At 38.7% G+C, this 72,089-nt stretch overlaps 3 protein-coding genes across 3 annotated transcripts; 1 reads left to right on the top strand and 2 right to left on the bottom strand.

Annotated features, from left to right (window-relative positions):
- Positions 1 to 4,872: 4,872 nt before the first annotated feature.
- On the top strand, positions 4,873 to 20,068 carry LOC139721582 (calpain-15-like). Its single transcript, XM_071632912.1, has 12 exons — positions 4,873 to 6,273; positions 7,688 to 7,908; positions 8,597 to 8,780; positions 10,203 to 10,353; positions 11,449 to 11,515; positions 12,144 to 12,269; positions 13,502 to 13,654; positions 16,237 to 16,401; positions 16,951 to 17,162; positions 17,932 to 18,083; positions 18,710 to 18,888; positions 19,609 to 20,068. The coding sequence occupies exons 1-12, from the start codon at positions 5,002 to 5,004 to the stop codon at positions 19,781 to 19,783; spliced, it is 3,057 nt and encodes a 1,018-aa protein (XP_071489013.1). The 5' UTR covers positions 4,873 to 5,001; the 3' UTR covers positions 19,784 to 20,068.
- Positions 20,069 to 29,641: 9,573 nt separating this feature from the next.
- On the bottom strand, positions 29,642 to 36,354 carry LOC139721619 (leucine-rich repeat-containing protein 59-like). Its single transcript, XM_071632951.1, has 7 exons — positions 36,204 to 36,354; positions 35,220 to 35,279; positions 34,377 to 34,643; positions 32,932 to 33,004; positions 31,644 to 31,817; positions 30,319 to 30,375; positions 29,642 to 29,824 (listed from the first exon to the last, which is right to left on the bottom strand). Exons 1-7 carry the CDS (start codon positions 36,303 to 36,305, stop codon positions 29,658 to 29,660), a joined length of 900 nt encoding a protein of 299 aa, XP_071489052.1. The 5' UTR covers positions 36,306 to 36,354; the 3' UTR covers positions 29,642 to 29,657.
- A 5,570-nt stretch (positions 36,355 to 41,924) lies between these two features.
- Positions 41,925 to 70,169, bottom strand: LOC139721618 (uncharacterized). Its single transcript, XM_071632950.1, has 3 exons — positions 70,076 to 70,169; positions 45,284 to 48,663; positions 41,925 to 43,714 (listed from the first exon to the last, which is right to left on the bottom strand). Exons 1-3 carry the CDS (start codon positions 70,159 to 70,161, stop codon positions 41,925 to 41,927), a joined length of 5,256 nt encoding a protein of 1,751 aa, XP_071489051.1. The 5' UTR covers positions 70,162 to 70,169.
- Positions 70,170 to 72,089: the final 1,920 nt, after the last annotated feature.

The raw sequence follows: 72,089 nt of genomic DNA, 5'->3' as shown, positions 1-72,089 counted from the left end.
GGATGGGAAGGGTATAGTTGGGAGGGGAGGAGAATGGCTCTGGGGGTTACAACCGCGGGTGGGGGGGGGGGGGGGCAGGGGGGTGATAAAAGGGGAATATCGATTCCACTTTGTGTTTGTATAGATCAATGAATGTACTGTCTTGCTGAAAGTACAGCTCGATTTGATTTTAACGAAAGTAAGTGAGCAGTGCATGTTGTTTTTTTCACTGCATTGTATATTCTTTATGAATGTATTGTTTTGCTGAAAGTACAGCTTGGTTTAATTTCATTAGGATTGTGTTATGCTGAATCGTTAATTTTTCAATATATGTCATTTGATTTTTCGTGAATTTGTTTTGTATATGGAATCAATATAAAGGTTATGGAAAAACAAAAAAGATTATGTCGAATTCAATGTATCGATTTTTCTGTAGTGTAGAAGAAAATGATCTTGCGCTGCTTGGCGTATCATAGCACTTGTGCAGCTAAGATACATTAAGAGCGGAGAGAGCTGAGAGGAAGTATTTTCGTGTTGTGATCATCTTGTTCTTTCGTCGTCATTTTGACGGATAGAGCTGCGAAAGTCGATCGAGAGTAGATCATGAACTTGCAAGATAAGACGTAGGTCTGTAAATGAGGCCGAAATAGTCGCTTTCAGAATTCCAAGTCCTGCAAGTCCTGCGAGATCGCAAGAGGTGTGTCTTCCATGGCTGATCTGTTTTAGGGATGAACTCTTCTCTGCCGGATGCCGCGCCGCTACATGGAGCGATCTGCCGGGTCGCATCAACGCACCTCTTCCCGACCGACCTAGCCGGGCCGAGCCGAGCGCACTGGGCTGGGAGCTGGGCCACGACTCTTGATGCGCGAACGTTTATAGACCGTCAACAATACGACCGTCAACATCAGGAAACACGGTAAAGATGCCGCCCGTTCGCATACTGCAAGTGTCATGGAATATATTGGTTGGAATAGAACTTCTACAGGCGTATTTAGTCTGAAAAAGTGCATTGTGAATGTATGGCAAAGGAATGTGGAGAAATTTTCCCAGAGATCGAAGAGCTGATGCCTGAGGAGGTTATTTTGGCTTTGGTGTATCATCACTCTCGCTCGTAACTAGCTAGACCGCCTGGCTGGTTGGGCAGATTGATTCAATTGTCATGTTTGTAATTTTCTTGTGGTGGTTTAAATTTGTTCTGATTTGTTAGGGTCCTTAGGGATATTTTTACACATAATGATTTATATATCTGTCTACTTTCAATGTTTTTTGTAGGCACATACATTGCAACAAATGTGACACAATATGCATTGCATTGTCTAGGTCTATAGACCATATTATACCGGTACTCACTATAGCCATATAGCAAGCAGCTATGCTATGCATGGCTTTGAAAGTATAACATTATTAAGATACTGTAAATTTTGTACAAGTGGAAATTTTCACGGTGTTGATATTTTCGTGCATTTTGCGCAACCAGAAACTAGCGTAAAAACAAAAGCACGCTAATATTTTTGCTTTCCATATGTTCCAATAGCCGAGTGAAGTCTTGAATTTGCGGAATTAAAAACATCAGAAACTCTTCTCTTTCTTAAAAAATTAGTTGCGCGAATATATCCACTTTTACAATACACAAATCAAGTACAATACTGTACTAGTACTTTGTAGTCTAGACTTTACTTGCAGTTGTAAACTTGTATTTCCATCTGCATGAACAATGAAAATGTGAAATGAATAGAATCTAGATGTGGTCTAAATAAAGTTCTTCTAAGAGAGAATATCTGGCCTAAATAAAGCCAGTCACCTGATCAAGCATCCCAGCAGCAGATCTCTTTTTTACACACCTACCTACCTATATGGATGATTCTGAACGCAGACTTAGGTAGGCCTTTGTATTCAGATCCAGAATTGTTCCGTCTTGAAGTAAGCTGGGCCATGACCAGGTGGGGTGGTATCACACTTGAACTTGATGGGTTCATCATTCCAAAACTTATCTAAACCAATTTCAAAGCTGTATATAGACACTGGGTGCATCTATTAAGTTTTTTACTAAACTATTCCAGGGCTTCCTAATTCACATGTAAACATTAGAACGATATTTGTTTCTTGCAGTGGTACCTGATCTAAAGATATGCACTGGTCTTTTTGCCATGTTCTCATGTTCGTTTTGTCATCAGACCTAAATCAGGCTTGTGCTACCTTTTGATCATATTTATGAAATAATTTAGGTGCTTCAATCATATCACCTCTCGCCCGGCGGTAAGCCAAAGTTGGGAGTCCAAGATGAATCAACCTACTGTTCATAATACAGAGCTCTTATCTCATTTCCCAGCTGTGTGGCTCTCTGGTGAACATTTTCTAAAGCTAATATATGGGGGGGGGGGGGGGGGGTTATTTGGTTGGGTTTTTTTTTTTGGGGGGGGGGGAGTTTGTTTGTTTTTTTTTTTCAAATCAAGGACTCCATACTGCATGGGCGTATTCTAAGTGAGGTCTTACCAGAGCTTAGTAAGAAATTGTCCTTGTTTAAATATACAAATGTTCTTAGAAAATTCATCAATCTATTGGCTAAATTTGTGCCTGAAAATGCTGATCATAATTAAGTTTAGAATCAACCACCACTCCCAAATTCCTACATGAATCTACATGTGATAGATTATGTACATTGTACAACACTTCCAATATTCATAGTATAATCATGCTGCTTGTCTTGATTACCAACTGTTTAAGGACACAGCACTTTTCTGGATGGAACCTGAGAAGCCACTTATTTGAGCAGGAAATGAGACATGTAAGATTTTTCAGCAAAGAAGCAGCATCATTATTGGAAGTACATGTAACATGCTTGAAGATTTTTGTTTCATCAGGAAATAAATAAACACTGAGAAACTGGAAGTAACCTGCTTGGGGAACTCATTAATATACATAACAAACAGCATAGGACCAAGGTTTTAGTTGGGTTGTTGTCATTTTTTTTTTTTCATGCAAAGTTGTGTGAATCAAAGCCAAGGAAGAAATGTTTCTTTTTAAAGCAAGGGGATATGTGATAATTATGCCCCACACTTTGACACATCACAATGATATGGTGCATTGTACTGTAGATCTATGCCCAAAGCTGCTATTTTGATGCACATTAATTAATGTGACATTTGATACCATGTTAGTTGACTGCAATGTTCAAGTGTAGTAATTGTTTCTTACGACACGCTTGCTCATAGGACATTCTTGTTTTCACTGAGCTAGGCATTCAAATGTTTTATTTAGATTTGCTGCAATTCAGAAAAATATATTGCGATGTCAGTGAGGCTGCAGCCCTGTCTTGCTTGCAAAAAAAAAAGAAAGAAGAAAAATGAGGGATTTTTCTCATCATATAGTCAACCTTTGGAACAGCCTACTGCTGGAAGCCATCAATCGCAACAGTGTAAACTCCTTCAAATCATATTTAGAGAAGGCAAGGAACATGAATTGAGCTGTTTAATATGACCCAGACACTCTACTATTACTATATTCCCATAATGCTCTTGCCCTACACATGCAAAATTAATAGTAGTGCAAAAGAAAATATTTGCAGCAATTAAAAGAGGGTACATAGGGGTATAGTATAAATAAGATGTATACTGTATACTTTATGCCCAACATCAAGGTTTAAAAAAAAAAGTCTTGTGCATGCTTTTTTATGATGGTACAAAAAAGTAGCTAATCATAAGCCTGTGTGTGAGTACTGGCAGGTCCGTTTCAGTCATCCATTGCACTGTAATAAATGCAAAGTACAAACCTAGCTCCATGATTCATCTGGGGCAGTGACAGAAAATTCACAGGTTCTTATCAGTTTTCTCAAAATAGTTAGACTCTAGTGTACACATAGCATTTCCCTTTTGATTCTAGATAACATATCTTGTATGATACTGATAGTGATAGTGATGGTGAGGACTTTGATAATAGCAGTTAGTTTATTTTCTGTAGTGCTTTTTAAAACAATCATTCCCATTATGAAATTTTCCCATTTATTATTTCAGACAGCTGACTGGATAACAGCCGTGTATGTACTGTCAAAGTCTTTATACTTGCAGTTTTAAAAAGAAGCCAGCAAAACTTTATGTAACCTATAATCCCCACCCAATATCACATTCTTGTCCCTACTCAGAAAGGTTCTCCAGTAATAATTTTTAATCTTCCTGACTCCATTGATAACCCAAAATATGTGACATGTTGAAATGATCTCAGAAAATATAAACCTATGGAGTCATATCTAATCATCTAATACCTACCATTGCAAATTTCATCCCCCTACAAAAAAAGAAATAAAAAAAATTCAAAAATTGTACATATGATCTTGGGTTTGTTATGATACTCAGTGCTTAATTTCGGTTAAAACCACAAGGGAACTACTTACTGCTGGCGGAAGTACAATTGTATACAGCTTGTCTAAATACTTGGGCCAGGAATAGGCTTTAAGTTGGACTTTGAAACTACATGCTTACATGCCACAATTACATGACAGACCTGTGGAGCCATCATGGCAAGAAACAAAAAACTGTCAAGTGTGCTTTTGATAGTTGAGTCCACGATTTGATCTTGTCAAGCAGAATTGGAAACTGTTTATGTATGTACAGTACAATAACATCCGTAAAAAGCACCAAGATGGCAAATTGCTAACAAATAATTGCTTGAAGAGTAGTGTAGTTTCTTTATGTGTGTGTGTGGGTTTTTTTTTTTTCTGTGTGTGGTGAGCATTTGTGTTTGCATTTTCAGCAATTGAGAATGCCTCAAATTGTCAGTTTTTCTATGATTTTGATTGTCAGTAAGAACTGTTTGCTGTAATATCATTTTGCCCCAATTTCTTCTTTTTGCCAATTATTCCATATTCTTCTCTCAATTTGAAAATTCCTTTCAGATCTCTCAAGCCTGTGGTCACTGGATGATGTCTCTGTGAAGTTTGTGGGTATGTCTACGGCTTCAGATGTTCATCAAATACAAGAGTTTAAGTCTTGACACTCTTTGAAGTCATCTTAACACAGTCAAACAACAATGGCAGAAGACACCAAAACTGTGCCATCCAACGCTAGTCACAGTTGGACTTGTAAGACATGCACTCTGATAAATTATGGTGAGACATTGGCATGCCAGGTGTGCAACACCGAACGCCCTGCCAATCAGCCACTTGTTGTGGACCTCACTAGCACCAGGGGGGCAGAATCCACCCCAGCCGTGCCATCTCCACCCCCTCCACAGAGCCCCTCACTGAGAGATATGCCCTCCATGTTCCGAGCCGCCAAAAACTACATCGCTGACCAAATTGTGCCAGCCATCGTGAACACATGGAGTCCACCTTCAAGTCCAAGAAGTAAGGATTCGAAAGCTGAGGCTGAGGAATCCGTGACACCTGCATCCCCTGGAGCAGAAGGGATAAATGAGGAGCTGAAGGAGAGGAATGGCATCCTGCCAGAGGAGTGGAGTTGTTGGCGCTGTACATACACAAACATCAGACAGGCAAAATTTTGTGTTATGTGTGGGGGTAGGAAAGAAAGATTTGTTCCCACCGACATACCAGAGCATCTCATGGTCTCACCGACATCAGTGAACCCTCCTACAAGTATAAGCTTGATGCCAGAAGAACAGATAAGTAACCACATCAGTGGCTTGTCTGTGTCTCCATCAAAGGCAGATAAAGATGCGATCAGAGACGTTTCTCCTGAGTCTCCTTTCTATGCACCATCGTCATCATCCCCTGACAGTACACCGGAAGGGGCAGACGAGGAAATTATAGATCTAGGGGAAGATGATATAGAATCTTTGTCTCTTGGCGTCAACTTGGCATTGGAGGCTGGAATAAATCAACATCGAACTGCTGTCCGCCGGAAAGATTGGGCATGCCAGCAGTGCACTCTTGAAAACAGGGAGGACAGCAAGGAGTGCATAGCTTGCGGCCATAGTAAACCATTCACGCAAGGTGCCAGCCTCTTCCAGCCCAAGGAGAACGAATGGTCGTGTCGCGAATGTACGTACATCAATCTCGACGAGATGACGGCGTGCTGCATGTGTGAAACCCCGAGACTGTCGGACAGAACCCATGGCGCCAATCACAGTGGTCAGTGGAGTTGTGCGGAATGCAAGCGCATGAATCCAAATGCGTCTACGAGCTGCGCTTTTTGCGGGAATATACCAATTCGGGATGGCGCATCCACACCGGAGAGGCAAGCATGCAAGCGGCAGAAAAGTATCATGACGGAGTCGAAGCGCAAGCATGATGTGCTTGAAGCTGGAAAGCAGTTCAACAAAATCAGACAGTCCTGCAAAATGGTGAGAATTACTCTAAAACTCTAAAAGTTTGTGATCTGATGGGTTTGGATGGAAGTGGAAGTGAAACGGTACAGTTATAAACATTTGTCTTGATATCTCTGGTGTGCCTGCTTCCTTACTAACTATTTACTTTTGGAATTTGCACTGTCAAAGAAAACTTGAATTTGGTATCACTAGGTGCTGTACAGTGTATATCCTTCATTATGGGAAAAGACCACAAAGAACCAAGTCTATGTCATTCATTGGAATAGAAACTATGATCATTAAAGGACATTTCTGATTGGTCATTGTGGCAAAGAGTCGTCGTGAAACTGTAGCATGCATACTATATTCCTCTATTAGAATGTACACTCTAAAAAGTACATGGTTCAAAAGGAAACGATTTATCTTGCAGTAAGCTTATAGAGAAAAAAGAAACCATCCTTAATCCTATGTGCTTTGAGTACCAATTGGCACTGAAAAACTCCACAGCATTTCACACACTGTCCAAAGTCCTGGCACTGAAAAGGGTTAAAGGAAACCAAAACCCAAAGGGAAATGTGGATTGCGTGAAAGCAGCAACATTAGTAGAACACATTAGTGAAAGTTTGAGGAAAATTGGACAATCGATGCAAAAGTTATGAATTTTTAAGATTTTGGTATTGGAACCGCTTGATGAGGAGACTACTACGGTACTAGAGGTTATGACGTCTGTGTGGACAACAATATTAAGAAAATATAAAGGGAATTCCACAAAAATTCACTTTTGTAGCATAATGATAGAGCACTTGACTAACGGCTTTCAGAAAGCAGGGGGAATAATTGCTACCCTTAACATATGTCAGTATCAAATTGATGGAATGTGTAATTTTCATGAAAAACGAATTTTTGTGGAATTCCCTTTACGTTTTCTTTATATTGTTGTCCACACATGACATCATAACCTCTAATAGTCGCCTCATCCAGCAGTTCCAACACCAAAACTTTAAAAACTCATAACTTTTGCATCGCCTGTCTGATTTTCCTCAAGCTTTCACTGATGTGTTCTACTAATGTTGCTGACTTCACTCAATCCACATTTCTCTTTGGGTTTTGGTTTCCTTTAATCTGTCATCCTAATGCTTTTTTCAAATGCAGCATTTATTATCACATTGAAAGGGTGAGCATATGTGTTGTGAGCGGTATTATCTGTAAAATGAGATTATTGACAGATCCAAGTAGACTTTTTATTCCAAAGTACAAAGGAATTATGCATGACTGACAATGTATTGGGTTTGTTTACATCTGTCACAGTGCACTTTAAGTGGGAATCTGCCAGGAAGATATTTATCATGGCATATAGGGGGGAAAAGCATATGAGAAAGTCTCTGGCAATGTTTTGTTCTATTTTTATCTCAAATATCGTCTCAAATCTATTTAACTTTCTTCTCTGTAGCTGAAGACGGAATTCATCGATGACACCTTTCCACCGATCCCCAGCTCATTGTTCTTTCCCAACTCAAAGTCTGCCCACGCCTACCCTGAAGGTTTTGAATGTCGATGGCTGCGCCCATCCAAGGTCCAACTCAAACCCTGTGACGACTCCCCTCTCCCCTGGGTGATCTTCAGGAACCCACGCCCCAGTGACATCTCTCAGGGTGTGCTGGGAAACTGCTGGTAATGTACCGCTAAGTCTGCACAACAGCACAAGATGCCAACTGAGCGCGTCAAAATAACAACCCACGCGTTCGAAGCAGTTATCTTGGAGCGTGTACCGCGAATCGCATTTTCCATGCGCGCTTGTGAATTCAGAGTATTTTCTTTACATGTGAGTAAAATTTCAGGCAAATTGTGAGACATTTTAAGTATCTATTCAAAGAAAAACATTAGGGTGTCGATGTGTGGGATGCCCAACTATACCATTCAGTATATGTGCATCAAGCTGGGTCACAACATTAAGAATTCCAATTTTCACCATTGCAGCTTGCCCTTTCCCTAATGTTCACAAAACAAACAGATAGTACCCTGTACAAACGATGACTTTAACTACAGATAGATATCCTGTTTCCTTTTGCTGCTGGCACAACTTTGTTAGCTTGGCTTACTGCCCAATTCCTCAATTATGTTCAGTTGGTTGGTTTTGCACATGTCAGCTAATGCAGATTTTTGTGGAAAAAAGAGAGAAGCATTGTAAAAAGGAGAGGGAAAAATAGGAAAAAGGTAAAATGGGAAGTTATGGGAACTACTGGGCCCATTCCAATATAAGGGTTGATATCAAACTTATGTCCAATAACATATGAGTATAATAAACTGATTGTCCATTTATTTGACATCAAGAATGCATTTCTTATAATGTCAAATACAGGTTTTTGAGTGCCTTGTCGGTTTTGGCGGAGAAAGCTGAACTGCTGGAGCGCATCATGATCACCCAGGAGGTGAACACAGAGGGCGCCTATCAAGTAAGGTTGTGTCGCGACGGAATCTGGGAGACTGTGCTCATTGATGACTTACTTCCTTGTCAAGACAAAGGCTACCTCATTTACTCCAAGGTTTGTGCTTAATAAGGAACAGCTTTAGAATGTATGATAGAAGATATCAGACCCACTTTTTGCAGCCACATTGCTTGCGTGGAAAAGATCAATAATTTTAACAGTCATTGCTTCGTGACAAACAGCTGTCTTTGCATTTAGTGCAGATATGATCCAATTTGCAGTTATGTTTTCTGATTGAATAAATGAAGGCCATCCAGTTTGAAAGTTCTACATTATTTTTCAATAAAAATTATGTGGATTCAAAAGAAGGTTTAACACAGAGTGCTGTGCAATTGTCGTGTAGATAAATAATGAAGAATATAAAGGTCTTTTTTTTTTAATGCTTCCGCGACGAAGTGGCCGGAGGCATTATGTTTTCGGGTCGTCCGTCCGTCCGTCCGTCCGTCCCGTTTTGTTTTTATCGATATCTCAAGAACCGTGTGGTGGTTTTACATCAAACTTGGTATGAGGGTATATCCTTGGGGGATGATACTTTGTGTGGATTTTAGGGTCACAGGGTCAAAGGTCAAAGGTCACAGGTTATTTTGTGAAAAAAAATTGAAATTTCATGTTTTTCTCCATATCTCGCAAATGGTTCAAGGTATCTTCATGGAACTTAGTATATATGCTTATACCGATGGGCAGTGATTATCTAGGGAAGTTGGGGGTCATGGGTCAAAGGTCAGGGGGTCAAAGGTCAAGGTCAACTCCTCAAAATATCACTACTTTTCTTAAAATGCAATATGCCTGAAGGGTTTTTTAAAAAACTTGATGTATGGCATGTATTACCCAATATATATTTTTGGGGAAGTTTCTTGCCAAAAGGTCAAAGGTCAAAAGGTAAAAGGTCAAGTGAAAGTGCTAAATTGCACTTTTTCCTCCATATCTCGAAAGTAACTCAAGGTATCATCATGAAACTGACATATTTATGCATGTTCTACCTAACAGTGATTCTCTGTGGAACATTGAGGTCAAAGGTCAAACGAAAGGTTTAGATAATGCTATTTTCCCATTTGATACTGAAATTATACTTTTTCTCAATACCTTGCAAATTACTCAATGCATAAACTTATAAAAGGGTCAAAAGTCAAGTAAAAATCATCAGTTCCCCAAATACCTGCACTCTGACATTTTAATCATTCATCCAATTGAACCTAGTTCTAGGAAAGTGAACATTCAGCACATTTGTGTCAAACCTGTCATTTTGATATTTTGCCAATTGTGTGAAACTGTCATTACACATTGTCAAGACATTGTACTATACACCTATTAGGAGAACCATGCATTATGGCGGAGGCATATCAGTCGCCGTAGCGATATATCTAGTTTAGGTTACAGACTATGTAGAGTGGTGATATCGACAATCAACACAGTATTATGACAGGCACACTATGCATGTAGACAATGCAAATCACTCCCCCATATTTATACGCTTCTCAGGCGAAGAGGAAGCAGTTATGGGTTCCCCTGATTGAGAAAGCTTTGGCCAAGATGAGTGGTTGCTATGAAGCTCTGACTGCTGGTCGGTGTATTGAGGGCCTGGCAACGCTCACTGGAGCCCCGTGTGAAAGCCTCCCGCTTCATCCCCCTGGTGAGCCATGAGGACCAGTAGTGTTGGCTGCAGCGTGTGATTTGATGTGTGCAGAGAAATATTGATGATTTAGGATAACTGAGGTGATAAAGCATTTTGAATGAGTTATGTTTGTATTTGATAGCACATCTTTCAGTCTTACAGTGTATTTTTTCCTCCAAGCGCATAGAGATGTGCAGTAGCAGTGATATTTGCGATAAAAGCATTGTATTATCATCAATATTAATGATGATAATAATAATGGTTATGATTTTGATAGTGGTGTAGTAGTAATGCTGACCATAATGTTAGTGATAATGGTGATGATAATGATGGTAATAATAATAACGGTGGTTGTGGTGATGGTAATGATGATGACCATAGTGTTGTACGTAGTTTTAAAAAAAAAACCATGAAATGAGCAGGGATGTTGTAATACAATGAATAGGGCTCTTACCTCATGAAGATTGTTGTTTTGAGTCCTACCTGGTGCATGCGTCCTTGAACAGTCCTTCTCAACATACAATGTAGTATATAAATCGGAGCCTGATATTGTTGATGACAGGCCTCAATTCAAGACCAGTAGAAGCACTTGACAGGCGCTCCTTGTTAGATGTACTGTAGGACCTTATTCTTGTAAAATGATCACAGTATGTTGCATTGATTGTAGGTACAGTGTAGACATGATGATGATGAAAACAAAATGAAATTTGACATGATACACTTTCTTTCGTAATGGTAACGGTGTCATATCAGTGATCTTATTTTGATGATAATGATATTATGAAGATAATGAATACAATTCAAATTAATTGCCATCATGATGATATGATTCTATAGAGATAAAGATACTGGTAAGAAAACTTTTGATGATGATTGTGATGAAATTGATGATTTTATGATGAGATTGCTATTTACAATTTACATGATGATATAATTGCTGTAAGACTGACTAAATACTAGTGCTCATCATGTAGTGAAATTGTCAATGCCATTTTAAAGACAGAAAAAGATTTTTGGTTGGTATGTTGTGATGAGGTGCATGGAATAATCCATAAGATTCAGTAGCCATTTAATTCATAGTCATTTGTGCCCCACCGTTCTTTCCGTATGCAGGCAAAAATCAAAGTTCTGTAGATCCAGACCTTATTTGGGCAAAGTTGATCAGTGCCAAAGAAGCAGGGTGAGTGAGTGGTCATTACAAGTTAATTTACATGACTATTTAGGGTTTGGGTTATGTTTCTTTTGTTCTTCTTTGTATATAATTTAGTAGTCATGTATATGTCTGTCAGATGTTACATTTATCTGTCCTTGTGCAAAACATTTATTTCTTATTACCATGATAAATCTAGACCAAATTGATATTACTTAATCCATCTTTGATGTGAGATCACACACTACCCTATCATTCTCTGTAGCCAAAAGTTCACATTTCAATCAATTATTCCCAAAAATCATGAAATTGATAAGCTGTAGACATTGATGAGCTATGATATTGCATTTCATGTATTTATCTATGGTGAAAATGGTTTAAATAGCTTAATAGTAAATGATGAGGTATTACATTTTTTCTGTTTTTGGCACTGCAATTAGTCATGTTTTTACACAACAGTCGGCATTTCCACTGTTCAAGTCTCTGTTTTGTAACATAATGATGGTAGGATTTGTACACGTACATTTTATTGTCCTTTGATGTTAAAAAGTACATTGTATGTGGATTTATCAGTGAAATTTCTTTGACCTTCACATACTGTAAAGGAATCGCAAATTACATTTTTCTTGTGTGTTTACATTGCATTTCACCATTATAGGTATCTTATGGGTGCATCATGTGGCAGCGGAAATATGAAAGTAAACCCACGTCATTATGAAGAGGTGGGACTAAGACCAAGACATTCCTATTCAGTATTAAACATTCAGGATATATTTGGAGAAAGGTGAGTGTCACAGAATGTGGTACATGCAATCAAAGGCTTTAAATGTGCTGCAGTAGATGCAAAATCCTGTTCAAGAAGTCGCGTACGAATTACCCACAAAATTGTATTATGTGAAAAAGAGATCCATTTCCATATGGTACAGTAATTTGGACATTCATAAGGTGAATCTCAATAATACTTCTCTCCATGACCTGTATATTGCCTCATGGTTATGTAGACCAGTGTATTAAAGATGGGCTCTGTAATTTATTAAGTGTGTACACTAGGGTGACTCATCATGTTCGTCATATGATCCATGTCAAAATATGAAAACTTACAGATTAATCAATCTTGGAATGTGATTACAAACTGCACAAGCTTTCAAATGTTTTGGAACACCTTCCAGTCTTAATTTTACAGGCATTTTGGTACAGAGCTCACAGTGTGCAATGAAGTGGAATACTTGCCATGCAGCTCTCTATAAATACTATATGTCTCTGACTGGTTTGTCAGTGAGATATCAACACTGTTTTCAGCTACAGGACTATGTATTCATCGTTATTACCTCTGCCAAAGGAGGAGGTTATGTTTACATTACTGGTAGTTTGTTTGTTGGTTGGTTTCTTTGTCCATGTGCAAAATAACTCTAAAAGTTGTGAATGTATTTGGATGAAACTTACAGAAAAGGCTGAGAATGACTCAAAGCACAGGTGATTAAATTGTGGTAGCGATCCAGAAATTTTTGTGGATTTTATGAAGGATTTTCAATATTTTGGCATGTAGGGTCAATGAACTTGGGAGTTTAAGCTGCGCATTTTTGAGGTTTTCATACACGCACTAAAGTGTGTGCTCTAGTTTCTGCTAGGGCGAGGTGCACTGCACAGCTTGAAGTTGATGACGTAACAAAAGGCTTCCTATATTGGGAAATCGGGCGATTTTCAGCATGCATATGGGTGGAAATCACTGATCTCTATGGAAGAACACGATCCTTGGTGGAAATGAGCTGCTTGGTGGAGGTCTGCGCTCTCAGAGTGCTTCTTTAGTTCTTCATTAGAACAATCATAAAACTTTTTTTTCCAGACTGTGTACAAAATCTTGCCCTTGATTTGTGGCCTGCAAAAGTTCACACAATTGTAAGCACACATGAATCTTCACTCAGTCTGGCAAAAATCTATTTTATTTGTTACTTCTCAGTTTTGTATGTCTTGCGGAGAAGGGTTCTGTCTGTACATGTGTGTTTGCGTACCTTTCAGGTTGATTCAGCTGCGTAACCCGTGGGGTCACTTTTCCTGGAACGGTGACTGGTCCGACGGCTCTCCGCTATGGACAAGTGATATGAAGGAGACCCTCTTGCCGCATGGCGCTGACGAAGGGATTTTTTGGATGTCTCTCAAGGACATGATCAAGTAAGATTAAATTTTTTTAACCTGTTGGCAGGCTGATTTTGCTACAACACGCATTTCCCATAGACACCTGCCCGAGTATACTTGGAACTCGTCCTCAATGGGTTACAAGGAGGAAGTATAGACAAGTCTTTGAAAGTTTATGAGAGATGCAATGCATTGTAATATCCAAGTTTTAATTTGCTGAATATCAAGGAGAATGAATTTGGGAATACTGGAAGATGACTGGTTGTCAGTCATGAAATTTCTTGTACATAATATTATCAGTCAAGTGTTGCTCATAAGCTGAAAATGATAATACCCAATCGATGCATAGTCACTTGTGGTCAGATAGTGTAAGTGTGGATAGGTAGGGAGCAAGCCCTAATTTCATGGTGCATCTGGAACAGGAGTTGTGACAGCCATGTAGATGAGCTGTGACATCCAAACAAAATTATCTCCTATCCTAGGGAAATGAAATATTGCCTGAAGTAGGATTTTGAATTTTTGGGATGATTCTGACCTTATGACTTGTAAATCAGAATACAAATTCATGCCCAGGAATGTCCCAAAATGGCCGCCTGGCTCTCCTTCATGTATTTTCACGTGAGGCAAACTACAGCTCAGGGTAGAACAGGGGCATTCACTACACAGCACATCTCAACCTGTTCACTGTCATACACATTGCATGTGATCATCACCAGCACTTTTTACATGTAAGTTTGTGCACTTGAGGCAATATGGAACATCTCAACCTGTTCACTGTCATACACATTGCATGTGATCATCACCAGCAGTTTCTACATGTAAGTTTGTGCACTTGAGGCAATATGGAATCGTGACTGGCTCTCTAACCCTTTCACTGCCAGGGACTTTGGACAGTGTGTACAGTGCTATGAAGTTTTCTGTGTCAATAGACACTCAAAGGAGGTGAAGGGTTAAATAGCAGCATTGGCAGTGGCAGAGAAACCTATACCTTTTCTGAGGAGGACCCTGATTAATCAGAAGAGCATAAAATATCAGATGATGTGTCAAGTTAAGAAACTGGACATTGACAGTGCCTATGATACCATCTGGCAGTGTGTTAACCACACAGGGGATATGATGCTAAAAGGAAATCCAGTTCTCTGTATGCTAATAATCTAGCTTTAATACGTATAGTGCTACAAATCCTTGTCATGATTGGTGTAGCGCCAAGTCGCACTTTGGCATTGTTAGTGTGTGAGCAAATTTTAATGTTGATATGCACAACTGTATAAATACTTACAACAAGGTTAGAATAAATGATCTGGGTGTTGCCTTGTTGAGCCAATGACAAATGAAACTAAGCACTTGTAGAGTGTTTATTTATGTGCTTGGCAATAATCCACCATTAGCTGTGACTCATGTCATTTTCTACTTTTCTTTGTGTGTGTTTTTTTTTCTTTTGTGCATTTATCTAAGAGGAAAACAACTTCCTTATCCAGAGAGTTTTTGCTTGTGCTAATATCTGGTACTCTAAGATAGAGAAATGTTCAATTGGCACACCCAATGCCCCATATACAACTGGCCTTGGAAAATTCAACAATAGACTTTTATATCTTAAAGGACGAGTCCACCTTCATGTATATAAGGATTGAGAGAATGCAGCAATATTAGTAGAACACATCAGCGAAAGTTTGAGGAAAATTGGACAATCCATTCAAAAGTTACGAATATTTTAAGTATCTGCGCAGTCACTGCTGGAAGAGAAGACTACTACAGTGTATGATGTCACATGCGTACAACTATATAAGGAAAATAAAAAGAGAATTTCACAAAACTTTACTTTTTGAATAAAGTACACATTTCTTCGACTTGCTACTGATGTATATTAAGGGTAATATTATTCCCCCTGCCTTCTGAAAGAGAGAAGTCGAGTGTTCTTTTGTTATGCGAGAAATATGGAAATATGTTGAATTTTCTTTATTCTTTCTTTATATCGTTGTACTCATGTGATATCACAAGCTATAGTAGTCTTCTCATCCAGCCGTGACTGAGCAGAAACTTCAAAAATTCATAACTTTTGAACGGATTGTCCGATTTTGCTCAAACTCTCACTGATGTGTTCTACTAATATTGCTGCATTCACTCAACCCACATGTCTATGAAGGTGAACTTGTCCTTTAAGCAGATGCTCTGTGTTGTGAGAGATGAACTAGTATGAAATGGAAAATGTTTTAATTTCTCAAACTAGATGTCATTTTGTTTCTTTTCTCATCAATCCAAGGTAATGACCCATAAATACCAGCTAATGTAAACTACTAGTGCATGGGATATACCACACAGAATTATAAAAAATAGATATCAGCCAATAATTCAGTATTCAGCCCATGGGAGAGATATGATGCTCTGTCTGATTGATGAAGAAAAATCATTTAAGCTATTGATGAGAAAAGAAAATCACATTCCTCAAAGATGCCTCAGTGTCATTAAATGAAAACATGAGTTGAGTGAAACATGAAATGGAATGAACTCAACAGAAAAGAGTCTTGGAAGACAAAATTAATTCATATTTGTCATGCATTTGAAGCATTTTTTTTTTCTTTGTAAGTATTTCTTTGGTTGTGACTTCTATCAAAACTTAGATACTTTGACTGTGTCGACATTTGCAAACTGCGACCAGAGTGGACTGAAAATAGACTACAGGGTAGTATTCCTGCTGGCGTACAGGCTGCTGTGCCTCTCAAGGTCACTGTCTTGAAGGTCACCGAACCTACAGAGGTGGATTTCACTCTGTACCAGACATGGAGGTATTGTCATCATTTAATTTCATTGTTCATTTTATTTAATTCTTCAAGGGAATGAAATGTGTACCGTGTTCATGATTTCTGTTGAATGTTCATCCTGAATAAATGATAAATGGTATGTTAGTAGAGTGCTGTGGAAATGAAATAAACAAACAAACAAACAAACAACCCAATGACAACTGTGCTTATGAATATGTTGTGATACCAGATGATCAATGAGTTATTTCACATAAGTTGAAACCAATATTTGTTGGTTAGAACCATGCAGATATGATAATGATATTACCACCTCGTTTGTATAGTGCACATCGTTTAAGTCTCTATGTCTCAATAAAGAAATAACAAGGGGTTGAATTTGTATTGACTTCTCAATTTTAACAGCCCAAACTTTTTTGAACAGAAAAGTTTGACAGCTTTCTTATGAATCTGCATTCGTATAGTCTTGCAAATTATTCCATAGTTTTGCAAAGTCAGCATGTTATGAACATGAACCATAAAACTTTTGAAGTATTCTCACACCTCACACTGCGTGTATGTGCCACCCCATTGTAGGAGACTGGAGCGGGCATCTCGTAACCCCTTGGACCTGACCATCGTGGTGCTGAAGGCCATCGGCATGACAACCAGGAACATGTCGCAGGTCGTCAGCTTCAGCAAGCGTCAGCTCAGAGCATTCGTGGGCTGCAGCGCCATCTTGGACAAAGGCATGTACGTCATCGTTTGCCTCGCATTTAACCACTGGCAGATTGGTCAGCCCAGGAGTGGTAAGTTGAAGGGGAGAAGGGGGAAAAGGGGGTAAGGGGGGGGGGGGGGTAGTTTAGTGGGCAAATCTCTCTTGTGAGTAAAGGTATTTGTACTAAGTAGTGAGATTCAGGCGATACTGTACATCCTGGGAGTACAAGTGATAGTGGAGCAGTAATTCAAAAAAGTTATACAAAAAGTTTGAGTTGCTTGCTGAACAAAAAACAAAAAAAAACAAAAAAAAAATATGAAGTGTCATACTGTGTAATGCATTTCTGTCACAAGTTTTGATGAAATAGATTATATAAGTCTTTTGAATATAGTATAATTATCTTTACGTTGTCATTCATGTGTGTAATGATCATTACATATTCTTCTATCTGATTGGTCTGAGATGACGACCTGCATGAGTACTAAAGTCATTGAACTAGCTCTATCTACTCCAGGGTTGCCCATCCTAGGGCACTCATAAATGTTAATTATAATGGTAGATGATGATAGATGGTGATAAAAGTGATTATAGTAAAATGGAAGTACGAAAAGAATTATGCCTATGTACACTTACCTTTGGCTCAGGTAAAGCAAATATGGATAAATGAATAAATAAATATTTAGTAGTAGTAATAGTAGTAGTAGTAGTAGTTGTTGTAATAGTTGTAATGATGATAATAGAAATGATGATGAGAGTCATATAAGTAATGATGGTGAAATCACAATTTTGTAATAAAAGTAATGATAATAGATATGGAAGTAATGTACAAGTCTTTCATGGTCACATGATCTACTTACCAGGTCCATCCAGCCCTCCCCTAGTAACCCACAATGACTACACACTAGCAGTGCACAGTGCCAAGGCTGTGGAAGTGAGACAAATGATCGCCTCAAAGACTTGCATCGCAGACGCCATCATCCAGCTGGCTGTCCAGAAAGGGAAGCGACACGAAGTGAGCATTTTTCCTTTTTTCCCTCTTTCTGACTCATGTTCTAACTTTCCTCTTTGCAGACCGTCATGGGAGGTGACCTGGGCACAGTTTCATGAAAGTTGTCAGCCCTGACAAGTTGTCAGTGTCTGACAATTTTGGTAAAATTCTTGGTTTTGACTGGCTGAGAAGCCCTGGTCACTGACTGTTACTATGGTGATTGCCAGAGACTGACAACTTGTTTGGGCTGACAACTTTCTTGAAATGGTGCCATGGTCTAGATGAGAGATCCTTCAGGAAAGAAGCTGTATTCAACATATGGAAGATCGTTACATATTACTATTTCGAAATATTTTTTCCATTTATTCAATTTTTTAAACTCAAGTATGGAAGGTTTGAAGCAGTAATAGTAGTAGTAGAAGTAGCAGTTGGAGCAACAGCAGTAGCAGCAGTAGTAGTAGTAGTAGTAGTGGTAGTAGTAGAAGTAGTGGTGGTGGTAGTAGTCATAGTAGTGGCAATAGTTGCAGTAGTTATAATGATACTGATGATATAATCATCCTGATAATGTTCTGATCACAATCCTTACCCATCAGTCTTATGATTTCTATTGTTTGTATGATTAACACTTCATACTACTTTTGCTACTCTAGGGAAGAGAGGGGGTGACTTGCTACTACCTGGACCATGGCTGGGCGGGGATCATCATTGTCATTGAGAACGGGAGGAGAGATGCCAATCTCCACATCAAGTGTGACTGCAACGGTAGCTTCAACGTGACGTCCACGCGGGGAGACCTTGTTACTGTCGACTGTGTGCCCAAACAGCATCGGTGAGTATGCGGGAGACTTTCAGGTACACAAAGAGTCTTGATCCGTATTGGCAGAAGGACTTTTAGTCCAGTGGCGTACTAGTAGTCCAATATATCAGACCAATTGTTCAACTTTGTCTAAATGCACCAAATTCAGCACACATGTAGACTGACATATGTCAAGCAGATTTAGGTAATGAGCCTTCTGACATCTTCCCCTAGTGCCAAAATAACATTTCTTTTGGGAAAATTTTTTATATTTTCCAATTGTATGATGAAAATTGTAAGAATAATGACTAAAGATTTTGAGATTTTGAATTACTCATTCAATTGCAATTTAAGTCCAAGTTATTCTCTGATGTCTTTTTCCATCACCATGGTAACAAATTGTTTTTGAAAATATACATATTTCCAATTAAATAGTTCTGGAATAATGTAATGAAAGTGAGGAAATTTATAGATTTAGAATTACGCATTCAATTGCAATTAGAGTCCTAGTCATTCCCTAACGTCTTCTACAACAAAGCATCAGCCCATGCAGAATACTGGAGAAAAAAATACCAATTTCCTCTTTCGATGAAATTCAGGCTGTTAGAAAGGAAGATCAAATTTCCTGTCATAAATTCCTAAAACAAGGTTGCATAAAGAATTTAGTGATAAATGTCAGTGGTTCACCGTGGACGTCAACATGCTCCCATTGCTGAGTTTGGTCTTATTCTGTCTGCTGCCCTCGTTTTACAGGCAAGTACTAACAGTGCTCAGCCAGGTGGTGGACACCAGCTACACCATCAGTCACCACATCACCCATCGTCTCTCTCCCCACACCAACCTCCAGCCTTGGGCACCGGCTGGTCTCCTCAATGTACCTCCGTTGACAGAGAACATTGTGGGACTGCACACTCCGAGACCTCTATGATGAGGTGGTGTAGTGTGCTGTCTTGAATACTGTCTTGAATACTGTCAATTAGCGTTCTTTCACTCGCTGGGAATCACTCCAGTGTTCCAGTAGCCTTTTGGCAAGGCCTCGTAGCTGAGGAATGAGACTAACTCACCACATTGAGCATTGCAAGAAACGGGTGAACCCGAGACCGAATGGCACAGTCAGGAGGCCCTTTCAAACCTGGGTTATTTTTTTCCCTGCTGCTTCAGGATGTATGCAAGTATGAATTATTCACAGGGGTGGATCCAGGAATTCTGTAAAGGGGGGGGGGGGGGGGGGGGGGGCGCAACTAATATTTCTGGTGTCACTTCCGGGTTTTATTTCATTTTTTTTCCTTTTATTTCTTTTGTTTTTAATGAGAAATAAAGGGGGGCATGCGCCGGTTGCGCCCCCCTCTGGATCCGCCACTGATTCATATGTGACCCGCTACAACAAAAGGATCCTAAAGTCGCTGACGGCTGAGCCGAGAAAATCAAGTTTGAAGTCAAGTCATCAAAATTGGTCAAAACAATCAGATTTCTGTTTTTGGCATAATTTTGTAGTCTAATGTTGTGTCTATCATCTGCCGAAATTTCATAGCTATATGATCAAAGGAAAGGCAAGAAATCAGCGTTTTTCTTGGCCATGATTTTCCGACTTTCAACAGAACAGAAACGTGTCGGAAGAGTTGGATTTAGCGCCGCAGCTAGACTCCGCCCCTAGCAACGAGGGAGTGATCTTATTGGTCAGTGCATGACATCCTGATTACTGATTGGTCGTGCGTAGACTGCTGGCGCTAAGCTTGAATGAACATCGTGGAGGTTGCTAGGAGCATGCCTTCTATTGTCAAGTGATGAAAACTGTCTCGCCTCCCTGTGATCATTATAGCGTCGGAAGGAAAACTTTGAAGGTGCTTTTCTCGAAACTATGATTTCCTCTACCACTTGACATGCGCTAATAAAATCATCAATATCTCCACAAGCGAGTATTTCTAGGAGTTGTGCTATATATGAAATTAAAGTAGAAGAGCAAGGGAATAATGTCATGTCATTTTCAGAAAATTGTCCTCCCCCCGACTTTTGGATCCTTTTGTTGTAGCGGGTCACATATATTCATTAATCAGACCGCAATTGGATGCTCATGATGACGTGTCAGTGCTGGCAATGCAGGCAGCTACTGTAGGCAGCACAGGCTGAATACGGATGAGCAAGCCGTTGATATGCATACTTGTGCATATTCATGAGATGCGACGTCATTGCGAGCACTGAGGTCGCTGATTGGCCGCTACCTTTTTGGTGCAGAATCGGCGAGAAACAACGTTTAAGATAAGAAATTCATGTCAGGTCTCCTCTGCGTCACTTGGCCTCGCATACACTCGCAATTAGTCTCTTAATTTTCAGCCACAAGGCCTTGTCAAAAAGCTAGTGCTGTAGTTGCTCATTGCAGCATCATGTATTCTATTATAGAACAGACCGAGAAAATCCTGCAATATATCTCATTGTTAAAGAGCTGTGCATCAATTTTTTTCTGTTCGCACGTTTGATATCAAATAGTCATTGCGATCACTGGCGATAGACGCTGTAAACATGCCATCACGCACTTGTAGCAAAGAGTTTATGCACTTGGCAAGCATTCATGCTCTGAGCAATTGATGGCTAGCCATGCATTAAGTATTTAACAAGTAGCAAGAATTTGCACACTCAGCAAGAGGTTGCCAGCCATGCATCCAGTAATTCCTGACTCATGATTAGCATCTATGGCAAGCCAAAAGGAAATGCATGCCATAAATTTGCCAAGCATTGTTAACTGTAGGGAATATGATAAAAACAATTAATTTCTGGCAAAAAGTTGACCACTGTTCTATAAAACAGATGACGCACATGTCTTTTCGTGAGTCAGTAGAAATATTGCACATGCATTAACCATGGAATCTAGTGCAAAGCCACGCAACTGCACCTCCTGGGTTAAACTGTTCCATATTCAACTTATGCACATAATTCTTGCTGATGCACTGGACCTGTGCAACATTTGTATACTTGTACGCTCCTTCTGTCATGCACTGTTGGCTTCTATGCAGTCACTGATTTATTATCCTTTTATTATATTGATGATTTTTAATGTTGTACCATGTACTACCAATGCAATATTGCTGATGAAATAGAATAGGGAATGATATTTTTGTCTTATTTATTGCATGGTTGTTTAGGTTTTATCATTCAAAATGACTTTGTTTATTAACTGTAGTTACAATTCACTTTCAATGCAGTACTATTAATTTTAACATAGAACTCTTTAACTCTTCTCATATACAGGTGCAGAGCGCTTGAACCAGACACTGTAGATATCTTACACATAAGTATTTGTTAGCCAAACATTTCATGAAGATCATGTATGTGTAATATACTCACTGTGGATCCCATTGTCCCTTTGCTGTTGATGGGATCCACTCCTCGCCATTAACCCATTCCCTGTGATGTTCTCAAATCTTAATAGATTTTACACTGGATCCACCAGGTTTTTTTTGGCAATGGGCTAAGGTTATAAGGGAATATCATGAGGGCACTGTTGGTTGGCGTGATGATAATCACCGCCATCGTAGATGTAAAGCTAGTAGTTTGATGTAATATTGATCAAAAATTTCATGTATTTACATGAAGGTTTCCTTGATTAGCAAGCAAACAAACCTGCTCTTCAAAGGATCCTTCATGTAGAAGGCTGAATCAAATGATGAACTGAGATTGTTAGTATTTCGACCATTTTCAATGTACCCACTGTTCGAATCTAGATGTATTTTGTTCATCTGTTCAGAACATGGCAGATGTGTAAAGCTTGGGCCCATGCAACAGTGCCCTTATGAATCTTGGGTCTATTCCTTTTTAGCTGTGTGTTTTATGTTGCCTACCTTCCCTTCTGCCTCATGGTCCTATTCTTCAGACTCATAAATATCAACTCATATTCGTATGTGTCTTGCCTTGGCAAGAGAATGCAGGAAGTATCTCAATATTGGACAACATCATGTGCAACAGTGCTATGCGTGTTATGATCAATGCATGGGTAGATGTACATGTATAAAATGTAAAACTCTTGTTCAAATCTTTCATCTGTGTGTTAACTAACATATTTAATGACAGAAAAAGACTTCTGTCTATCCTTTGTAGTTTGCATCAAATTCTTATTCTCAATGTGCAGGTAATTATTATAAATGGATATGTATAGAAGCAGTGATTTTCTTACCATACATTTTTCAGTGGAAGAAAAATAGGTGACAGGACACCGTTTGAAACCAAAAGTTCCATCATGGAAGAGTGGCAAAAACACTCCCGCTAGAGGTTTCAAGTTTTCTGTCAAAGTGTGAACTGGTTCTCTACCCTTGTCAAATTGTGGGGCATATGTGCATTGTTCACTTATATTGCAAGTCTGTTGGAATATCCTCCCATTTGTGACACATCTCTGTTATTTGCAATTTGCTTCATGTCTTTTATCAGTGCTGCAAGTCCCTTCAAACTTTCTACTTAAAATGGTATAAGGGTGATATAATGTATTCATAATTTAATCTAAGCCTGATATATTGCACTGTTGTAAAATGTTATCTTGTAAAACCAGAAACATTTGCGGCATTAAACTTTTACGAATCGTAGCCAACAGCTTTTCTTTTGCATTAAACTTTCACAAATCAGTGACTCTCATTCAATTCATTGTGTAGACAAAAACTTTCGTGTACATTATACTTTCATTTGCGAATCGTGGTTCCTCAGGAAATTCACAAAAGTTTCGTGCACACGAAAATTGCTGGTTTTACAGTATATTGTACGCTGTAGAAATGGGTTTCTGAGAGTATTAAAGCAGTATGTCACAAGAGATAGGAGCTCTGATCTCTGCCTTCGAGTAGTCACAGGCCGGCCATTATGCATCGCAAGGATTAGGCCATGTAGCAGTATTGTCAGCCTATGTAATAGTGGCTGTGATAAAGCTGTTTGATCTGGTCTTTTCCCTGGATTCAGGAGGAATGTGTTATCTGCGCAAGACACAACATAAATGTGTCATGAAATAGAAATGAGTTGTATCTGCTGTGCAGACTCCTCAAATACACACTTTACGGTGAATAGTGAATATGTGAAGAAATGTATTATATCCTCAAAGGTGATGGAGAATACCAAAGTTGGCTGCAATTCATTTACACTCATAATGCAGGAATGTGTGGGAAATTTTCTTGCATTCTTTTCAGTAGAGGCCAAGCCTAAAGTAGTTGAAAAGATACAATCTTTTATCTCACAAAATTGTACTTTCATTTTAGCATTACAGTAATTGCATCATGTACCTGTCTAGGAGTATTCCTTCCACCTCTGTTGTGGCTTAGATCCTAAAAAAACACAAAAAACAAAAAATAATAATAATAATGCAGTGTGATAATAATGATAACCCTATCTATGTCGCCAGTATCGTTGACTATGGGGAGGTGAACATGATTATTATTAGGTATCTATACAAGAAATTGGTGCTCCCTTGACAGATGTTGTATATGCATTCGTAATTGACAATGTTAGTAAATGAGCATAACATCCCACCTTCTTTGTATTTTCAGAGTGTAAAGGGTGCAGATGGAGCAAATACCGATTTTATAGAGGGAAAGTATAAAGGCATTTATTACCGCTATTCTTAATATTAGTATGTCTTTGACTCACATACATTCTTCAGTGCTCATTCACACATAGACTTACAGTCAACCTTGCTGAAGTCGGCCTCACATAAGTCGCATAATCGCCCAAGTCGAAGGTCTTTTCATGTCCTCTTCTCTTTATAATCTTTCAATTTTAATCCCTCATATTAAAGTCGAATTTTCTCTACTAAAGTAGAAGCTATTTCTTCAGCCCAAATAGATTTGACTTTAGTAGGCAAGGTTGACTGTATTTTGTCATCAGGAATGCCTGAAAGTGCATGTGTACCCATCAAGTTTTCTTTTGGCTACTTGCAAACATCAAGAGTAAGTTTGCATCATAGACAATACATACAGTAATTGCCCCATTTGCAGTTCTGCCATGGCTCATCCTTAGCCTTTCGATTAGGTTGCCTGGGAACCTGTGATTTTTTTTTTTCTTTGCTGAGGATATGATAGTTGGTAATTTTGTTCTTCAGACTTTTGTTGGCCATTTTATTCATGTTGGATATGTAAGATTTGTAGGCATCAATAGAATATTACCTTGTGCAATTTACAAGCTTAGGGGGATATTGTGTCACACCTTTGGAGACAGTTTGTGTGTACGTGTGTGTTTGTGTTTGTATGAATTGTTTGAATTAAAGATCATTGTTCCTAAAATGATTGTCACAGCCCTCCGAATTACTAGAGCGTCAGCTGAATTGGTAGTAATAAATGTTAAAACCTGGTCATTGCATCTATGTAAGTCGCTGTGATGCATCAAATTACACTTTGGCATTTATCAACACCAGAATATATAGATGACTACTCTGTGTGAATTGTAGACACTTTTGTGCTGCAATTTGTTGTTTGGTTGTTGTTTTTTTTTCTTAATTGGATGTTCAAAAATACCAAGAGTTAATGAGAGATTTTCTTTAAAGATCACGGTGAAAAGTTTGTGTTCTTTGTAAGTCACTGTGATGCTTCATATTGCATTTTTATATTCATTAACACCAAAGTAGATGACTGCGTGGTACTCATTGTGAATGGTAGATACTTTGGCCCAAACTCACAAAGGTAGTTTATGTCATATCCATGTTTTAAATATAGCCTGTGGACTAAAATGTTAATTATGTATACTTTTCACATGCTCATGTCAGGGCACATTCATTATTGGATGTCTCGTGGTCATACATGATATGTCATTCTCATATACGCAGTCAAAATTTTGCAGAATCCATAGACTAAATTTGAACTACTTTTGTGAATTTGGCCTTTTGTGTTCCACTTTTTTTATATCAGATGTGCAAATACACAAAGATGTAGTGAGTGACTTCCTTTCAAGATTGTGGTGTAAAGATTATATGTTCCAAGTGCAACTGTTATTTTTGTTAGATCTCATCAAAATCCAATTCAATGGTGCAAAGGAGTTAGAAAGTACAAAGTCATGTCTGCCAATTCAAATATATATTTGACTCAAGTGGTAAACCTTGTTAATTCAGTTTGTGTGTCAAAACATTTATCAGTGCTGTTTGATATCTGTGTGCCATTTAGTGTTATGTGTGTGTATATGTATATATATGTATATATAGAGAGATATATATATATATATCAAGAGTAGAAACAGTCTTATAAACACCGCAGGAGCCAAAAAATTGGACTGACGTTTCAGTCAAAGACCTTTATCAAAGTAAATCTGAACATAAACAATTTGATGCAAGAAACTAAGAAGACGCATATGTTGCCAAGATACAAATAATAATAACAAAAGGCTGGCTTTTTGTTTTTGCTTGCTGGCTTTTTGTTATTATTATTTGTATCTTGGCAACATATGCGTCTTCTTAGTTTCTTGCATCAAATTGTTATGTATATATATATATATATATATATTATATATATATATATATAAATAATATATATTTGTCTCCGTAATGCAGTACAATAATATCAACCATGTAGTGTATCCTAGATGACATCCAAAGATATACATGTATGGTATATATAAAATATAAATAAAATCTAACATGAGCTACACTACTTCACAGGTGCAACAAATTCATACTGAATACAAATGCAGTCTTATTATAACTGTGCTAAAGGCTGAGGTGAACTAGAAGTGTACGAGAGTTAATTATATTTAGAGTGCATATACTGTCAGTAAAGAATAATGTCCAGTAGAGCCATACACAATATTTTCACTGGTACTCTGTCTATGAAGTGTTTCCACAAACACTCCTACACCAATGGAAGTTTTGTGGTAAATGAAAACCGTGTGAAGTGGTGATGGTGACAATCATGTCCATTCCAATCCAACATTCACATAGAAATCTAAGATAGAGCAGACATGGTAAAACAAAAGAAACATATCTTAAACCAGAAATGAGCAGAATTGGACAATTATAAATTATATACGAAGTTTATTGACAATCTGAACGCCAATCTCTGAGCAACTAAAAAAGCCACTTTCTTTACATATATGATAAACGCAACAATACTTTCTGGGAATGCCTATTCACAACTTATGTTTCATCATAAACATGATTTTTTTTCAGAACTTTGACTTGATTTGTGTCATGATCCATTGAGAGGGAGAATTAATTCCTTTACTCTTATTTAACAACTAAAACCAATGAGTGTTTGTTTTCCCCATCATATATTACACTAATTGGTTCATGTATGCTATCTTGAGTCACAGAATGCCTTTCAGTTCATTTGCAAACATTTTTCCTCTCTCAAAAATAAACCTAAATAGCAATGCTCTCAAACATGGATAACACTGACAGAATCAGGAAATATTCTTCCAGTTTAGTCACCTGTATGACACAGAGGGTGAACAACAACATCACTGCCATTTTTTTCTAGACCTTACTACGAAGTGCAGATGCGATCATTCTTTCCAACAAACTCCAACATTTGTTTCAAGATGAATCATAAGCATCAAAGAGCACATCTCAGAAATGTACAAATATCATATATATCATTGTAGGAGAAAAATGCTTATGTTGCTGTCAGAACTGCATAAAATTAAAATGCATAAAGCTACCATTCTACTGACGCGTTGCATCTCGGAGGTGAAAGCCGACATTCTATCTCTACCAACACTTGTGACTGGCTTATAGCAAGTGGCATTTTTCTATCTTTTTTTTTTAAAGCTTTTGTGAAATAGAGCAGCATTCAAAAGAAAAACTGAGATGATAATATTTACAGACACTAAAAAGATATTGCGTCAATGGCACTTGTGGATCTCTGGTAGTGCCATCCAAAAACCAAACAACTGATACTCGATCTGCTAAACCGATAGCCACTTGCAATGGTCCAGGTCAGATACCATATGAGGTCAGTTGGAAAAACAGCCACAGAACAACTTCAAGCATACGACTTCAAACATGATCACTACGGAAAATTGTTGATTAAGTCAGAAACTAAATGCATGGATACTAACATACAGGAAAACAAGATCAAAATCAAATAGAGCACAGTGGCAACAGAATAGCAGCTAAAAAAGGAAAAAACAATGGACAAAAGCAAAACAAACCTAAGGAAAACTTCAGAGGACACATGGAATAATGACAGCACCCATGGCTGGTTCATGCCCTGCACAAGCTCTGCATACAGAGTTGTGATGGCGAAAGCAAAATCTGGACAAAGAGAAGATATGTTTGACAACTAAAAAAAAAAGATGCAGGAAATGTACGAGAGGAAATCTATTGAGTAAACAGAAGTAGCTACATTTAAAGTCTAGAGACTGAATTATGTAACGGAAAAGTGTCTGACATCAACACACATACACGCAAACAAACAAACAAACAATCCAGAAAGTAAAGTTCAATCAGCAAAACTCATGATTTCTCAACATATATAACATACAGTATTATTCGGCCAAATGTCTTTATACAATTTGCCATTTTGTACAAAGATCTGAAATTCCTTGAAGAAATAATTTCTCTTGTACTCACACAAACAATGTTAACATAGAGCCTGACTCGAAACAGCAGGTGCGTGTAAAGGAAAGGAATGTAACTGAAATAGCCAAATGCTTACCAAATCTTATACTGCTACACTGTATAACCTTTTATTTTCGCGAATGAGTTCACAGACATTTTGTGAAATGTCGTTTTCATGATTTGATACCAAGGCTATCGTAAGTGCACTAATGCCTGTCCGTCCATGATATTTTTGCAAGTTGTTAGATTTATGAAATTCATGAGAATTACACTCTTGCAAAAATAACAGCTTTTAGAGTATCCAATAGAAATCCATTGCGACAGTTAATGTTGCTTGTTGGGGGAAAAAAACAAGCATATAATTTAGTGAGCATCAGCTCACATAATTCGAACAACAAAAAGGCTATAACACTCTCTATCTTGGGAAGGGGGGGGGGGGGGGGGGGACAAAACCCTTCTTCCATCCATCCCCCCCCCCCGGCAACTGCTATACATATTTCATGAATTCTTTTTTCTCTCTGAAGACACATTTCATTTCTGTGTATATGACAAATAATATATCCTCCAGCCATTTTCTGCGTTCACGTGGATAGCTCTTGCAAGAAATAAATCAACTCCTCGGCGGCAGTGTCAATAAATGGAAATAATAATCATGCAAACAGAATGAACTTCTCTGAAGTCTATTACTGACACATTAATGACACATCATTTGTGTCAAGGCAGGCATCCACATGTAGGAAGTCATGTCCAGTACAGTGCACTCCCGTTATAAAGAACACGGTTATAACAAAATTTCTGTACAATGAAATAGAAATTCAGGCCGTAGCATTATTGGCTTTAAATTTTTTATAGTTTATTTGTCCGGTTATAACGAAATTTCGATATAACGAAAGAAAACTGCCGGTCCCAAGGACTTCGTTATAATGGGAGAGCATTGTATAATGCAGGTCCCCAGTAGAGTGACCATAACAAGGATTGGCAAGCAGGCAAGACACCTCTGACCAGTAGCCAAAAAAAAAAGAAAAAAAAAAAGAATAAGTCCGTAGAGAAAAGAGTGGGCTACGCATACTACTTAAATAAATCATGACAGAGATGGCAATAGTGTATCACTAATGAAAATCTTTGTGAGCCTAAGCAAAGGTGAGACAATACAGTCCAGTCTCATTTTTGATACTTCATGGTGAAAAGTGAGGATTAATCTTAAACAATCTTTAATTTCTTTTCCATTTTCCATTTGAAATCAGAATCTACAAGGCCTGTTCACATCTTCACTAAAATACACAAAGGAATTGTTTCACTGCAATCTTCTCTCAACCTCCTCCCTCGCCTGGTGCCATGCTTTATGTACGGCCGTGCAAGCGGGCGACGCGGGATTGCTGTCGCAGAAGAAATACGTTGCCACGGCGACAGCAAGTAGAAGCACCAGCAGAGAGATGAACATCATGAAGCAAGGTGACCCACCTGAGAGATGGGAAAGAAAAAAATAATTGACACTGATAAAAGAAACATCCAATATGTGATATCAATTTGCAATGGAAAATTATGAAAGGACAATGAATATTGGTGACAGACACAGATGTATTCATCACTCACATATCTCCTCTATGTTTGCAACCTGTCGATACATTGCAAAGCTGCAACGTTCACGCTGTAGGGCTCATTGGCTTTAATCTACACAAATTTGGTCAGGTGTTTCTCCTGGTTATATATTATTTCATTTCTGGAGGCTGATAATATAGTATCAATCTCTGAGTTCTCCTTTCATATTTTTTTTTAATTTTTTCTTGGACGAGTATTACTGCTAGTTGTGTGTGAGACAAAAACAAAATGACAAATCATTCTTTCTTTCTTTCTTTCTTTTTTTTTTTGGGGGGGGGGGCATCCTTGAAGAATAGATTCTTTCTTTTTGTGACCAAAGTTCAATTATTCTCTTACTAGTAAGCAAACAAACATACCAGATGTCTTTCCATCCTTGTAAGTTCTGCTGGCATCTCCATTTGAATGAGCATGATCTAAACATAAGAAGAAAAAAAAGAGTGAAAAGCATGATAACGAGGCAAAACGATTCCCTTCAATTCACTTTTCATTTCATCTGTCCTACCAAATTTGGTTTTTACTTATTTGCAATGTTCAGAAACAGATTGCTGCATTATTTGAAAATAATACTTGGGCATTAAATTCCATTTATGCTCAGTACCACACACACACATCAGACAAGAAAGCATTGAGTAGGGATATACATAAAATGTGAGAAATTAAAGCATACTATTCACATATATGTGCCTGGACTTCTTGCAAATAGTGATGGGTTAATATTATTTGCTGGCTATTGCTGGTCACCTGGGACAAACGGCCAGGGATTAATATCATGTTGCCATTTTTCAGTGCATCTGTATTTGTGTGGGTGTGGGGGGTGAATCACTTCATTGGGTTAGCAAGCTCTACTTTGCAAGAAGTCGAGTAGTATCTCTTTCGTGCCCGAGTTGCGACTCTCCCACACGCTAGCCTTTCATGTATGCATGCATAGCCAAGGGATCCTTTGGATGCTCTTAGATTTTGCAAATCTGCCACACATGATACTAGAGCAAAAATGAATCCTGAACTGCACGATTATACTTGGCCACAGCATAATTCATCTATCACTCCCATATTTCAACATGTTTTACAGCTGTGATGTTATTCATGAAGGATATGACTACTGGTGATCTTCCACTCATTGCTAGGAATGCATTCTTAATAACATTGATCTTCATGCCTAACTGCTGTGGATACATACCAGTACAAATTTTTCTGCTACAATAGTACCAGTACTTTACATCCATCAAGGAATGTCAAGTAGCTAAATCTGTGCCTTGTTGCATAAAAAGATGCAATCAACCATAAAGTAAGAAAATTAAACATAGGTTAGGAACCAGCCAATAAGAAATGAGTATTCAGAGATTTTCTGTGAATCGCGACTTTCCAATGATTTCGCGAGTGGTTAAATTCGCGATCGTGGAGTACCATACTGAATGGAGAAATGTATATGTGTGCTTCACGTTCATATCGGGATCAGAGTTATCATTCCTGCATGTCTTTAATTTCGTGAATAGCACCTGACTCGCAAAATTTGAGAAAGTAAAAACCTCGTGAAATATTCGGCGTATATAGTATGTTTGATTTTCTGGCTTATGTTTCATCTCAACTTTAATGCAATAGGGCTCTGATCTTCCATTCATCCAAACTGCACTAACTTACGTCCTTCTTCCAAAAATCAAATTGGGGAAAGGCACCATCCTACCTTGTTCTTCACATTCCTGGAGCCCTTCGGCCAGCTCCGCCCTTTTCTTAGCCTCCTGCGCCTCCTGATACTCCTTTCTCCTCCTCTCTTTGTCTGCCATCTTCTGCCTCTTTCTCAGTTCTCTCTCCTTGGCCTCCGTCTCTTTCCTCTCGGCTTCTCTCGCTGCTTCTTTGGCTAGGAGGGATAAAAGGACGAGGAGGAATCCACGTCAGGAAACATAGTTTAATGAAAGGTAATTTTGACTATCATGATCAATTTGATCTTGGCGCCTGCACTGAAAATGAGCATACAGTCGACTCCTGTTATAACAAAGTCCTCGAGACTGGCAGTTTTCTTTCATCATATCGAAATTTTGTTATAACCAAACAAACAAACAACAAAAAAACGTAAAGCGGATAATGTTTAGAACTGAATTTTTAATTCATCGTAAGCTGAATTTGGTTAAAAATCGTGTTCGTTATAACGGAAGTGCAGGTATAATCCAGCAAGAGACACATAACAATCACTGTCATGATATATGTATCAGGAGGAAGACTTGAAGTCAGCACACCAAATTAAAAGAAAGGAAATTTTTACTGTCATCATCGATTGTGTCTTGACTGCCAACATTTCAAATGGCGGTATGATCCTGCAAAGTGGCATAAAACAATCACTGTCATGATATATGCTGAAAATTACAGAAATATTGATTCATATAGATGTGAGACACTGCAGCATGCAACGTAAAAGTGATTTCTGTTCATTCACTGTCAAAGAGTTTGATCTCAAGGGAATTTTATTTCCTGTTTGACACTTTGATTGATGGCACAGGATACCACTGAGAATTAATGAAGTCGTGCAATAATATATTGATGCTTTAAAGGGTGAGTACAGTTCTGGTCGAGGTGAAGATTTAGCTTTTAACTTTTCGTGAGATATTCAGAAACCACTCTATGAGATGTCAAAGAGCATGCAGTTCTAAGGGGTGTCAAAAGTTTATTCGATGAAAATCGGTTTTGAAATGGCTGAGATATCTAAAAACAAGGTGAAACAAAGAGATACTAATAAAGTTGGGGCATGTCGCCTTTTATTATTAGCACTTTTTTGGATATCTCAGCCATTTGAAAACCAATTTTCATCAAATAAACGTTGAATCCTTCTTAAAATTACATGCTCTTTCATATTTCATACGAGGCTTTTCATTATCTCACTTAGGAATGTTCAAAACGTGAATCCCTACCTCAACCAGTACTGTACAGTCCCTTTAAGTATGGTGTAATTACATAAATTTTGTATAGATCACTCGTACCTCTTTCTTTCTCTTCCCACTTCAGTCTTTTCTTCTCCTGGATAGACTGAATTGACTGCATGTGTTCTACAACCTGGATAGAATTGAAAACAACATTAGAACCATGAATTTTGCGTACAACAACACTCAGTGGGAGATAGCAGCTGTATTAAAACTCTGTCAGCTATTTCAACTCAAAAAGTACAGAGATACTTAGGGCTTCACAAATTTTGGTGCTATTGAAAGTGCTTGCAGGCAAAACCTGGGCATAGCCTGAAGTTTGTCAAATAGAATAGACCCCAGTGAATTTACAGCATTGTAATAATAAAGGTTGTGTGGAATTTGTTGAATCTGCATGCTTTAGACTGAATGAATACCACTCTATGTTATTCATACAAGCAGTGCAGCTTTTTGTTTTTTATCCAAGGTTAAGATTGAAGGAAAACAAAGCTCATCAAGATAAGTTGAAAAACAATGCTGATACACTAATGAACTGTAGCAAGAAATGTTCAATCACATTGCCCAATTTTTAGAATAAAAGGGAACATAAATGGGATAATGCAGGATATTCACAGACTGAGGCACAAACCTTTGCAGATTTAAAAAAAAAAAGAATACACACTAATGCACACTAAAAGTATATTCTAGTTTTAACTCCAGGGTAATATTCTCAGCAAACTAAATCAGATTTCTTAAAAAAAAAAAAAAAAATATATATATATATATATATATACCGGTATCTTTAAAAACACATTGTTTTAAATGGTGTGTACACTTCTGGTCGAGGTGAGGATTTAGCTTTTAATGTTTTGCGAGATATTCAGAAACCACTCTATGAGATGTCAAAGAGCATGCAATTCCAAGGGGAATCAAAAGTTTGATGAAAATTGGTTTTGACATGGCTGAGATATCCAAAAACAAGGTGAAACAAAGAGATCCTAATTAAAGGCGTGGCCTGTCGCCTTTTATTATTATCACTTTTTTGGATGTCTCAGCCATTTAAAAACCAACTTTCATCAAATAAACATTGAATCCTTCTTAAAATTACATGCTCTTTCATATTTCATAACAGATTTCTCTTTATCTCACTTAGGAATGTTCAAAACATGAATCCCCACCTCAACCAGCACTGCACAGTCCCTTTAACCTTTCTGAAGGAAAAACAAACTACATAAACAAAATTGTAAATATATAGTACTTGGGACCTCTAAGCTCTGGTAAAGGGGGGGGGGGGGAATACATGTTGTTGTTCCATGCCATCATGGTTGTATAACACACAAACTCTTTGCAGATAAACTGCACATTACCTTTGTGCATTTGTAAACTCAATGGTTGTCTACCTTATTGATATTCAAATTGCTTTCACTGCACAGTTCTTACACTGGGACGGGGGTGGGGGTTGGGGAAGGGGTAGGGTGCAACTTTGAAAACAAAAAACACAAATCATTGCCAGGGTGAACTCTTACTCTCTGTGCACAACGTTTGCACTGTGTGTCATCAAGGCAGTCACCCACGATCTTGGCGAGCTGCGGCTCCAACTGATTCTCCTTCACGTCCAGCCATCGCAGAGCCCGCATATCACCGAGGCTGACCGGCAGGGTGGTCAGTCTGTTGCCCAGCAGGTCCAGGCGCTGCAGCATCACCAGCAGGCCAAAGTTCTCAGGGAGGGCATCCAGGAGGTTCTTGCTCAGGTCAAGGTGAGTCAGGCGAGAGAGCTGGGCACAGAAGCTATCCTGATAAAGACAGGGAAAGAATTGTGTCGCTTCAAAAACTGACACCAATGCTGTCCTCTTCAAAATTTGGTCCCTGAGCTTCAAGATTATGGGATGCTCAGCAAACAAATAGATTTTGGAATGTTCTTGTTTGTTTGTTGTTTGCTAGCAAATCTATTTCCCACAGAATCAACAATTATCCAGAATGTGGTAAAAAAAAAAAACAGTACACACCTAACATGATTTCAAACCAACTACAACAAAAAGTTGTAAACCACAGGACACTTTTATACAACAAAGTAAAATAAATGATTATTATGATAAGAATATTAGCACATGGTGATCATGTCAGACAGTTGCTCAATATACACACAACTATAGGGATGATTTTCTTTCCCTCTCACCCAACGTGCAATGAAAAAAAAAATGAATAAATAAAACAGTTCTTTTCAGAACACCCTGCGCCCTCTCTCCACCGATGCGTTTATGCCCACAAGGGCCCTGCATCGTATAGGGGCCTACATCCTGTAGATCCAAATAAGATTGTTAATGTTTCAATCATCTATATGTAAAATACAAGTTTAACAATGTACTTACGGGTAAGGTGACGAGTTGGTTGCATGACAGATCCACTCGTTTCACCTTTGTGAGGGCAGCCTGAAATTAAAGTTTGAACTTCTATGAATACTATGCACATTTTGAAAGGATACATCATTGTGACAGTAACTGTTCACTCTACACAATGTCTTAAAAATCAACCATCAATATCATTTTTTTTTCGATTTAACAACGTTCAACTTCTACATGTAAATGTATCAAGATTTACTTGAAATCAGGTAGTGATAAAATTTGATTCAGACTAGAGTGGAATGTAATGTATCAAACATTTGTCTAAACAAAGCCAAAGGGACTAGTTACTCTTTTAATTCTTTATCATTAACTTTACAAATACAGAGTAGAAATTATATCTGTAAACATGGTAAATATGTATTTGTAAACAAACAGTGAAACAATATGTGACCATTCAGTATGAAAATTAAGTATATTTGAGGTTCTGCCAATTTTAAAATCTTGTTGTAGACTAAGCTGGGCTGGGGGAGGGAGAAAACATTTCATTTGTTTCCAGTGACAACTGCAAGCTGTCTTCTTATTTTGGATGCCAACCATATTGTCCATAAACATATTCATAATGACATAGACTAGACAGTGACGTTGCCGTCGACAAGCAAAGCCGAAAGATTGCTTCCATTCTGCTTTTCTTTGATGGCAGCCGCAGCCGGCAGCCGGCAGTTTGTCTTCTAGAACATTACTACTATTACTATCCATTTGAACTGAAATAACAGTAACTTTACGAGAATAGAAGGCCTAAGTATTAGCAGAATACTAGCCTCGTAGGCCCACGAGCTACTACCATCGCTGTAAATCTACGGCTACGTGGCAAGCTAGGATTGGGAGGAGGGAGGGGGCGCCAGTATCAATTACTTGATCCCACGCCTACAAATTGACGTTAGTGCATCTCTTGCGGAATTACTCATCGTGTTTAAAGTGTGCTAAATTACTTCTTCCTAGGGTTCTACTCACAATTTCTTTGACGGGGACTTTCGACAGATTGCTCAGACTGAGGTCGAGTTCGTTCCCCTCAACCTTGTCCTTTAGTGAGTCTTTGGTTTCTTTGGTCGGCATCTCCACAAAATTTCAGCTGGACGAATGAGAAGATCTTTGATGTTATGTACCAGGTACCAGTGTACCCAGCGGTCGCTTGTTGCGCGTAGACACTACACGTACACAGCCGTACATGACATTACCCATAGCCATCACATGGACTGTATGGTATGGTGGATCGTGTAAGCGTACGTGTCCACTTATGAAATCTGTGTCTGCTGCCCTCAAAGTTTATTGATTGTGAAGTAATGGACTTTCTGGACCTCACGTGAAATTACGAATTAGAGATCAGTGATTTCGATCAATACATTTCATTTCATTCCAGCACAACCAGAGAGGTAGTTGTGTCTGAGGCTATGGTTACGTGTATTGGTAATATCAGAACAAAATAGCTATCGTTGGCGAATGCAGAGAAAACCACAGAAAACAAATGCCAGTTACCAGTCAGCTGAAATCGATCGCAAAGTGAATCTACTGAACTCTGACAAAAACCAACAAATTGGCATTTGGTTCACTTCAAAAGATATAGGCCTATTTATTTTCCTTAATTAAATTTCATGGACTTTCAAAAATGTACATGTATGATGGTGCATTTGATTGTCATGATACGTCTCTTACATCCTATCATTTAGCCATCTTGGACTGACAGAAGTAGGTGACGTAGTATTGTACTAATTTCCTCTGTTCTCAGTCCTCATTTCTAATGGAATATGTTTTCCTGGTTTAAATTTAAAAAAAGTGGAGGGGACTTATGCATTGTATGCAAAATACCGAAAGAACGGCCATAAGAATAACGGCAACAACACGTCAGAAATCGGCCAAAACTTCACAGACTTATTAGGAAACAGGTTATGCCCTGCTATGAGGCCACTCTCTTTATATCGGTTGGCAGAGGGTGGAAACGAAAAGGGTATTAAAATAATCGTGTCTGAAACAGGCAATCGTAAATTTATATAAAAGAATAAGATTCGCAAAACGGATTAAGCGTCATATTTAACTATTTCAAAGTAAGTCTGCAGTTAGGTATAGATAAGTAAGACTTTTCCAATGATGCATTTATTGCTATATAAGAATAAATATTCTTGAAGTTATGATGAACAATATCCAATGTTTTCTTATTATTTTCTAATTTCAGCACTTTTAATCCAAAATATCTCGCCTTGACAAGAATGGAGTCAACTTCTTTTGCAATCAAACCTTTATATAAATTATGTAAGCCCTATATATATATATATATATATATATATATATGCATATATATATATATATATATATATATATATATATATATACATACATATATATACATATATATATAATGTATTATATATATATTAAAATTATATATCATACATGTATATATATATATATATATACATTATATATACACACTCATCCTCCTGACACCACACCACACACAAGCAAATCCCCACGCCTTAAAAGCCCTTGAAAAAGGCTGGTGAAACAGCCGAAAGCTCGGGGAATAAAGGCAAGACTGAACATCACTGTTCATAACGTCTATACTGCAAGTTTTCCTTCCGTCATAATACAATGCAAACATACGCCCTATTTACATGCTTTATAAGCACCACGCAACACATCCAAAGCATAAATACCTACTGATTTTCTACATTGGTTGATGGATATGTATAGCTTTCTGTGTTATACATTACAGTTACCAAAATACTTAATACACACACAAAAAGCATTCACGGGTGTTTCAAACTATCATTGTATAAATCAAGAGCAAAGCTTGCCTGCTTTATTTAGTAGCATATTGTTGGGTTCAATGAACTGTACAAAAATAGCAAAAGTGTGGAATTCCATGGGAAAAAGTTTATTATATTACAATAAACACGCAGTAGACTGCACGAGAGCGAGGTTACTGATGAAGCACAAGCGAGATAAAAAAGTACAGAAGCGAATTTTCAAACTGCACAAGAGTTAATGAAAGCGGAATTATGTCGTTGTAGTTTAGTACAGTATTATTTCGCCAAGTTAAAAACAATGAATAAGCACATTATAAGAAGAGTGCCTAGTCCCAAGACAAAACTGAAGAATAAATACGATAATGACGTCATGATGGAGTCTGAATGTCTTTGATAAAGGGAAACTCTACATAATGTTCAAGGTGACTTTTTTCTATGTTAAAAAAGTGAACAATGACATTATATCAGAATCTAATTTACATATGTTGTGATTGTGACTAATATCAATAATCGAGAAAATGTGCGCAACTTTTACATACATGTATACATGTATAACATCTTTACTTTAGCTCTGTTTAAATGAAACTTTCACTCTTTTGGGTAATCCTGTGTCTGCAGGGGACTTTTGACTGTGTGAACAATGTCGATAGGGATTTTATTTGCCAAGCGGCACTCAAAGCACATCAAAGGCTAATTTTTACTATAGGTTTGACATATACAATATCAAACGCAGTGAGCCCTCACTATAAATTCGCTATCAAAGTGATATAACTCTATCACTAAGCTTTACTATGGTCATCTGACGTAAACTATTAGATTATCGAATTTTGATGACATTCCTCCTATCATTTTGTCTAAATTTGAGCATCACAAATGCAAAGACGTGTCATGCAAATTACACTGCGTGAGTGTTATTTGATATGTGAGTTACTCCGAACCTACACGCTAAGGATAATAGGTTCAGCTTTGCACCTTTATGGATGCAATAAAATGTTTACCTTTCATACTAGAAAGGTGCTCACTGGTCTGAAAGGTACAAAGTTGCACCCGTGAGGGTGCAAGTTGAACCTATTTTTCTTAGCGTGGAAAGGGATGGGCGTCAAGTGCTTGTTTTAGTTTATTTCAAGATAAATGATGCATTCTTGCTCTTTGGAAGCCAAAATGCTCAACATGTCATCGTCACGTTACTTATCTGATCAAAACTCCATTAGGCAAGTGTAGCGCTGGATGATGATTATAACACTTACACATAATATGCATGTTTTGGTTGCAACATCATGACAACTTTCAGCTGTAGAAAGATACATTTGTACAAATTTCTACAGAATGCTGGATGATGACAGCCAACATCATGTAGATTTTACGGTAGTTTCCACTTTCAGTACTCTTGAAAAAGAACCTGACGTGAATGCGACGGCACTCTGGGATAGAATGCAAGAAGTCAAATCCAAACCATGTGCATGTCGTTACATAATCATGACCAGCACCTCTGCGTCTTGCTGTGACTCTTTGAATCTTAGAATGCTCCTGAATATACGCATTACACTTACATGTACGTGTTTACTGAAGTAGGTTCCTATGTTGTGACATAATAGGCCTACCTATTTATAATCTTTACACATTTCTATGGCAGCAATGACTGATGGGTTGCCTTGGCCGTCTTAAACGGTGTCTGATAATATTCTGCATGCTTACGCAATATTTACTTTCAACCATTTGAACATGAAGAGTGACGCAACCGTAGCCAATATAAGGCAATCTTTGGTAATGGTAAATTTCATTTCTATCATAATACATGTATCGTTAATGGCGACAGAACCTTCAGGCTAGTACTGTTAACACGCAGAATCCAATACAAATCAAATGAATCAGGAGACTGGAGCACAATATGTATTATGAATACAGCAATGCATCTACCAAGACACATCTTATTTGGCCAACTTGTTTAGGGGACGAATAACGGAACTGATTTTATCAGCAGTTACAAAAGGCCCATTCCTCTGCAGCAGGCTTTCCTCCTGCAAAAGAACAACGCTTCAGGGCCGTTTGAAACTTCTTTGCACTAATAGCGTAACACTAGTACTTATGGAACTCATCGTTATTCATCAACATTGTAAGAACAAAGAGCTCATCTCAGATAAAAATGTTTCACATTAATTGAAAATATTATATATACATAACTGTTACAAAAGATTAATCATTACGAATAAAAGAGGGCTTTTGATTCACGTGATACTAAAATGTTCTTTATATCAAAGGCTTATAATGACACACAGTGGACACATCTGAGACGTCTACGGCCACATACAGCACGATAAGGGTGTGAGGGGAAGGTAGACTACAAGAAGAATATTTGAATGGAGCGTAAAACTTCCTCTCATAGATTATTGAGAAATCCCGCGAAACATAACTTACAGCATGAGAAAATATCGAGGGCAACAACCCATCGTTCATTCTCGGACACCATTCAGGATCTCCATAATGGTCTATATCGCCTTTCCGAAAGCTAGTCGATAGAGGATTAACGGGTACTTGTACTGTATCTTAATTTTGCCCTCTCCGGTTAGCTTTACACTATCTTAGGGCCCCCGATACTGATAAACTATGTACACGTATTTACGTAAAACCGCTTTCCATGAACAAAATGAAATGTCCTGTGCCATGATTATGGCGCCTCAAACACATGTATTGCAGTATAGGATGGTCTGTTATCTTTTTTTTCCTCCTACTTGATACACTTCTTGTATTCTACGACAACCCACAATAGTTTGCCATGAAGAGCAACATCCTGTTCTAAATATACACAATGACATAAAATTCTGGCAAACGGGAGGGTTGCCGAAGTAAACTAAGGCTCGTTCAGCTGTACTACTAATAAATAATTGTTAACAGGGAAGACTGTTAATTATGGTATATATCTACAAAGTTAAAAGATATATCACATTAAATGATGATCATTCTAAGTTCTTCTTCTTTTTCTACTTTTAAAGCTATATAAATATTAAAAATAAACTTTCTGGAAATGAAACTATTTCAAATGACCAAAACAGTGCATACCAAACAAAATACATTATAATAACTTTCGAACAGTAACGACATCATTAGCACAAAGAAACACACGATAAGCGAACTCACATAACACACAATCTGGACCCCATCAAGTCATCTGGAAAAAAAAAATGGAATATTGATTGCGAGCTCATCTTTTCGGGCTCGGGGCCAGATTGCCACTGATTTGAAAAGTTATCATTCCATGGGCACAGTTAGACTGCCAAGGCCATAGCGTAAATAATTTTCATTTTGAATTCACTATAACAAACAATTAGAACGTCGTAGGAATTTGTGGAAGAGGACCCCTTTGCAACGTTTTGTTCTTGCCACATTATAAACTTGAACAACATGCATGAGGTCTTATTAATCTGTGGTTGACAATTTGATACACATCATTTATGCTTGTACTTTTTCAGGAAAATTAGAAGACACGTATATTCTCATTTTCACTTTGACCCCCTAAAAGGGAATACATAAGAAAACGCTAGAAACGCTAGAATCAATATCATCATTCTTCATCGACCAATGCAGGTACATCCTGCTCATCTTGGTCCCATCAGTACTGAATCGGAAGAATAAGTACATGTTGTATTGTCTTTTGGAATAACTTTCCTGGCAGGATTCGAGGAATACCTTCCGGGTACTTTCTCCACTCGAAGCACTGAGCTAGCGGATCGCAATATGTCGCCCGAATGAGCCTTTGGCTCAGGTGAGCACCCAACACACTCAGGTACAAAGACGAGAAGTTGCAAGATCACTCTTTCAAACTGATACATTATGAAAATAATGAAAAGGCATGTAATTCTATACTTGCAGGCTTCATGTGTAACTTTCGTCACTCTACGACGCTGTCGCAAACAGCAGGAAATTGAGTAAAATATCATGATCTTTGCATTGCTATCAGTTCGGTAAGTTGTGTTTTGGTTTCCTTGTAAATGTTCATGTACTCTAGGACCTCTTCCTCCAGCTGCTTGTACACCTGCATGAGACCAACGATTTCCCCTTCGCTGTATCCCGGCAGCGTCTCCTTCGGATTCGCCAGTAACCGGTCCAGCCACGGGTAATGATCCTTGAAGCTTTGGAGCTCCAGGGTCTTCTCGGACAGCAGGTTGTCCAGAGCGTTGACTTGGCGCTGGAGACCTTCTCTGTCGGAGAGTTCTTCGCCCATGGAATCGCAAGGAAGCTCTAGCTGAAGGTCAGCAGCGGCAAAAGAATCCTCTGTCGAGTAGCCAGCCCTAGTTGGTTCTTCCTGTACTTGGCCGTCTGCCTCGGTGACCCCTGGTTCATCTGACCGATGTTCAAATGTAATTGACTGTTCCAAGAGTCTTTTGATCTTGCCATCAGGACCGGCACGACCCCTGCTGATTTCGTAGGAAAACAGACTTTTCTGCGTTTCCATATCTTCCTCAGAGCGATACACTTCGATTGCACCGATCACAGTCATTGCGGTAGTGTCACCTGGGGTACCAACCACAGCAAACACGCGCTCTCCGGAAGTGAACGACTCGTTTCCTTCACCGACCTCGTATTCATTGTCTGAGGACGATGCCGAACCAAGATAGTCCGAGTGAGACAAAGTATTGTCCTCACTTTGATGGTGCGGTTCCTGGCTGATAATGTCACTTGGTGAAGCAAATGCTTCTGACTCATTTTCAGGCACTATGTAATCTCCATGAATGTCGTGGATATCCTCTGCGTTATAGGCACCATTTGTTCCAGGCACAAGCTCGGCTTCAGAATGTGCTGCGTCATCTATCCTTCCCCTTATGCTAAACACCGCGTGGGGACGCGATTCAGTCGCTTGTCGAACGGGAGATGCGGTAGGTTTATTGGCCACATCAGCACTTTGGTTTGCGGTTGGCTTCATAACCGGACGGAAGTTACCTTGCAAGTGTTTATCGTTACCGTCATAGTCCCCTAAGCCATTGCTTGTCTTCTGGTTAGGCTCATTATAATACGATGAAGGAGGCATCTCTTTGTGCTTGCGATTTTCGATCTCAAGTAGTTCTGGAGTCGAGTCGTAATCACTCACTGCCTGGTCATTCGGTGGGAGATTAACGATCTGCTGGTTTCCTTGTGGCGGGGAAAATGGAGATCGCTCTCTCGACTCTACCAAAGAGTCGTGGTTAGGAATCGGTCTGAACCTCATTGGGCCTTCCTCTGAGTCATAGTCGGCACTTAAAGTGTTCTGAGGGTAACCACCACGGGACGCTTCCTCTTGCTGTCGAGTGGTTTCCACCATCCGGGGCTCTTGCGGAAAAGTTGGATCGCTCATTGGCCTATAACCTGGAGGGTACTCACGATCACTGTCGCTAGAACCGGACTCAGATGAAGCCGAGCGACTCTGTGGTCTGTGGAAACCGTTCTCTTGTTCTGGCTCAGATTGCTGTTCGCTTAGCTGGGCCAGCATGGCACTGGTGATGAAGAAGACACGACCGGCCTTGGGTTGCTCCCGGTCAGGCTCCCGGTCAGGCTCCCTCTCAGGCTCCCTCTGACGAGTTTCGTACTCATCTGGAGACGGAGATCGATAACGTCTGGTAGTCAGTCTCGGTTCGTAATCGTCAGAAGACGTTTTTGAAAATTCATTCTGCCTTTCTGCATTGGGCACCTCTTCGGTTTGCGAAATGTCCTCTTCTTCTTCGATGATGCCATTGTCGAGGATGTAGGTACCTTGACAAGAAGGAAAGAAAATGCATGGTTGGTTGATTTTGAATATTGACTTTTATATCTATGCGAGCAAAAATAAATAAATAAATAAATAAATAAATGAAATGTATATATAAATAGATAAATAAACAAATAAACAAATCATTTAGCACTGGAATTAGTCTTGAATACTACACTATAAAGAGCAGGGGGCTTGTTTGGGGTGGCCAGCGCATTTGTGGCTGTTATTCTTCTGAAAGTAGGCTATTATGGAATGGGTGAGCTATCGTCCCTTCCCTTTTTCTGGCAAAAAATCGACCATGTGAAAAAAGGAGCGGGAATTTTTGATAGCCGTACTGTTGCTGCGGCATATCATCGTTGTCGCCACTTCCACTTGTGCTATTTCCTACATTTTGACATTCCATGGATTTTCATAGTTTGTTTTTCACAGTTGCCGATTACGACGCAGGTAAAAAGCTTATGCGTAACTGGAGTATTACAATGTACATTGTACCTCGACAAGTTTCTCTGTATTAATTTTGGTAATACTAACTACGTGTATTCGTACACGTGTATATCAATATTTCAGACAAGAGATACTTTAAAACTGGCAAATTTACCAGAATATGATGCTCCTAATAGTTTGCAGACACATTTCATTTTGTTCTGAGTGCATTTTATTTGCTTTAGAGTCCACCCTCCTTTTCAATTTGAGTCTTTGTGACGTTGATTATAGTTACTGTCACAACACCAAACATGTGACATAATTTATTCCAATGGTGATTAAGCTTTAATAAAATGTTTCCATGTAATTTCGATTGATGACGGTATTTGCATAAAAATATATCATTTCATTTGTGCGAAAGGAGTTGAGAACATTACATATTTTGTTAGTATATAAAGAGGAGTAGTTAAAGAGTCATTCTAATAATGATGTGGTCATCGAGTGACGATGAATAAATTTTTCTTGATCCATTCATGTCACATAAAAAATTTCTGGTTATATCAGTCGTTGTTAAGGTAGGGTGGAATATACTTGAATTACCATCTTGTTTGACTGACTCATCAAACATTGTACATGTACATGTTGCACGGTCGTTGCTATCACGGCAGTGAGATCACCAGGTGAGAAAATTATATTCTTCTCGTACATTCAGGACATACGAAGTTCTCTCTAATTTTTGATTATGCACTGTATGTATTTTTCAAGATTCGTTAAATTTTTTTCACTTTTTAGGCTGGAGTCAATTTCAGAATACATGTGCGTTTCGGTAACAAAGATCCATGCCATGATCCAAGGCTCCATCATCAGTACCCCCATACAGAAACAAGTTAAAACGATTCTGACAACTTTCAGAACTGATTGCGCAATAGAAAGAAACAAGTTTACGGCTTTTTTACTACTTTTAGAAATTATTGAACGCTAGATAGAAAGGATTATTGCAATTTCGACAATTCCAGAATTCGTTCAAAACCAGTAAAAGTCTAAAATGGTGACATCAAAAATAGGGAATTTTTAGGGAGGACATCACAGATAGTTCTGGGATTTATAGAGTATACAATCACACGTTGTAACATTGATACTTTATCTACCTGAGGTTTGTGAACTTGATGCTGTGGAAGAATCATCATCTGAGTGTGTGATGTGATCTGGCTCCATTATCTCAGGTACTGCCTCCTCAACAGCGGCACTCGAAACATCAAAGTGCACTTCGGTAACAGGTTGAGATGGGTCACTGGCGTTTGTTGCTTTGTCGTCCAGCACAGCAAACAGGTCATGGAGGTTGGTCGTGGCATCCTTGGGGTTTTTGTGTTCTTTTTGGACGACCTCATCGACATGGTTAATATCTAATGAATTGTAATTTTTTAAGCGAGAAGGCGGCAAAAGAGCAGAGACTGCTGACTTTACTTCTTTCGTATGGTCAGATGGGGTTCTAACAAGAGCAAAAGTTCTTTCACCTTTGAAAGCCGAATCATCATCATAGTCGACATAGGTATAGAAGATATTGTCCCGACTGTCGTACATGCCGTAGGAATAATAGAACGGTTTCGTCATTAAGAATGCAATAGCTTCTCTCACCATTTCATCAGTGATCACCCTCTTGCCTGGATAAGGTTTGTTGTCATCGACATCGCTGATACCGCCTTCAAGTGGCGTTTCGCCATCCAGTGATTGTAAGAGTTCTCTGACACTGATTTGGCGATTTATTCCCTTCCCAGCATCTATGCGCACTATATCATCCTCAAGGTAGTTACGGGATTTATCATCAGGTGGCGCTTCCGGTGCATTTGGCGAAGTTATATTAACATCTATGCTTTCCTCTCCGTGGTCTGTATCATCAAAAGCTGGTGTTTTCTTTGAATCCTCTGTAGATGCAACTGGGGCATCTACTTCATCTTCAGATGCAAACTTTCTTTGGTATTCTTCCACGGTATCTAAAGTCTCAGCTGCACAAACGTCGTCTGCATCAAACAAGGTCTTATTTTCTGGCGCCAACAGACAAGAAAATGAAATTCTACTACTTTCATCTGCTTTCACGGCCATGGGTGCGATGACATCCTCAATTATCTGATCATTTTTATCCCTTGATACGTCGTTCTCTTCATCAACACTTGCCACATTGAGATCATCCAAAGCAGTCATACATTCGAGTAAGCCATCTTTGGCATCAACGGACGAATGGTTCTCCTCACCAGAAACAACTGGTATATCCTCGCCTGTCAGAAATGTTAATACTTCAGAGAGGTCCCTTGTATTCATGGTTGATGCCTTGAGTGGAACGATGATTTCTGGGTCAGCTGTTTGGCTATCAGTTGGATACTCAGCATTTTCGTTAATGTTAGCAAAATCAGATGCCTTAACTTCACTTGAATCATCAACATATTCATCATAACAAGCTTTCACAGTCTGTTTTTCTTCACCATTCAATTCAAGTACGTCCTCTTCCGCATGATGGTCAAGCAATGGCTGGTCATTTGGTATCGTGGCTTCAGCTCCTCCAGCAAGACAGATTACATGATCATCTTTCTCGGTGTTGGAGAGATCATCTTGTAACCGAGATGTATCTCCTTGACTTATTGCCATATCACTTTCATCATCATGGGCTGGACTAACTGCTTCATATCCCGATTCCTCCTCTTGACAAAAGGCAGGTGTAAAAGACTCGTCAGCTGCATCATTATTTAGAATATTGCTGGAATTCTCAGTTTTATGGGGATCATCTTTTGATGTGACTAGGATATCTACTTCGTCTTCAGATGCAATTGTTTCTCGGCGTTCTTCTTTGCTGTCAAAATTTTCGGCAGCAAAATCGTCTTCTGCATCTTGGTCAGTCGTTGAAATGTTCACATCTACATCAGTGTTTTCATTTTCTGGTGCGAACAGAGAAGAAAGAGGAATTCTACTACTTTCATCTGCCTTTGCGACCGTGACTGTGATGACATCCTCACTTATCTGATCGTTTTGATCCCGTACAGCAGACTCTTCATCAACACTTGCCACATTGAGATCCTCTAAAGCAGTCATGCATTCCAATAAGCCATCTTTGGCATCAACGGACGAATGGTTCTCCTCACCAGAAACAACTGGTATATCTTCCCCTATCAGAGATGTCAATACTTCAGACAGGTCCCTTGGATTCATGGTTGACGCCTTGGAAGGCACAATGATATCTGGGTCAGCTCTTTGGCTATCAGCTGGATATTCAGCATTTTCGGATGTGTCAGCGAGACCAGATGAACTAGGATCTGGAGCATTTATTTCACTTGGTTCATAGCTCTGTTTATCTGTTGGTGCGACCAGTTCCTCTTCATCATCTGACTCAACTCTGTCTTCTACTGTATCTATCTTAATTTCTGGGATAGCTGGTTTGTTTACTTGCATGCCATCTGTAATATCACTGACATCAGAATCAGCAAAGTCAGTCTGTTGTCGCTCGGTGTTAGATGTTTCGTCCTTGCCATCGTCTTCACTGTACTGGCTCCTAAAGCTTTCATTTTCACCTACATCTACGTCATCCGGGGATTCTGTGGAGTCTGGTTTCTCTAGCAATGCCTCTCTAGCTGCGATGTCTTTACCGGCATCTTTGACGGTGTCAGCCTCGCTCGACGTCGTAGCCCCGTCTGACTCCTCGTCGACGTCGGCAATATCATCATCCACTGCATTATTTACCATGGGAGCATTTGGAACGTCTTCAGATTGTACAATCCCGTATGATGTGCTTAGGGTGGTTACACTAGTGCCGTCACTACCGAACAATTCACTCTCTCCTGCAGATGGAACGGATGATTCTTCAGGGGTTGAGATTTCACTAACTATTTGTTCGTGTGTCATATCAGTGTCATTCGTATCAACGTTTTCTTGTGATGAATCTGGTGTTTGCATACCATCTTCATCATCCTTTATACTGTCACCAAAAGGCACACCGTTTCTTTCGTCGTTCTGCTCTGCAGAAGGTTTTATATTATCTTGTTTGATGTCTGTGTCACCTTCAGACATTGGTGAGGGGTCATGGCGATCCTGGTCGACCTCGCCCAATCTCTTCGGTGACGGCGATCTTTCTTCTCGCGGGTCGGACATTTTCGTCGTGTAATCTACAACGGCACTGTCGATGGCGCAGTTGACAATCTCACGGGCCAAATCCTGATATATTCGCTCTTCACCGCGGCTTTCATTCTTGACAGAACAACTTTCACCGGCGGACTCTCCGTCAGACGCGTGTGGCAAGGTTTCGCTTACATCTGCATATTCGTCACAGCTACCCTCACTCTCGCTCCCACCGGGCGTGCTGGCATCCACAAAGAGTTGTTCCCTCTGCTCGTTTGCATTCTCATCCTCCGGCTTACTGAGATCTTTGTGGCTGGGTACATCGGGTTGCTCCTGTAAGGTGTCGAGAGATCGTTGACCTCTGGACATCGACTTGTCAGGATTGTCGATGTCGGTGCCGAATTCGTCCTCGTCTGACTCGCCGTTTCTGTGAATTTTGAAAGACAAAAATGACCAAAGGAAATAATTACCACTGCGGAAGAATATTGTATACAAAATGCACATGTAGATCACGTTGATCAAAACAAAAGTAAGGTTAACCTTTTTGAATACTTTATAGTCATCATTCTTGAAAGTCAATGAAAATAACTGAAACACTCAAAAAAAATCTTATCATGATACAAATAATGACGACTTTACTTTCTGCAAGTGTTATTTCCAAAATATTACATTAGATAGGCACCTTTTATTTGATTGACTCAATTGATAGGTATTAAGCGATTCACGTATTTTTTTTCATGTGCGCATGAATTGAATTGTACAACAAGATACGAATAATGAAAAGGATGTTTTTAGCATACTCTACTTTCAGGTAGATATTCTACATCACACTCAGATCGCTGCAGAGCGAAGAATAATGCAGCAACGTTAGACAAGGCAAGCAGTCTTTAACAATAGAGTGGCGGCTATTCGTTCGTGCTTACAAAATGGTGCAACACACCCACTATATCTTCTCGTCGGTTGTATCTGCCTGTTGTATACAAAAAGATGGATGGTATAGCACTATTATATGGCTCGCGTTCCGTTATTTCCAAGCCTCCAAATTGTACCAGCACGGGTAGAGGACTTTGGACTTGTCCTCATTATCATACACATAGTAAGAGTGATAAGGGGCTGTTTGTTCGGGGTACATAATAGCCTGGACTGCTTTGACATTACAGTTCTACACGTATACAGACCTGTTTCAAAGCGTGCACACGTTCGCAAGATTAACAAAAACGTTAAAGTGACATTTGCTCAAAGTTCGAGGTAACCAGCAGCATTGATTCGGAAACAACTGAGTATAAATCGCAATCAAGTGTCTCTCAATAATCTGAATTAACAACACTTCAAAACATTTAAATCGTTATTGAAATTTTGAAGTAGGCAACCATTAAATTTAGCGTCTTGCATTGATCACCTTTACGAATTGAATTGTGTCATTTTCTTTTTGAGGTACTATCAAGTTTAACCTCAGTCAAACGAGTGACATTGATTAAGTCAGAATTGAATCTATTCAAGACGAAAATACTGAATTCATGGCACAGTATTTTCTTCATTATGCTGCAGTTCATAATACCAATAATGCAGTTCAAAACAAGACAAAGCAAGTTTTTGAAATGCACAATACACATCAGTTTCAAGCACTGAAGTAAACAAACACGTCCTGACGCTAATACTTCTGATTGTATTCATATTTCGTCATTTGTGTCAGCATAAAACATGCTTGGTATATATACTTCATGACTGAAAACAATGAAGTTTCTGGTATCTACACAAAAGCCTTTTACATGTACATGTATTTGGCACACACCTATATAAACGACATGTATCAGTGCCTTTATTGTTTTTATCACCTAAAAGGCTATAATACCGCATATAAAAATGTGCGTCATTTCAAGATAGACATAGGATCCATACTTCTGAACTGAAATTTGCTGTTTAAATCGGATTTAAGGACCGAAAACCTTATCATATGCGTATGTATGAATAGATAACTACAACATTGTGTGTGTGTGTGTGTGTGTGTGTGTAAGTGCAATCTTTCCCGCATATTCAATTGTGGCATTGAACTATGACGAGTTCTCCTGTATAATTTAGGACAACAATATCGTGGTGCTATATCCTAATATGCACAGAACAATTGCAATGCTTATATACTTCTTTGTTTGCAACCAAGAAAAATGGCGTAGGTGTCCTTTGGTCGGACTCAAGCATAGTACGTTAGTGGTAAAGAAGTTTGCCCTGTGTATTATGCGCTAATAACAGAGGGAGTCAGTGACTTATGGCGCGTTCTTTCTGCCTAACAGACCTTTGGTATTTGCTGTTCAGGGTTAGAGTGCATTCTTTGGGTCACATGAGTTGTATCTATTTCCTCTTATCCAGCAACCAGAAATGCCTGTATTGACATTTTCATAAAGCGATAAACCGCAGATTTCGATATACTATAAAGCACAAACTCAGAACGTCAAATAAAGGTGTGTTTCTTACAAACAGCATTTCCGCTATTTACAGGTACAAATCAAAACAGAATGCGAAATCGTAAAAACCATGCAGTGACTATGATTACAATAATCATACACTGGCGTACTGGTTAAGGAAGACATTGAATCGCAATGGGGTCTTCATCACAATACCAGAAATGGTGGCTCCCGTGACCGAACCACATGAATTAGTGAAGAATAAAAAGGAGAATAGATAGATAACATAATAAATTGCAATTCATTCCCGCCGATTTATAGGTTGCTCTCTTTTCGTTAAACTAGAACCCTGGTTCCGATGGCGTGAATAGAAACACGTGAGCTGTAATGGGGGAATCTTGACAGTTGGCGGGATGCATGAGCACGGGTTGGAGTGAAAAAAAGTCTTGCCAGTCGAAAAAGACGCCTGAAACGGACTTGATCGTCTTTCTTTTTCGCTCATGACTCTAGAAATATGTTTGAGCTGAGCAGCAGCTATAGCATGTTGATGTAGTTTGGTAATAAAACACACGTCCCCGTGCAATAACGTATGTTTGGGTGATACATGGTAGCTTGTGAGCTGCATGTTGGTACTCACCAAAACTTTTATGATGCTGTAGCCTGCCAATTAGACAGCTATTGTTATCGTAGCTCTCAAGACGTATTAATTCCTTGATAATGGCGCATACAGAAGATAAACACCGGATGAAGCAGCTGTCTTGTATCTTGCAGTAAATTGCACAGTTATATTTGAGCAACTGACAATACTGCCGATCATAGATCCTCACAAGCCCATGCAGCTACGACTCACAGTTATACACTTTCAATTCACTTTTGCGGAGCTGTTGCATGAAAGCTCAAATAGAAAGAAAGGATTAACTGGACGATCCATACAGGACGCAAAATCACAACAAAAACCTCACGAGACAGGACAATACCAAGCAAACACACGTAAGGAAATCTGCTGCTGAAAACCTGCGGCTCACTCTACTGTGAAGAAAGACGATCTCTTCACAGAGCGCTGTGTAGTGCAATGTTGCACACAGTGTAGCGAACGATCGATGTTTGCCAATTATTTCATAATCGCCTTGAACCTGCTCAACGATGATAGACTCATTTCAGGCTCCAGAAAATTGTAAATAATTACGGAGGGAGACTTAAAATGTATCACGAAGAGCTGGCGTACCCTGGTTTGTTAAACAAAACAAAACAAAACAAAACAAAACAAATCAAAACAAAACAAAAATTGATTCCTGAAGCAAAAGTGGGCTTTTCATAGTTTGATGAGTTCCCTTCATATCATGTACATTATTATTTTAGTCAATTATTGTCATTTTGGGGTAATAAATTATATCGAGTATCTGATTTTACTTGAGAAATTATGAGTTAGAAAAGTTGATCAAATCCAAGGATAAAGTAGATGTAGGCCTATATCCGATGGCGATACAAAGAGCTGTGCTATTTTTGACGCCTAGTGCCTACTTAAAATTGAATCGTGACAGGCTGCATCAGAAAACTACATTTACCACTGCATAGCATTCGCATTTTTAAAATATTCAATGAATTCAACAAACTTTAATTCGATATCGAATATACCTTCACTCTATATGTACCGAATTGTTTTTATCAGTTCATTCATAAGATCAACGATTTCCAAAGTAGATTTGTGATTTATAGTCAAAATGCTGTTTTCCACGGTATAATGGTGTATCAATACAGGTAAGGAGGGAGGTTGAGTATAATAAATACAGCAGAATGTTACTGTGCACTGATTTCCATCTATGCCTACTGGCAGACCAGGGGGACATTTCATGAAGCAGTTTGGTCGGATATTTTTCTGACAAACTGTTAAAAGCTACTGAAATCCTTGCATCTGATTGGCTTAGAGCAAATTGGTCCGACAATTTTTTCGGACAAAATGCATTATGAAATGCCCCCTGATGTCGGCCTGGCGTTTAGGTTCTCTTGGGATTCCAGTGTGATTTTAATTCACATTGATTTCGGTTTTGATAATTAGAGTAAAATCAAACGAACAGAATGGTCGAGGTTTCAGCAAAATCGAATCTAAAATGATTATGTTTTATATGGTTTTATAAAACATGAATATCAATCTGCCACTAAGTAAAATTAGCAAATTAAGTCCTAAAGTTTACATCCTTTGTATTAGAAATTAAACCGAATAGAACTGAATCTAATCGGGGAAAAATAAACCCAATTTTGTTGGTGTCGCTTGTACTTATTACATAGACCATTCTAGCATTTATACGTGTGCTGCGAAATTCCCCCTTCTGCTGCAACAAAGAAAAATGTGCCAAAGAAAATAAGAGCATTTTGAAAATGCAGTGACCCGAAGTAATGCAAGGCAAGAATTGGAAGATTGGTCCTCGCAGAAACGTTTTGTTATGAGTCAGCCTGCGTGTTTCAATGGAGTAGCTCGTGCAGACAAAGAATTACTTCATATTAAAGTGAGATTGGTTTTTCATTCCTTCACAATAGAAAACGTGAGTGATGTGGGGAAACTTGTAAAGTTCCGCTCATTACGATAAACTATAGGAGTCCACATACCCTATAGCGATAACGGTGAAATTTTAACCAAAACCTCACTGGGACTGCTTTAAGTAACCCCTCGTGTGCTTTGGTGCCGATTAGCATAGAAAACCTCATGACGTTGTTACACGCTGTCAAAAGTCCCTGGTACAGAAAGGGGTACCACGACAACGCTCCTTGGCAATAATTTTAGTTGGACACTCTATCTATTAAAATTCATATCTATGTATATCAAACTTTTTAAAGAATCTTAACACCTTTTTGAGTCAAACGCGGCTACAAAACTCTACATTTTGTGAAATCAAGCAGTATAATAAAAGCCACATGACGAATTAAAATGTAGATCTGAGCCGAGTTGAGGGTTGACAAAAAGGATCATGATACCATTTCATTGTTGGCCGTCACACAATTCTATGGTTTCACACAGGTTACTGCGTGATGGTACTGTAATCCGTCATACCTTTTACCTCAATTTATTCATGCCTCCTTAAAGTGTCAGAATTGACTTTGATATAGTTTCAGTACAGTTTGGATATATATTATGTTTCCAAAATGCCGATTCAATAGCCACACTACCTTATATCAAATTATTGTACATAAAATTATAATAATATATGAGCACTATGTCATGACCTCGAAGATAATATATTCTTACATGTATCATTATGAATCCCATCTAACAAACTTAATATCAGGATTATTATCCACCTCATCTTTAGTACAGGATTTACCATCATCATTATAGTAAACCATAAGAGTAGGATTATACCCACTTGCCCGCCTTTTCCTCATTTTCCTCTCCGCCAATCTCACGCAGTCCTGATAGTCGATCGTACACGACGCCGACAACGAGACTGGGAAACAAATTACTGACGATCAGCAACCAAGTCGCAAAGTTTTCCATGGTGGATCTCCCTTCTTCTTCGGTTTCCCCATCATCGGACTCGATGTCGCCTTTCCAGCCCGAAGCATCCCCAGTCGCCGACTCATCGCCCATGCTGGCTTCAACATAGCTGCAATTCTCGTCACATTTAGATAATGTTCTTCGCTGGTATTAAAATGACTTGTACAGACAGTTTACATCTCGACTCTTTAACTTCTGACTCGCCTTACGTAGCAACCGTCTGGGAGGTAGTTGTCAGATCATTTAGGACCCATTTGTCAATTCGCTGGGCAGGTAACTTGATGGATGGTTTGTAATTCCTATTCGATGGGTATATACTTTGTTGGCGTGACATTTTCGTATTGTTTTGTTTGAAATAACCAAGGATGGACACTCGTAAATCTCGGAAGTATTCCAACCAGTAGAAGTACTGTAGCTTGCTATGCGCATTACTGACACACAGTTGAAAATTTTTACCTCTTTGAAACAAACCAAATTGAGAAATCATTAATTGAATCACGTTGGGCCTATTATCACAAACTGAATCCATTTTCCTCCTTGGCGGTATGGGTGCCATTTAGAGTTTTATGCAAACTCTCTGAAAACGGATTTACAGAAATTTAAAAAATATATCTTTAAAAAATCAGTTTACAAGGGCTTAGTATATTGAGTGGGCAAACTCATCATTTTGACGAAATGATCAGTGTCTTTGAAATCAAAGCAAGGGCCTTGACATTCAATACATTGATTTCAAAGTAAACGTCTTTGATGGACTTTGAGAGGTTAACTTTAGGAGTTCATCGTTGTCCAGGCCACTGCGTCCAGGTGGTTGGAATACAGCACAGCACTCGTCAACTCGCCTCCCGTGGCAGCTTAGCAATGGGTTAATGATTAACAAACCCTAATAAGACCTATATTTACATCTACTAATCGCGTACTTCGCATTCCATTCTACAAAGTTAGATTTAGTAACACGGGAACCCCACCCGGTCAAACCTTAGCTGGGCGCAAGTCGTGAGCTCACTCGTTAATTATTTAGGTCACATTGTTTCTCGAAAGGTAAGTTCCACTCAGATTCAAGCTGGCTCTAATGGAAAGAATGAAATCTGACGAAAAGGAGAGTAACGTTTTCTTTAACTCGGGACAAAATAATATAGGAAAGGTATGGTGTTTTAATGTTTAACACTTTCTGTGCTAGGTACTTTGTACAGTGTGTATAATGCTATAAGGTTTTCTGTGCCCTTTTATTCGACACTTAAAACACAAAAAGGGTTAACATTTATGTTTGAGAAACGATAATATCAGTAAACTGTTGCAATCATAACGTGTTTTTGTTTTTGAAGGCATACAAAATCATGAAATGAGGAGACGTTGCTTGTTTGTACAAAGAATGAATAACACACAATGAGAGCTTTTCGTCAAGAAAGAAATGGAGTTGATATCATTTTGCATGCATGGCATGGGAGACTAGTAATACGACATCATCATTATAATGTAATTTGCATTATTGTAAAATTCCATGGCTTTCTCATCTCAACTAAAACTATACCATCCCTTTAACGTGAGGTTACCTTTCACGTGTGAAACTGTATACGGGCAAGTTTGTTGATTACAAATGGCTGAAAAACATATCATTCTTCTCGTGCAAAAATGAGACAGTCACGAGGAATCGCTCGGGAATCAAGCAAAGTTTAAAAGAAGACCATACACGACGATAAATCAAGTCTGCAGACGTCAAGGAATGCCATTAACACTATGACGGCAAATAATTGGTTCAAGCAGCTGACAATCTCGCATTGTTAACACGTCTGGAGTTCCATGTCACAAAGTGGCAAATTCGCAGGAAAATCCCTAAAATGGCGCCATAAGAAGGCAGCAACAAGATATAAAAATCATCTTTTGGGGGATGATTTTTCTTCTTTACTTCCCCCTCAATAGGTGATGATGTCGAAGTCTGTTGTTATAGCTGGGGTTGGAACCAGGTGCGCGCATAAACACTTGGCCCAGGCGAGGTTCCTTAGAACCAGTTTCCATGGTGATGAATGGCTATGACATCATACTTTGGTACTTCATTGCTGAGTAATTACAACTTACAGTGATTTGAAGACGAGGGTGTAGATAATTCTTCTTGAGAATTCGCTTTCAAAAAGAGAAGATTTAGTGAAGTCAACTCGAATATGGAGTGGAGTTTCAATATTGACCCGTTTAGAAGCGAGTGCCTATTTCTAAATCGAGTGCAAAGGAGATTATATGGATTGAAATGATGATTTTGATAGAAATAGAAGATGAAAACAAATATATTTGATATTTTATATCTTTTTGCATATCTCTTCCCTAGTATTCTCTTCTGTCTCTTTCTATCTTTCTTGCTATCTCCTTTTTACAAGTACCCCTTCTGTGTTTCTCTCTCTCCGTCTCCATACACAAGTGTTTGATATCTCTTGTTATCACAGCCCCCTTAAATTATTTCTCAGCACATGTATAAACAAAATATAAAAGTTGTTGCAGAAGTATAATGATTTGTGTGTTTATATATATATATATATATATATATATATATATATATATATCACCGTTTCCATACACGAGTGTTTGACATCTCTTATATGTTATCACTGCCGGCCTATTTTTTTTTCAGCACATGTATTTGATGTAAACAAGATGTAAACAAAATTTGAAAGTTGTCGGAGAAGTGTAATGATTTGTGTATTTTTGATATATTTTTGTCTATACGTTTGTGTATGTATATGATGGTGATATGAAGATTATGTATAATTTTCCTAGCATATTTCTCAATGTGTGTGTATAAGTGTATTTGATTAATTCTGCTATTTTGGTTATCAGGTGGCTTTCTATATGTATGTATATAATTGTGTAGTTTTATCTTTTAATCGTAGACTGATTGTATGATTATGTATGTTACCATAAAATGAAATATTACACTGTACAAAATTCTGCAATTCAGCCATGTTCATGGTTGCAAATGAATTTTTTTAAATAAACCATTACCATTACCATTATAAAGGCGATGTTAATAAACTTCTCAAAGCCACTTGATATATCGCAAATCGGCCTTTGATCAAGACATTGGCTAAGTCGAACAAAAATTCTAATCCCGGATGGATATAACATATGTTAGTTATATCGTGTAAGTCGAAATTCACGTAAGTCGAATAATATTCACGGGTCCCTTTGGATCTGACTTTTTAGGCGAGGTTGACTTTATCTTCCAACTTAATCAATTTCCTCCGGAAACACGATAGGTTTGGTCCCAGTTCTGTGGGGATTTAAAATTTAGTGACAACTGAGTTAACCTATAAAATAATGTCCAAATTGAAAAACAAAATATGAGTAAATTGATTTATACTTGAATGCCGTCCATCTTTCAAAGACATTGTGATTCATCAAAGGCAAACTCTAGCACGGCTATGATATTAGTACTATAAGAGTAAACAGATTTTGGTCAATATTGATTGAAAATGACTCTTCAGTGATTGATATATGCGATAAAAATGGATGATCTGCGTGTGTTGTGACGCGGTCTGTGGTGTGATGACTTCAAGAAACACCCCTTAAAACATGGTACATATAGAATATCAGTGTGACAGCTGTACCACCATACTAGTTAAGCCACACAAAGCATTCCACTTTGTAGTTACGCTGACTATCTGCAAAAAATTTTGTTAACAAGTTGGAAAGAGCTTGCAAAGATTGATCTTACTTGCTTGCATGTGATAATTTATATGAACAACCACGTTACTTGGAGTATGTATGGGAACTTCTATAAAGGCAGTCATGCACTTGTGGTTATTATGTTGATATTTTATAGGCCCCTCTACCCTTTTGCAGCTATAATTGAAAACCGCTGCGACAATTTTGATTTTGCCAATTTCGACATGCACATTGTTGGTGCGTCAACGTCATGCTAAGTTCTGTCCCTTGCAATCAGCGTTCTTATAATTGAGTAAAACGGGAACCCCAGAGAGAGAGAGAGAGAGAGAGAGAGAGAGAGAGAGAGAGAGAGAAAGAGAAAGAGGGGGCATGTTCTATTTTATTTTCAATCAACATGCTGCGAATTCTGCATAAATCCGAATGTCTACTCCCAAGCAGTGTTGGGATATCACGGTCATTAAAATGCACATAAATCAAGACTCCTTGAGATGATCGTCGTAAAGTAGTCCTTCACGACCAAACTTTGTCGCTTCAATGAGAGGTGCGATTCACATCTACCCCTTTTACCCCCATAAAAAATGAAATTATTAATATTATAGTTTTATTCCCACATAGTATCCATCTCCGAGTTCGTATTTTCCAAGATCAACCTTTCTCTAGGGAAGGCTTTGGAATTTTGCTTTCATATGCTGTTGGTCCACACAATTCAGACTATTGTCCCTTCGGCAAACAAATATGTAAAGCATCAAGATGTCACTGTATATCGAAATTCTATCCGACACCGAAACGAAGCATACCATGGTATAGCTAAGGTTACACTCCATTCCACTGGAGAAATATGAATCCCTAACAGAGACAACATTTTGTTCCTTCCCTCCATTTTTAAAGGACAAGTCCACCTTCATATACATGTGGATTGAGTGAATGCAGCAATATTAGTAGAACACATCACTGAAAGTTTGGGGAAAATCGGACAATCTGTTCAAAAGTTATGAATCTTTAAAGTATCTGCGTAGTCACTGCTGGATGAGAAGACTACTATAGTGTATGATGTCATATGCGTACAACCATATAAAGAAAATAAAAAGAGAATTTCACAAAACTTTACTTTTTGAATTAAGTGCACATTTCTTCAACTCGTTACTGACATATGTTAGGGGTGATATTATTCCCCCTGCCTTCTGAAAGAGAGAAGTCAAGTGTTCTTTTGTTATGCGAGAAAAGTGAGAATATGTCGAATTTTCTTTACTCTTTCTTTATATCGTTGTACTCATGTGACATCACAAGCTATAGTAGTCTTCTCATCCAGCCTTCAGTGAGCAGAAACTTCAAAAATTCATAACTTTTGAACGGATTGTCCGATTTTCCTCAAACTCTAAATGATGTGCTCTACTAATATTGCCGCATTCACTCAACCCACATGTCTATGAAGGTGAACTTGTCCTTTAAAGGGATATTCCAGACGATTTTCATAATTTCACATCATGTAGCACATAAATCGACAACTCCATGTATAGATTTGTGGAATTTATTGTGGTTCTTGAGCAGAGAAACAATACTTTGAAAATCCTTAAACAAATTACACTGAACAAGGATGATGACATGGGAGGTTCACATATTTCAGAAATATAGCAGTGTAATTCCATTACAATACAGCTTGCTTGCGAGTTCACCTGTAAATAATCTACGCATGCCTTCTTCTTTTGTTCTGTTTCCTCGAGCCCCAACTCATGCATTCTTATAGTGACTCCGCCATGTCATCATCCTTGTTCATTGCAATTTGTTCTAAATTTTGAAAATATTCTTATTCTTCATCCCAATTATCACAAATTCTTAAACTCTGCCCTCAGTATAACTAATTTATAGTTGTTCAAATGTAAAAATCTGAAAATCATCCGGAGGTCTCCTTTAAGTATATAATACCTTGCCGTCATGAATAGGAAACAATATCAGCATTTTTGATAATCATAAAAGTGTCCCCCCCCCCCCTAATTTAAATATAATGTAACGATGTCAATGTAACACATTCTCTCACAGTGGTATCCATCCTTAATATATCCATAACCCGCGTTCTATATACAGCATCTATTTGCAGATGAAACAAAAGCCCAGCATTATAGTGCTTTAAAATAGTTCTAAAATGTGAGTTAGGGATAAAGACAACCAATGTAAAATTTTGAACAAGTATAATCGATGTTAAGTATTGTTAAATATACAAATTTGAACAATAGTTATAACAAAAATGTTCCCAAACTAAACCGTCTACAGTTATGGTTTAATGAGAAAAATAGTGATATCTCCTTACATTTTAGGCTTTATTGCAAAAAAAAAAAATGGTAGGATGTTTTGTGATACAACTGACCTATTTTACACGTATGCATCAAAAGTGATATCTTGAACATTTTTTAAATCACTGCTCCCGAAGGCAAACAGGACCTTTAACTATGGGGCACAGCGAGGGATTAAACCAGAATACACATAAAGGACATGAAATTGAAAGGAGTAACTTAGTTTCATCGAAACGGAATAACACATAAATGCCAGTCTACACGTTCAATGTATATAAAAGAAAAAAACGTAAACATGGAGCCGAAAATACAAGGGGGGATAATGATCCCAGCTGTTTGGAGATGAAAACAAGTTTGATGGCAGAATCTGGAGTATTTGTCGTTAAGAATTGCATTCAAAGTACACGCACTCCCTTTACTGAGCAATTTAAAGAGTTCGTTGCTCTCAAAGTAAAAAGCATTTCAAATCCATTTCTCGATGTAGGAATGGTGGTTCGATGGCATTGTAACAGTGATTGGTGATTGTATTCATGCTCTGTGAGACTCCGCCAGTTTAGCGTCACTCCTATGACTCCGGAGAATCAACAACCCCGATAACGTCAAGCCCCTATAATATGCTTGGATCATATATTCTTTTCAAGACTAAAACTTGCCTTTAAAAGGCCCAACACTCGTTCGTTATAGTGACCCTCGCACGCTGTGCCCTGGAAGACGGAAAGATCCACATCCCTCGCACGCCACAAACCATTACAAATGGTTTACGCTGCTGACTTTTGACCAACAAGATATATCATTCATCAGTCCCATAATGCTTCCATATCTTCTGCCACACCAACCCCCAACCTCTTGTCTTATCTAACTACGCAAGATAATTCGAGGACTTTCATTTCACAACTCCTACCAGAAAAGACGCTTCCTTGAATATCCTTCTTTCTTTTTTTCTCCTCTCTTCTCTTCTCTGGAATTCAGTGTTCTCTTTGAATCTGTCAAGAACCCACACCCACACTACTTTCAAAATCCCGCCAATGGACGCATCTCTTTCTACAAAATGATAAGACTGCAGCAGCACTAACATTCATATCTAACTGCCAGAACCATAAAGATTGAAAGCAATACATTAAAATTCATATGCAAAAGCTGGATCGCTTTGGTGATCCCTCGCAGTTATATCTCCAAGTTGATTTCTATCCTTCGAGTTTATGTTAAGTTTATTACTGCTTCTGACCGTGAGCGATATACAAACCAGGGGTTTCAGGGACGATCATCGTAAACTTATTATATAATAGAGATTTCAATAGCTCAGTCAGTAGGAGCCAGCCGGTTGGAGTCCCATTTTCTTTGCTCATTTTCATTCATATCAAACTCAGAGGATATAATTGGGGCACTCCTGCCTCAGATTTGTTGCAATCAATCAACATGACTCACTGCAAAAGTGAAAACTATCATCAACACTGTTGACGTGTCTGCTAAGCCTGTCAAAAATGTGAATGATCTAAAAATATGAACAAAGGCGAAAGCACAACATAGTATCAAGCGTGGCCTTTTAGGACTAGCAGGGAGGTGAGAAGAAACCTCTCTGGTACTTGTTGTAAACCGTCTTTTCCACGTCATTCTTCCTATAATCTAAAGGAGGCCTTGGCTATCGCTGTTGTTGTTGTTTTGTTGTTGTTTTTGTATGAGGCGCGTCATTCAAATATGAATATTTACGCCTTTATCTTTATAATATAATTATTTTACATATAATAAATAAAAAAATAGCTTTTTACAATTATTTTTATGCGCACTATGTGTCTGCTGTTATACGGTTGGGGCAAATAAGTTCTGGTGCATGCTGATGGCAAACTCTGATCAGCCCGGCTCGTTACATTGAGCAGGCTTCTCGGTATACATTGACTGTAATAGTCTAATTTTCAGAGTTGATCACATAATTATAGCCTACATGACAAGTCAAAGCACAGTCAAGTGTTTCATTCATCAAAATAAGAATAAGAATATACCAGTCCTCTTTGTATACACCAATCAGTGTTCATTGTATGTTTGTTGTTGGTTGGGGGAGTACCCGAGGCACACCCACGTGCTCGGTGAATCATATCGCGGAATTCGTAAAGTTCACTGGCACTAAATCACAAAATATTCACCTCATGGCTTCGGACTCACCGTCCAAGTTTGGGGTAAATTCTTGCTCTACGAGTTGGGAAGTAGGCCTATACTGTACGACGTTATGACCACTGAAACCTATGGGTTTGCAAGCATATTCACCAAATCAGCACGCGAAATAATATCAGTGCCAGTAAGATGACGTGATGGAATGCTCCAGTATCCAAGTGACACATGCATGGTTGAACTTCACATACGACAAACAATGTATTGTGGAGTCTTCGTGATGCGAGAAGACGTTAAGGTGTGCAGCTGTTTGCAACTTCGATTTGGGGGAGAAAATAAAATGAATATGTTAGGGTCGATCTACAAACATGGGTCATAAGGCCTTCCTCCGCTATGAAATATGAGCGTGGTCCCAGACAGAAGACCCCCTGCCCTCCCGTCAATATCAGTTACATTTCTCTCTTCCGCGTCTTCATACGGTTGCTGCATGAGAGATGCAGTTTTCTTCCAATTAAACAGAAAAGACATGAACGATTTGGTTGCGACAAGGAGCCACACGATCGGGAGCTAAATACGCCAGCTTCAAGTGATGCAGTCTTAAGAGTTTGAGGGGCATCTCAAGCTTCCAAGCTCAAGCTCAAAAAGCTAAACTTCGTGTTGTTTTTGTTCAGCATTTTATGACTAAAGATGGCACATACTTTACAATACAGCTACGCCGAAGTAAACAGAACCCCAAGGAATTTAAAGGACACTTTCCAGATAAACAATAGGTTGCACAACAACCCTGTCTTTGGAGCATGGAATCCATCTTTGCAAGTCTCTAATTATAGAGCGAAATTTTGTCAGAAGGTGGAGTTTGCTATCAGAATCAAATCTAGCTAAAAGTCTTAATATCATTTACAGTTTGAAATTTACGTCAAATCTTGAATGAATCCCCACCCCTTCAGACGTGTGGTTAAAGTTCAACCAATCCCTTGAGGCGAATGATAATATTCCAATATTAAATGACGTGTTGGTGCTTCCGACACACACATGATCAGTTTTCATGAGCCCGGGTTCTGTTCAAGCCTCCACGCGTACACCTCATAGATGTCATTGCGGAATCTTATCTTACCACCTTATATACCATGTCATGAGTAGCAATTCCACTCAAAAACTCATCCATGCAACCTCGTTTGCTTGCTGATTATTTCCCACTTATGATAAACACTCAACATTCGTCGCAATGAAAAGGCATCTCGCTTATCTCATCACGAGTTCGTTATTAATATTATCCCTGGGCAAGACAAACAGTCTACTTCATTCTTTCGACGCTGTGAATTTTCATTTGTCCACTGTGGTTTCAAATATCTGTTCCCCCTGTGATTATTGTTCGTTTTTTGAGATTCGACAGTAATAATCATCTTCGGTTTCTATAATTGATCTTCTGTAAGCTTCATTGTGCAAAGTGTCACAAAGAAACGGGTGAGATACATGTATTCTGTCGAAGGTTATCTTTATCAGATGACTCATGCGTGTTGCCAAAGATGTAAATATTTTGTGACATGTGACATTGAAATTGTCTTCCCAGTAACAGAGATCGAAGAGAATCTATTAGAGCTGCAAGTCTCGGACCTGACCGCACAAATATTTATTTATACTCCCTGAGAATTCGACATTTCAACATAATACAAGCATGACTCGACTTCGGGAAGCAGTAAAACAATGCCGAGATGAGAACATTCCAGGGTAATATTTTGCTTTGTCGGCACTGAATATCATTGCAACCATAAATAGTCCATCGTCTTGTGTTCAACCATGGAGGTACTGGGCGAGCTACGTGGTTCAACCAAATTAACATAACGCCATACATATTATATAATTCCACCATAAAGATTTATTTTGCTTGATGTGTTTGAACACCATCTACACATCACAGGAAACAGGCAGTTCGAACACGTCGTGATCATTATTTATGACGTCATGAATGTTAATTTGCCTTAACCAGTACTGAAAGCACCCCTGGTTTGAGAAACGAGCCGTTAAAGACAAGATCATTATCTGGAAGAGTCAATAACTATATTACCTCAGAACGCCATTCCTGAGTTACTCAGCACTAGCTTATGCCATAGATGCACCCTAAAACACTTAAATCTCGTCATCATTATGCGAGGGAAGGATCTCTACAGCTTCAAATCTGCGGGAAGCATAACTGAGATTTGCAAACTCTCCTTTCAACAAATCCACTGACAAGCACGAGACATATAGACTCTACACTCGTCATTTGAAATCATGGTAAAACATTAGTAGTAATAATCATAAACCGATGAGCTTCAAATTACATTCCGAAGTGCTGATAAAGCACGGGCCAGGAAATATGCTCACAGTTCGTATACTGCTGTTTAGTCTAGATTAATCAGCTTCACTGTCCTAGCACATATAATTATAATGAAATGGATAGCTGTACAATGGTCGCGAATTACGTAATCCTCCGTTCAAATTTTCTGACATTTCGTGTAAAGGACGTTTCTCCTTTATAGTCTAAAACGAAATGCAAATAACATTCCCGTAGACAAACAAAGTATCCCCTGATCATTTTATTAATGCGATATTAAGTCGAAATATCTTCCGTGAGACGCCATTGTTCGGGATCATACCTCCTCAGTAGGAAAAAATAAGCGTTTTCATAATCAGTTACCGAATAAAACATGCATGCTTGAAAGTCTTTTTGAACCAACGTTTAAAACAAACTGTCTCGGTACCTATCACACTAAAGTTTAAAAAACAAGTAAGGGTCATTGTCTTGCAACTTTGGAGAAACATTCCACCTCCTAAGGCTGACAATGGACTTTGTAGGGTCAATCGGACGTCAAGATGGATCCACAGCGGAGGCATAATAAACAATGTAAACATAGTGGGGAATATTTCTCTTTCAGATAAAAATGTCGTGACCAAAATACAGGTTGTATTAGGGTTTGCGAAGAGTAGGACTACATACAATTTGACAAGATTGATCTAATGTATATGCTAAAATTCGAGGAGAGTTTTTCAGCTATTTCTGTTTTTATTAATTGAATCGCATCGAATATCCATGGCGATCACTTCAAAAGACGAGGGCGGTCTAAATTCAAACTCTAAATGCATTCTCCGTCGAATCTGGTTTACATTCATCCCAGCAAATATCCATTGCGATCACTTTAAAGAAAAAGAAAACACTTTCAATTTTCAGTCTGTTCACCAGCCTGCCGTGAAGTTTGGGACTAAAATATACACCCAAAGCAGACAGACGGTGGAAGAAAAGGGATAGTGCAAAAAGAATCATGGCATTCGCTAAAAATAGCCCTGCTAAAACTGCTCAACTGTTTCATCCTTAGAACTACATCACATGATGTCAACCCCTAAAACGCAAACACCTTTTTTTTTCGAAATTCGAGGTAAATCAGAGGGCAGCCCAACCTTGGCGAACTCTATTGTCTCCAACTCACAAACTGTAACAGCTGCTGCAACCGTGTTGTCTTAATTATAAATGCATGTAAGCGTAGTACATTATCTTGTATACGTTAAATACGCTGTGTTGGCTGTAGGCCTATGTCACGCTCTTTCCTCGGAACATGTGCGCTGGTTATGTCGTGAGTGGCCCTATAGACATGTGAATTAAGACTTGAATCAAACAGGTATTTACATCATTGAGATTTTATCTCTGTGAAACCGCTAATTCCAATATTAAAAAGCAGATTTATCCCTCACCCTACCCCCACACATGCACGCCTTATAACAGGGAGGTGATTCACCTCCCTGTATGATAAAGGAGCATAATAATAATATAGGAGCCACATGGAGAAGATGTAGAGTGGTAGTCATAATCATATTAAACTGTGCCAAAACAACTTGAATCTGAGCTATAGTGGAGGAAAGAGCTTGAATGTCGCGATGTCAGATCTGCTCATTTTAACCCTTTTGACAACTGTTGAGTTTGAAAGTCCACGGTTGTCAGTCTCTCCCAGAGACTACTCTCCCTTGTAGGCGCGGCGTTTAACTTGAGAAAGAGCGCGAGAGAATTGCGAAGGGCGCGGGAACCTCGGAACTCCGACAATAATTGGACGCAGTTTGTAGGAAGAGACTTCGGTAAATTTACCGAGGCATAAGAATAGAATACGCCGAAAAAGACGAGACACCGCATCGCATGTTAGTAGTGAAGCTTCCCCGTTCGTGGCCGCATAGCTCAGCGCCCAAGTGGCAAACATCCCCGTGATAATGGCTGCGAAGCCAAAGAGGGCGAAGAGTGAATCGAGCATAGCACCGAGTAGACATATCTTGTACACTGCACCACCCGGCATGTCATATTGACGAAGACGATCTTCAATTCCCGACATCTGTTGTGTTATTTGCTCTAGCCTTTGTTTCAGCTTACAACTGATTGTTTTCCGCTCGCTTTGTATCTGTTTGCATGCTACTCACGCGCGAACTTTTGCAGACAGCGATCAACATCTCCCTCACAATGTAGTCATATCGATAGTGGTTTGCAATCGGTGTCACTGTCTTCCTGTCCGCTGATGTGAGTGATGAAGTGACAAAAAAGTATTAGGTAATGTAGCTGGGCATCGCTGGGATGGGCGGCTCTCGCTCCATGTAAGCGACCATACGCAGATGATGAAAAAACGAAATCATCGTGACCCTTTACCAGTCGTAAAACTAGCTGTACTGGGAGGTCTCCTGCATGTCCTGGCAGAATCGATATTGATTAACAAGTCCTCGAAATCACCACCACATAAAGAATGGAGTAAATAATGTGTGACGTTATTGTTTCGAGGCTACGAACGTCCACAAGATAGATGATGAGAGCTAGATTTCCCTTTAGTCCCTAGATAGCACTTGTCTCATCACACGAGGAGATTGCCAACAGACTTTTGGACCTCTCTTTCACAATATGCATGTTGTTGTGAGTGCAAATGATAAGAGATTACAATACAGGCTAATACTGTCATTACTATGTTCGCTTGACTGCATCACTAGTCTTGCAAAGTGCAGGGATTTTCTTTTTCTGTGCTCCCCCCTCCCCCCCCATACCGAAATATTTTCACGGGACTCAAAAACAGTATGAAATATGAAATGTATTCATTTTCAAATTAATCTATTTCCATCCCACAACTTGAAAGAAACACGTTCGCAGTTTCTTTAAGTGTGTGGGTTTGTTTCCTCTTTTCTTTGTCTCTCTCTCTCTCTCTCTCTCTCTCTCTTTTTCGGGGGTGGGGGGGAGGTGGGTCATGAGTGAGGGCAATAAGTATTTACTCAGTATCTGTAATAACAAAAAACATTAACGTGTTTTCAAACTGAAATTCCGTGTTACTTTCTATTACATAACTAACACTATTATGATGTATCAATAATTGTGTGGTGCCTGAAAGGATAATTACAATCATTTCGGTATAATGATTTCGATAATTTGACCCTCTAATATCATGACAACTGTACACTGCAGCACCGTTACAAATACGACTGGTCTCTAAAGTTTTCATTTGTTTGTTTGTTTGTTTGTTTGTTTGTTGGTTGGTTTGGTTTTTTTTTCGAATTCATGACATTTTTCCATCGAGATGTTTTTTTATGCACCTGATTGACAAATAGCCCTACATCAACGTGTTTGTTTGTCTTTAACATCCTCGAAGATGTTTTACATTCATCCTACAAGCAAGCAGCCTTCAAAGTGCAAAATTTCAATTAATAATTACTTTATTTCCACTGTTTTTCATTGATGATACCTACGTTGTGTAAAGAAACACATCATTTCACACGTAACTTTAATCCAATGGCAATCACATCAAAAGAGCTCAAGAAATCAAACGAAGCCGCAACAATCAATTTCTTAAATACACTGTATGTATACATAACGTGGTATTATAACAATTTGGATTATTTCAAATAGAATCACTACATTTCATAGTACTAACAACAATTACATGATAACCTATTATTTATAATTTATGATCTGTCTCTTCAAATCACATAAAATAAAATGTCAGCCTTGAATACAAGTAGACTGGTTGAAAATCAGTTCGCATACCAGTATCTATACGACTGAACACGCACGGCGTTTCACCTATTCATTTAGCCCGTGGGAGGTAAAATTTTTGTTTAAATTGTGAAAAATGTATGCTCGGCCCCTGTAAGTACTATCTATGTGACCACTACAGGAAACAGTTGCTTGAGGCGATTATCGTTGTCCACTTACTTTTTATAACGTGATGAAGCAGATCAAAAAAGAAAAAAGAAAAAAGATAAGTTCAGAGCGTACATGTGCACAGGCATTTCATTTTGCCTAACACGTGATTTTGCTAATGACCAGTCATTAGTGAAGTATGATGATAATTATGTCATTAGCACTTTTACGTCACGCTGGTGACCGGACAAGATTTCATCGTTTTATCTACTCGCGATGAGGGAGATTTATCAACAACGACAAGTAAACTCCAGTATTCTTCATCATTTTGTTCGTCTTCTTACGTAGCCATGCTATCCTTTCTCTTCTTCTTCTTGTGTAGTCTTTCTCTCTCCCTCTTTCTTTCCCCCTTTCTATCATCTAGTTATCTATCTATCAATCTACATCTCTCTATTTTTTCTCTTTCTTTCTATGTAATTTATATATAGGCGAACGCACGTGTAATTTGTATGCACGTGCGCACAAGGATGTAAAGATAACACAATTCCTCATGTCATAATCATCAATTAGTCATGTATACTTGTTTACATGACTATTAAAGGTACTGTTTACTATTGGGAGCAGTGACTTAAAAAGATGTTCGAGACATCACATGATGCATATGTGTAGGTCAGTTATCACAAAACATACTATACAAACATTTTGAAATAAAGCCTGAAATATAAAGAGACATTATTGTTCTCAATAAATCATCAACTGTAGACGGTTTAGTCTAGAAACGTTTCAATTATGACTATGGTTCATATTTTTCTTCTGTAACTATACGTAACATTGATTATACTGATTAAAATTTTTACATTAGTTGTTTCTGTCCCTGACTCACATTTTAGAACTATTTTGAAGCACGGCTGTTTGTTTGTTTTTTTTGTTTCATCTGCAAATGATAAATAATGCCTTTGAGTAGATGGCATTGCTGATCGACTGAGAAGTGTGATTTACTGGAGGTATCACTGGCAGGATCTCGTCTGGATGTTGATTAGAAATATAGAAGGTTGACAAGATTTCATGAAAGAAATCAGTCATGTCTTTATTTTTTTCCATTTTCAAGGGCTTTGGATTGTTAAAACAAGATGCACGTGGAAATAGCCTACAAATAATGCATGAACAAGTGTAACTTCCAAAAACAGATATACCCCATGCCCTTATGCATACATAATATCCTACATTTTATCATCATTGTGTGAACCAAAAATAGACAAAGGTCAAACGCTTTTGTCCCATGAAAAGTTGACCTAACGGAATCCAAAGTCGTTTGACCTCTGTTAATTCGCAATGCGTGACCCATGGTCCATAATTATGATTGCCCCTCCCCGGGATCCCCAACGATGTAGGCCTACCCACTTCAGTCTCTATAGGGAACTACAAATAACTTATGAATACGTTTGTAGCTACATGATTGTTACCTGGGTGTTCGAAGTAGCAGGCATTCTTTGTGTGAACCATGTACATTGTTGGCAACAATTATATTGTGCCGAACAAAGGGGCCCACTATAAGCCATTGATGTACTGGAGCAAACCTGTCGCAACCCTAGGCAGCGATGTAAGAAATCAAATTTATTGAATACCGGAAGAAAGGGTTTACAATGCTTCCCATTTATTATACAGCTCTAAGTTTCCCCCAGAAGGCATGCTAAGCAAGAAGATGGATATTATATTTAGTGTATAGCGTGTGTGTTTATGCGGTTGATACCAACGTAGATCGATTGTGTACTTACCCATTGTCGGCCGTAGTCCCCTCTTCCTCGTTACCTCCACTCAGTCGCCTCCACACGTACGCCCCTATTGAACTCGGAGAGAACATGGTGGGTACCAGGGTATAGATAGCTATAGAGGTCGCGGAGCCCCGGGTGCCTGTTTGAGATGATGGAGGGAGAAATCAGTCCCTTTCAGCTCTTAGAGTGTCGGCAGTCGATGGGGCATGGTGACAATACACAGTTCCATTGGGGATAAGGAAGTAGATGATGCTGCTTTCCACGAGCCAATGTGTCGATCTACAGTGCTGTATTGAGTCACAAGGAATCCCCCAAAATATGAGAATTTCTCCCGGCAACAAATCACAGACCGATTAGTAAACCGGAGTGGTTCGGCAACAAATCACAGACCGATTAGTAAACCGGAGTGGTGATGAGAAAATGTCCCGTCGCTTGATGCAAGATGATGGAGTAGTAACCCGGAGATGAATGTTCCCCGGTCCAGTGATGTGCATCTGACCTAGACCACAGGTGCAGCGCGAGCAGTGATGTTGATTGTCTTTATTTTCAATATTTCATTGTTTGAAGTATCCTTAAAATAATAGGACTCACAAGTCCACGTTTAGCGGAACTTTATGTCACAGTTTGTGAAAATTTCGGTGTAGAGGAGAGATAGCTATATGCATATACATGTATAATATATGTCCTATATTTGGCTCAGCGCAGAGCGACAACGGTGATACCAGAAAACGACAATAAAAATTCCTGACAAAACATTTTAAAACTCACACCACTGTTCTGATTCGACGGAGCATGCCATGGACGGAGTTATAAACTAGAGTTAACCTACTTTGTTCCCGATCAATCGCTTTACGATGTTTAATATTTTGCAGATCGGGCATGCAAACAACTTGTTTGCATATGCATCACAAAAATTGTCGCGATGCGGAATCGGCAGTGATGTGCTCTTCAAGGCTGTTTAGATCCCTTCATTCACAAGTCAGTTGATCACTGCCTCAACGGCACCCCAGTGTATCCTCGGCTGGAGTTTGTAAAGAGGTGGTGTTATGCAAATTCCAGTTTGACTTCAGATGGTAAATATAAATTGTAAGATCCGCCGACGAGCCCCAGAGGATCAGTGTAGTTCGTGTAACACGGAGACCGCTACTGCGCAGTGATACCAATACACCAAAATGTTCTACACCCCTTCCAGTCGATAGCCCCTCGACGATTTTGCTTTGCTGATGTATTCTTTTCTGCCGGCCTTTTATGCGGCGTCACGCAGAGTGAGCCAGGACAATTTGCAAACGTCTCAAAGCTACCATCACGCCTCAATAAAGACTCTTATGAATACAAATGGGCGAAGGAATGTAGGTCCTTTCTTCAAGATAGAATGGGGTCCAGATATTACCCCGGAAAGAAATGCAATGCGGAATGTTTGGAACCGCTGAGCGCTCTGGGGTTTTCCTCCTTATACTTTTTATTTCCAGTTGCTTGTGACATAGGCTCTACTTTATACTGGGGCGGACATTCCATCTAATAATTTAGGGGTAAATGTCATGAGATATAGCTATAATAATATGAACTATGAACTGATATTTCTACCATATGGTCAGTCATACGGAATCCGATTGGTGTGGTAGCTGATCTTTTTTTTTCTTAATGAGATAAACAAGCTAATCGTTTTGATCATCTGCAATATCAAAATCAAAATCTTAATTGAAAACAAAATGCTCAGAAGACTAGTTGTTCACTTTAGATCACCAATATTGAGGTTACTTCAGTCTCTGGAGACTACGATATACATTATACGTACAATCATTTCATTGTCAATTTGTAATTTCAAAATATATAATTATCAGCACTCCATTCCTTTTACAGTTTACTTTAATCAGAAGAGCGAATGAAATTTGCATGCCATGCCAAGTCAAATAAAAATCAATAATCAGAAATACAAAAGAGACGAGACAACCATGTAATTGCCTCAATAATTATTCCATTGCTTTGTACTTGTATATAGCTAAGTGTTACTAGCATT

The sequence above is a fragment of the Diadema antillarum genome, unplaced genomic scaffold (genome assembly GCF_040938485.1).
Source record: "Diadema antillarum isolate AM-2024a unplaced genomic scaffold, OU_Dant_1.0 scf00000146, whole genome shotgun sequence".
NCBI lineage: Eukaryota > Metazoa > Echinodermata > Echinoidea > Diadematoida > Diadematidae > Diadema > Diadema antillarum.
This window is presented reverse-complemented; position numbering and strand designations above follow the sequence as displayed.

Bases quoted from the DNA above. Each gene is read 5' to 3' on its own strand.
- LOC139721618 (XM_071632950.1), bottom strand. From the start codon at position 70,161: ATGTTCTCTCCGAGTTCAATAGGGGCGTACGTGTGGAGGCGACTGAGT. The intron at 48,664-70,075 runs GTAAGTACACAA...CAAAATTCACAG, and splicing joins GGGACTACGGCCGACAATGG to AAACGGCGAGTCAGACGAGG. The intron at 43,715-45,283 runs GTAGATAAAGTA...CTTCTTGTCAAG, and splicing joins ATCAAGTTCACAAACCTCAG to GTACCTACATCCTCGACAAT.
- LOC139721619 (XM_071632951.1), bottom strand. From the start codon at position 36,305: ATGCCGACCAAAGAAACCAAAGACTCACTAAAGGACAAGGTTGAGGGG. The intron at 30,376-31,643 runs GTAGGATGGTGC...TCTTATGTTTAG, and splicing joins CCAGGAATGTGAAGAACAAG to ATCATGCTCATTCAAATGGA. The intron at 29,825-30,318 runs GTATGTTTGTTT...CCCATCTCTCAG, and splicing joins CAAGGATGGAAAGACATCTG to GTGGGTCACCTTGCTTCATG.
- LOC139721582 (XM_071632912.1), top strand. From the start codon at position 5,002: ATGGCAGAAGACACCAAAACTGTGCCATCCAACGCTAGTCACAGTTGG. The intron at 6,274-7,687 runs GTGAGAATTACT...TCTTCTCTGTAG, and splicing joins TCAGACAGTCCTGCAAAATG to CTGAAGACGGAATTCATCGA. The intron at 16,402-16,950 runs GTATTGTCATCA...ACCCCATTGTAG, and splicing joins ACTCTGTACCAGACATGGAG to GAGACTGGAGCGGGCATCTC.